Here is a 72089-nt window from a genome sequence, read left to right on the forward strand (position 1 = left end):
GTTTATTTTCACAGATGGTGTGATGGCGAGCCATCCCTTGGGCCTCTTATTGTGCATCTTTCAATGCGGTTCAAAACATGCGGTGTCCTACAAAGGTCTCAGGGATGAAGCCACTGAGCAGAGTCTGCAAAATCAAAAACTATTTTACATGCTGAGTGCAAGCGGTCGGGTCTGCCACAGTGTCACAGAGAAAGGACACAAGCCGAAAGGAAATGAAACATGACTCATCCAAAAGGTGTATAACGACAAAAACAGTCTGTATCATCTTTGAGATTAAATTTATTCTTGTTGTTCAAAGGAACAGTTGTTTCATTACTAGCAATTAAAAGAAAACACCACAGTCAATTCCTCCCTCAGGTCTCTTCACATTATACTTTTGGTATGATTGCATCCTCGTTGGGAGTATACTCTAATACAGGATTTGTAAAACTTAAGCCAGGTCTGCAAGGGAACCGGTGAAAAAGTGGTGTAAAATAGCAATATAATTAATGGGATATTTCACCCAAAAATGAAAATTCTGTCATTAAGCATTCAACCTCATGTCTTTCCAAACCCGTAAGACCTTTGTTCATGTTCAGAACAGAAATTAAGATATTTTTGATGAAATGCGAGAGCTTTCTGAACATGTATAGACAGCAACTGACATGTTCAAGGCAGAGAAAGGTAGTAAAGGCATCAATAAAATAGTCTCTGTGACATCAGTGGTTCAACCTTAATTTTATGAAGCTACAAAAATATACACCGCATTCCAAATTATAAAGCAAATGATATCTTTCTCAAATTTTTTAATTAGTCAATGCAAATAACAGTCAGTATAATTTTCAAGTAATCAACCATTCGGGTATAATTCGAATTTTATTGAACAAACCTCCTAATGATAACATTATTTATTTAAAAAAAAAAAAATGAAAAGGCACTGTTCCAAATTATTATGCACAACAGAGTTAAAACATTTTATAGGTTGTAAAGAACTGAAAACTGGCATTTGCTGAATTTACAGCATTGGGTGGTCATATTTAGATTAGATTAGATTAGATTCAACTTTATTGTCATTACACATGTACAAGTACAAGGCAACGAAATGCAGTTAGGTCTAACCAGGAGTGCAATAAGCAGCAAGTGCAGGATATAGGTATAATTTATAAGTTATAAGTGCACTTATAGGAGATATGTACAGGGAGAGGATATGGATAATATTTACAGATGAAGTACTGTGAGCATAATTTACAGATGATAATTAACTACAATTAGAATGTACAAATAGATGAACATAATATACAGGTTGCTATTAACTATAATGTAAATTGCAGGTAGATATGAACATAATATACAGGTTGCTGTTTACTGAAGCAGGAATTTACAAATAGACATGTATAGATTTATCACAGATTTACAATATGTATATGTGCAATGGAAATGTGCATTTACAAATGGGTATGTACAGTGTAGTGCAAAGAATATTAAATAGTGCAATGGTAGTGGGGAGAGTGTAGGGTGGGTGAGAGGGGCGGGTGTCAGTGGGGGGCAGAGTTCAATAAGGAGACAGCTCTGGGAAAGAAGCTGTTCCTCAGTCTGCTGGTTCTAGTCCTGTGGCATCTGAAGCGCCTGCCGGAAGGCAGGAGAGAAAACAGTTTGTGGGCGGGGTGAGAGGAATCCTTAAGAATACTGCGTGCTCGACGCAAACAGTGTTTCTTATGAATGTCCTCAACGGTTGGTAGTGGACTCCCTATGATGCGTTGGGCAGTTTTCACCACCCGCTGCAGTGCCTTACGCTCCGCAACAGAGCAGCTTCCGTACCAGACTGTGACACAGTTTGTAAGGATGCTTTCTATCGTGCAGCGATAGAAGTTCACCAGGATAGCTGAGGACAGCTGGTTCTTCTTGAGTGTTCTCAAGAAGAAGAGGCGCTGGTGAGCCTTCTTGACCAGGCTGGAGGTGTTGGTGGTCCAGGATAAATCCTCCGAAATGTGGGTCCCCAGGAACTTGAAGGAAGAAACAGGCTCAACAGCCATCCCATTGATGTGGATGGGTTCGTGTGAACCTCTTCTTCCTTTCCTGAAGTCCACAATGAGCTCCTTGGTCTTGGTAGTGTTAAGGAGCAGATTATTGTCTGTGCACCACGTGGCCAGATGCTGAATCTCCTCCCTGTAGGCAGTCTCATCGTTGTTGCTGATGAGACCGATCACTGTAGTGTCGTCTGCGAACTTGATGATGGAGTTAGATCCATAAACAGGCCTGCAGTCGTGGGTGAAGAGGGAGTAGAGGAAGGGGCTCAGCACACAGCCCTGTGGCACACCAGTGTTGAGTGTGACAGTAGTGGAGCAGATCTGACCTGATCTAACATGCTGAGGTCTGTTAGTCAGAAAATCCATAATCCAGTTACTATGTTAATATCCAGGTCTCTAAGTTTGGTGATTAACTTAGATGGTCTGACAGTGTTGAATGCTGAGCTGAAATCAACAAACAGCATTCGTGCATAAGTGTTTGTATTGTCCAGGTGTGTGAGTACAGAGTGCAGCGCTATGGAGACTGCATCATCTGTGCTCCTATTGCCCCGGTAGGCAAACTGGTGTGGGTCTAGTGTGGATTGGAGAGAGTTCTTGAGGTGTGAGAGGACCAGCCGCTCGAAGCACTTCATAATGATGGGTGTGAGTGCTACAGGGCGGTAGTCGTTCAGGCATGTTGGGTTGGAGTGTTTTGGCACTGGTACAATGGAGGTGGATTTAAAACATGTGGGAACAAATTGCTTGGGCAAGGGACATGTTAAAACTGTCTGTGAATACCCCAGCGAGCTGCTCTGCACATGCCCTCAGTACGCGGCCAGGGATACCGTCTGGTCCAGCAGCCTTGCGCGCGTTGATCCGGCTCAGTGCGGTGTGTACGTCAGAGGAGGTTAGTGTGATGGGTGAGTGGTCGGTTGAGGGAACGATCTTGGTGGCAGTGTCTGTATTGTCTTTCTCAAAGCGAGCATAAAAGTCATTAAGCTCATCCAGGAAGAAGACATTAGTGGCTGTGGGGGTGGAGTGGCTGGGTCTGTAATCGCTGATGGCCTGAATGCCCTGCCACATGCATCGAGGGTCAGAGTTAGAAAAGTGCTCCTCTAGCTTAAGTTTGTAGCAGTGCTTGGCCTTTTTGATGCCCCTCTTCAGATTAGCCCTGGAAGTGCTGTAGGCCTGTGCATCACCTGATCTGAAGGCAGTGTTGCGTGCTTTCAGCAGGAGACGCACCTCCTTGTTCATCCATGGCTTCTGATTTGGGTATATGGTGATCTGTTTCTGGGTTGTAACACTGTCTATGGTAATGTTGATATAATCCAGAACAGAAGAAGTGTATCTGTCAATGTCCGTGTGAGAGCCACAGGTGGCCTGAGAAGCAAACATACTCCAGTCAGTGTGTAGAAACCTGTCCTGAAGTGTGAAGTCTGCCCCCGCTGGCCACACTTTGATGGTCTTCACTGATGGCTTCACACGGTTGATGAGGGGTGAATATTTGGGGGTGAGGAACAAAGAAAGGTGGTCTGATTGTCCCAAGTGGGGGAGGGGGGTCACAGTATAAGCTTCAGCCATGTTTGTGTATACATGGTCTAAAGTTTTGTTTCCTCTGGTGTGACAGAAAATGTTTTGGTGAAATTTTGGGAGTACTGTCTTTAAGTCTGAGTGATTAAAATCCCCCGCAACAATAAATGCAGCCTCCGGGTGAGCAGTTTGTTGTTTGCTGATGGCTGCATGAAGTTCGTTCATAGCAAGCTTGGCATCAGCGTCAGGAGGAATGTAAGCAGCAGTTATTATGGTGGAGGTGAATTCCCGCGGCAGATAAAACGGTCTACACTTAACCATGAGAAACTCTAGGTTAGCTGAGCAATGTCTCCAATAATAACAGAGTTCGTGCACCAAGCTTTGTTAACATAAATGCACAATCCTCCACCTCTGGTCTTACCGGAGTCATCCGCTGTTCTGTCTGCCCGGAATGTGTGGTGATCAGTTAGAGCAATAACACTGTCCGATATATCGCTGTTTAGCCATGTTTCAGTGAAGATCATGACATTACAGTTCCAAAGTCTCTTGCTGTGGTTGATGCGGAGTCGAATCTCGTCCATTTTGTTCACCAGCGACCGTACATTAGCGAGGAAAATGCTGGGTAAAGAGAGCCGGTGTGGTGTTAGCTTTAGCTTAGCTCTTAGTCCTCCACGCTTCCCCCGTCTTTGTTTACGGTCGCGTCGCCGCCTACGAGCACTTCCGCCCGGCCGGGTAGAGTGCGCAGCCTCGGGTGATCTTGCGATTTCAGGGACGAGTCGAAGATTGCTGATAAAACCGTCGGGAATGTCCAAACCAATATCCAAAAGCTCCTGTCGGGTGTACGATGTAAAGGCACTACTGTTCTGCACGAACAGACCCGAAATGAGCAGGTAAAATACTGCAAATTTGCAGAAACTGGAGAGACACTGAGCCTCGCGATGTGTACGCGCCGCCATCTTGGTCAATTTACTGAAATCAAAAGCTATTTCAATCAAAAACATCCTAACAGGGCAAGTTACATCTTAACATAGGACCCCTTCTTTGATATCACATTCACAATTCTTGCATCCATTGAACTAGTGAGTTTTTGGAGAGTTTCTGCTTGAATTTGTTTGCAGGATGTCAGAATAGCCTCCCAGAGCTTCTGTTTTGATGCGAACTGCCTCTTTTGCTCACAGTGTGAGCAAAGTAAGTTTTGGTCCTGTGCAATAACATTAGCACTACAGCTGCTCAAGCATGGAGAAAGTGGCGAACAACGTCCAGCTGGCTGAGGGCAGAAATATGCTAATGTGGGACAGCCAGTCAGCAGTTGTGGGCGGGACCTGAGCAATATGATGTCATACTGTTCAGAAAATCAAAATCGCTTGATAACTGAGACGCTTTAGGTTTTTTGGGGATTAAAAAGTTAATGGATCTACAGTAATTATGACAATGGATTATAAGCATGACAAATGTATTTTTAATTCTACTAACAGCCATAATATAATACTTCACGTTTATGCATCTAACTATATAAAGTTGGATAAAAAAGTAAATATATTTTACACTTTTATAATGATTTTATCCTTACATAATTTATAATTATGTTAGTACATCACTAGTAGGAGTTCACTTCATAATTTATCACGGGCGGCTTGCTATACCAAGTGCGAAGTACAGAGGTTCATGCAACTGCTCAACTAAACTCAGGTGTGAAGGCTAAAACAGACACACACACACACACACACACACACACACACACACACACACACACACACACACACACACACACGTGTTGGGTTTACATGTTTTATGGGGACATTCCATAGGCGTAATGGTTTTTATACTGTACAAACCGTACTTTCTATGGCCCTACACCTACCCTACACCTAAACCTAGCCCTCACAGGAGATTGTGCACACTTTTACTTCATCAAAAAAACTCATTGTGCATGATTTATAAGCCTGTTTCCTCATGGGGACCTAAGAAATGTCCCCACAAGGTCAAAATCTACTGGTATTCCTATCCTTGTGGGGACATTTGGTCCCCACAACGTGATGAATACCAGGTACACACACACACACACACACACACACACACACACACACACATAAACCAGCTGCTTGAATCAAACCAGAGCAAAGAAGTATACTGTTCTTTAAACATTTAACAAATGACTGACAGAGAAAAGTCAATGAAAGCATAATTTTTTTTGGTCGTGCAGCAATGAGCCTGGCAGTAAGTAGGCTACTTATTCAAAGCGAGAGGCCGAGATCTAATATAGAGGCTGAGAGAGAAGAGATCCCAGAACTGCTTGTGCTCTTATTCTGTCTGTCCATGGCAAGCAAACACAAGGAAGAATAGAAGCGAGCAAAGTCTTTTTGTCATCAGATAGATCGCTAACTAATTGGTTCCCTGGCGGTCTTAAAAATGTCTGATAACGGCTGTCGTCCAGGCGAGACCCGCTGGTCCAGTCTAAATATAACACAGACACAAACACATATGGATGTACACAAGCACATAGGCTCAACCCTAACTCAAACAATTCAACATGTCCTGCTCCTTTCAATCAGTGTGCTACGGAAACCACTGAAGACACTCCCTATCCCACTATCCACCCTCATGTGTCTCAATTCACTTCCTAGTGATTCTGTTGAAAATACCAGCTATGTTTTAACGCATGTCCCCAATGTTTAAAGGATCAAGGCCCTTGCTAGTTTTTTGAGTTCACGTCATAGGGAACTAAGAAGCACAAGAGCAAACAACCCAGCAGATGTAAATATCCTCTCTCTCAAACTTTTTGCCACGTTATTAGATTTGTATAAACACAAGCTGTAAGCACTAACTGAAATTATTTTAAGAAAAGCATAAACTATAGTTCTACAGCTTTGAGATAGACACTGTACTCAATTTGCTTATGAATGTGGGTGCGTTGTTTTCCACCACACCACTTTATATGACATTGAAAAGAAAAAAGTTAATATAAAAAATGTGTTTGTTATTCGGGAGACGGAATTATTTTTTGATTACCATTTTTTGCATAGACAGACTAGTCTGAGACAGTGTGCACTAGCGGAATGAAGCATCCAAATGAGGGAATGAGATTAGATGCTAATAAATATGGAAATAATCCTGTCGCCTCACTCTCGGTTGACTTTATCCAGGTGTGTAATTCTGTTTGATAATAATGCTGACTCATGATAATGTCCGGCTATTTCTGAAAAAGGACAGATAAGGCCGACGTAGAGAAGCTTAAAGAGACGGCACTTTTTTTAATGTTATGTTTATTGCGTCCGGCTTCATTTTTATGTTACCAGTGTTGTGAAGTGACTCCTCCATCACACCATGTCCTGACTCAGAAGTCGTGACATTTTGAATTTGATTTCTGCACCCTTCCTCTCATGGGTGAAAATGCAATGTACTTCTAACAGAAAGTTCTTGACAATTTGATCTTGTGGGATGTTTTTATAAAATCATATATCATATTGCTATCATAAAGAGCCAGGCTGTAGTTAATATATCCTTTTAATGCCAAGCAAGTGAAGTGCTGATATGAAATTTTCAAAAATGAAATGTAAACACTTTATATGCATTTTTTTAAAATATTAATGTTCTTTAAATATTATATAGGTCCATATTCATCGTAGACATTAATAGGACCCACCCATTATGTGTTTTAATATTAATACTTGTTTAAATATTAATATAAGGCAATAACCACCATAGTCAATAATACGACAACTTTTTTTTTCTATCGTAGACATTTAGGGGACTCCATATTATGTGACGGCAACATGTTCTGCTATAGACTATAATGATACATATTTAAATGTATTATATTCTAACAACAAAGGTGGATTTCAGCCAAAAGTTTATGGAAGCAGATTAGTCTAATTAATAATTCACGCACAATACACGATGCACACATGCGTGTCCCAATTCACGTGCACGGAAAAAATATATATATTCACAAAAAAAATTCACGTGCAAAAAATAAGAATATAAATTCATACAATACGTTTCACAAGTTGCAAAACACAATTCACAGATTTACAACTGTGTACAACAATTTTGAATGTTTAAAAATCACGAGTGTATCACGGACTGTGAGTGTGTGAATAGCTTTTTTACGTGTATTGTTTAGACTTGCGTGTGTGTTTTTGAGACTCTCCTGGCAGCGAACTCCTCCCATGCGGGTCACTCGTCCACTTTAGCCAATCAGATTTGAGCCTGTCGATCAACCAATCATAACCCGCTGTGGGCGTGCCTATCTTACGTTACGTCATCAGCGCGAGTCCAGTTCCAGAATTCAGATACGATTCAGCTGTTTATCGTCTCATTTTGTTTTATACTGCATGCTTACTAAAAAATCGGTCGTTTAGACACACTCGTTAACGTGACCAGTGTAAGCCAGCTGCTGCTCAGAGTGTATTATGTTTTAATATTGATCGATTGTTATGTTTATTTAATAAAGAATCATTCACGTGGATACCATACCGCATAAAGCTATTAAAATTATAAACTTAATGTAAAGCATAAAATACGTTTTTTACAGATGGGACATGTAAATAAATAGAAAATGAAAATAATCTATTTGGATATTTTTCAAGCAGTCTCTTGTGGTTTTGTTTTTTTGATTGAAAACAGGAAAGAGCTGTCAGAGCCAAACTTGTCTTGTGTCTCAAATCCTACGATGGCACGCATTCAGCTGATGACGATTTAATAACACACATTGTAAACCATGTACATTTCATTTAAGTTTGTTTACGCTGCAGCCTGCAGATATTATTTATTTCAGAATTGTGATGCTTATGTTGTACAAGTAGCTGCTCCTATTTCAACCTCTGCCACAAATTATGAGGTGATGTGAATCTAGAAGTTTCATTTGGAACTGTAACTCTTTCAAAACAGTCATGCTGCAACCCATCCATTTTAACAGTTTCAACTGATTTAACTCATGCATTATTACTACATTTCTTTTAGAATGGTACCCTATGACTTTGTATTTGTTAAGGCATAAAGCTTTGTTATGCATTGTTAAATGTTCTGGTTGTATGTCAGAATTAAAACATTCAAAACAAGTCGGAACTTGAATGAAGTTTACTGAATAATCTTTGATGCATTCCTTTATGTGATCAGTCTGTCTGACTGACCAGCAAATTCCAGAACTGTTGATACTAAAGCAAATACAATTGCTGCTAACCAACATCATCTTGTGTATTGTAATCTCAAAGATTTTTACATCACTGCTCAACATAAAATTATGTATCACAATAATATAATATTTTAAAAAGTACATGAATGTTGATTACATTAAAAAAAATAATGCATAAAGGTGAAGTACATAAAAAGACATAAAGATTAATGTGAACGAAGAGGTCTGTAACTGTCATCCAGATGTTGTTCCAAAGTGTTAAATCCTGAAAAATGCAAGGAAAATGATTAGTGTGTTTTAATTAAACACTGCATCCAGTTGCACAAATGGTTAGTACAAACACACCGTTATTCATACACTGAGTTCTCGTGAGGTATATTCATCATTACATAAAGCTATAATAATAAAGGCAGGGTCAGTGCTAAGTGGGAGCTAGACTGGGCAGAGGACACCCAGCGTTGTTAAACAAAAACATGGCAATGAACAGAATTCTTTCTTCATTTTGGCCAATAAACAGGACATTGTGGCTAACACAAGACAGCATCTTTGGCAACACTATCTGTTTTCATAGCAGCCGCTGGCTTAAACTGGTCACGTTAACGAGTGTGTCTAAACGACCGATTTTACCTTTAGTTTTTAAGCAATCAAAATAAAACAATACACCTTTACTAGGCTAGTTACAAATGAGACGATAAACAGCTGAATCGTATCTGAATTCTGGAACTGGACTCGCGCTGATGACATAACGTAAGATAGGCACGCCCACAGCGGGTTATGATTGGTCGATCGACAGGCTCAAATCTGATTGGCTAAAGTGTACGAGTGACCCGCATGGGAGGAGTTCGCTGCCAGGAGAGTCTCAAAAACACACACGCAAGTCTAAAAAATACACACGTAAAAAAGCTATTCACACACTCACAGTCCGTGATACACTCGTGATTTTTAAACATTCAAAATTGTTGTACACAGTTGTAAATCTGTGAATTGTGTTTTGCAACTTGTGAAACGTATTTTATGAATTTATATTCTTATTTTTTGCACGTGAATTTTTTTTGTGAATATATATATATTTTTCGTGCACGTGAATTGGGACACGCATGTGTGCATCGTGTATTGTGCGTGAATTATTAATGAGACTAATCTGCTTCCATAAAAGTTAAACTCTAAAACACAAGGTTTACAAAATTTGGTGGTTAAACAGTAATGTTTTATGTGAAGTATATACAATCAAGCCTGAAATTATTCATACCCCTGGCAAATTTGACCGGAAATGAGACAGGCTTTTCCCAAAAGATAATAAGACGATGTACAAGAGGCATCATTGTGGAAAAAAATATTACTCATCTTTTATTTACATTTGAACAAAAAGTGCTATGTCCAAAATTATTCATACCCTTCTCAATAATTAATAGAAACACCTTTATTGGCTATTACAGCAATCAAACGCTTCCTATAATTGCTGACCAGCTTTTTGCATGTCTCCACTGGTATTTTTGCCCATTCATCTTTAGCAATGACCTCGAACTCTTTCAGGTTGGAGGGTCTCCTTGCCATCACCCTGATCTTAAACTCCCTCCACAGATTCTCAGTTGGATTTAAGTCAGGACTCTGGCTGGGCCACTGCAAAACATTAATGTTTTTGTCTACTAACCATTTCTTCACCACTTTTGCTGTGTGTTTTCGGTTGTTGTCGTGCTGAAATGTCCACTGGTGCCCAAGGCCAAGTTTCTCTGCAGACTGCCTGATGTTGTTGTTGAGAATTTTGATGTATTGCTCCCGTTTACTGTGATTAGGTTTCCTGGTCCACCGCCTGAAAAACACCCCCAAAACATTAGGTTCCCACAACCATGTTTGACAGTGGGGAAGGTGTTATAGGGCTGAAGGCTTCTCCTTTTTTACGCTAAATGAAGGCTACGTCACTTTGACCAAACAATAAAATTTTTGTTTCATCTGACCATAAAACAGAAGACCAGAAGTCTTCTTCTTTGTCCAGATGAGCTTTTGTGTGCCTTATTTTTAAAGACTTTGCACTGTAGCCACTGGAACTTCAAAACATTTAGATATGGTCTTATAGCCCTTTCCTGACTTGTGAGGAACCATAATGTGCAGCCGCAGGTCCTTAGTGAGCTCCTTTGTCTTAGCCATGACTGTCCACAAACCAACAGCAGAGACCTTTTTTTCACCTGTTGAGTTGATTAAAACAGCTGTTCCCAATGAATCAGGGTAATTAGGATGCTTTAGAACAGCTTGGACTATTTGGAATGGTATAGAACTTTGGATTTTCCCATAGACTGTAACAGTTTGCAAAGGGTAAGAATAATTTTGGACATGCCACTTTTTGTTCAAATGTAAATAAAAGCTGAGAAATATTTTTTCCACAATGATACCTGCTGGTTGAATAAAAGTAACTTTAAGTCAGAATTTGCCAGGGGTATGAATAATTTCAGGCTTGGCTGTATATACACTACTACTATTTGTTGAACAGTAAGATTTTTAATGTTTTCAAAAATGACGATAAAGACATTTATAATGTTACAAAAAATTTCTATTTCAGATAAATGCTGTTCTTCTGAACTTTCTATTCATAAAAAAAATTCAATTCTCATTTAATTGGTAAAAATATTTCAAAATGTTACAGTTTTTGCTGTACTTTGGATCAAATTTTCAACTTGAACTAAAAGTTTCCATTACTGCAACTTACTCCATATTGTGTAACAACAAAATGTTCTGCTATGACTTTCAAAAATAAGCCCACCACAAGAATTAACTGGCCTCAAAATATTATAACAACGTGGCCTGTTCTCCCCATACTCATTAAAAATGAAGAGACAAAAAAGCAGAAAAGGATTTTGAGTCTAGTGTATTAGAGGTGACAGATCACGCAGTTCCTCGCTGAGTTCAATAGTCAGGACAAACAGGGCGAACGGAGAGGTCAAATTTTTATCTGCCACACAGCTCAGCTGGCTCCAGAGGCTTAAACTGTGATATTTATCCTAGAGGTCTTGAGGGAAGGGGGAAAAGTATGTGTAATTTCACGGTGTCTTCAGGGAAAATTTGATCCCTGCCGGGTGACAGGCTGATAAATAGCAACGAAGAAAACAGTGCCCTCCCGAAACGGAAAATAAGCTCGGCTTTCTGTTTGTATGAATCCTGAGGAGGACTGGAAGTCACCGTAGTCACAAACCACTGATTCCGTGAGTGCTGTCTGTTCCTTTTGTCTTCTGCACCGCTGTTACGTGAACACGTATTCCCAATACTATATAGACCTGATTTCTTGTATAGAAGCTCGTTTTCTTGCTTCTATTTTAGGTTTATGGGCCAAGGTGCCCTCTTGCCTGATATTTTTTTAATTGTATCATTACATCACAGCCCCTGGCATGTTAACACACTTGTGAATCTATATAATATGTAAGAGACAGTTAAAATTATTTTATAACCTTACCTGCAAGGCCCTGCTAAGAAAAATCATCCATTAAGCATCCAGGACAGTCTGCCTAGCAACAAGAAGACGACTGCAGCCTAACGTTATTGTAGGCTATATAATCCTATTAATTTCCTCCTAAACTCCTCTGCGATTAGTTTAATTTTCGTCAAAAAATAAGATGCAAGATGGCGTCAGAGCACAAGTCCGTGATACAAGACGACAGACGTGAAAATAACGCTGCCATGGGATCGGCGAATATGAAATATCTGATTGCTAAATGTCGCAATCGACCAATCAGAGTCTAATATTCCAGGCAGTCGCATCGTGAATGAAAGTAATCAAATAACACAACGTCAGCCAATTTATTAATTTCTCAAGCAGAGAAGACATGGAGCTTTCTATTTATGTGCAAATATTAATGACCACTCAGCAAAAGAAAAAAAAAATAATTTTAATATTTTAATATTTCACACAGAAGAAAATGTAATACTTTCTCTGAAAAAGTATTAGAAAAAAGCAGCCTTACTTTAGCAGCTAAATTATTTAAAATAAAACCAGCCCCAATTAATCTGACAAAGTTTTCTATGATTCAATACAATGTCCAAACAATTAGACTTTCCTGCCCATCACCTTCATTTTTAATGTGATTATTCTCACAAAGAGTCGAAGGAGCCTCTTTAAGTACAAGAATATCTCATCTTCTGTGTGAAAAGGCAATTGTTGGCTTCCCTGTTAAAGTGAATTAGCTGAGGGAATTTCATCTTTACAAAGTGAGGTGTAAATCTTTTATGCTCAAACTATGACAAAAAAAGAGGCTCTCGGCAGCCTTACACAGTTTCTCTCTGAGTGTGTGTCAAGTGCCGCGCTTTAGGGAACAATGTTAGGGCTGACTTCATTTAGCCTGGGAGCAAGATGACAAATGTGAAACACATGTAAATTAATCACTTCAGGGTTTTAATAACAAAATTACCTTACATTAGTTGGACAGACATGTTTTATAGAGATATTTATGTTCAGAGTAAACATAAAGCCTGTTGCTTATAATAAAATCATCCTTTCACATATGCATTTAAAAGTGAAGTTACATGGATAATCATACCAGCATAACATGTGAGTCATAGCACAGTTCTCTCTTCTATGTCCATTTGGCTCTCTAGGCCCCCAGAACCTGGAACTACAGATCAGATGTTCAGTGCTGCTTTCTGTGTGATATCAGATTCATTTATTAGATATAATCAGTTCAATTCAGTAATTTCTCACCCAGAGGTCAGTGTGCTGCCATCAACCCATTTCCATGTGCCCTCCACATCAGTGTCAGTTAGACCAATCCAGACTGCATTATTACCAGAAATCTCCTTAACAAAATCCTGACAAAGAAAACCACATTTATAGTATATTTGCAAATTTCAAAATTATACAGTATCTTTTACTCACTTGTTCCTCTCTGTTGTTTATGATGATCAGATCTGCTCCTCTATCCTTACAGTAACTTCTGCTCTCAGCCCAGTTCTTCTTCACCGAGGAAATGAAGTAACATCTGGATTTGTAAAATTTCCATCCATCTGGTAACGCAATTGGCAATTAGCTCTTATTTCTATCTTTCTAGCACTGAATATTTGTGTTGTTTTTGTTTGGTGTACAAATACCCGTTCCATTAAAACACTTCAACAGTTCATGTTTCTCTTGAATTAACTCTTCATTTAGTTGAGTTAGGTTGGTGATCTTATGTAGTAGTTGGACTCTTTCTTCTGTACAGTTGGCAATCTCGGTTAGTAGCTGGTCTTTCTCTTCTGTGAGGTTGGCGATCTTGGTTAGTAGCTGGTTTGTCTCTTGTGTGTAGTTTGTGTTGTTTGTATGGATGTGGACACACAGCACTATGACTGCAGTCAGCAGAACACACAGCAGCACCAAACACACTGCAGCTGATCTGGAGATTCTGATCCTCACTATATCACTTCCTAAACAAAGACATGCTGTTAAATGATTTAACATGTGCAAAATGCAACATTTTTATATATATAAAAAAATGACTGTGATTACCTGTGTGCTGTAGTGGTTGGTGTGTGTTTGTCTTTGTCCTGAAGTCATGATCTCTCACACAATCTACACTCTCATAGATATCCACCGTCATCTCCACTCTCTCAGACTCAGTTCTGATCACGTTGTCATAAACAACAAAAGACATTTCTGCTCTTTTAAAGAGCAGCAATATTAATTTGTGCTACTGCTATTTATTGTTCTCTTTACATTGACCGTTCTTCTCTGCTTTGAGTTCTCATTCAGGTTTGGCATGAGGCACTAAAAGTTCAAATGCTTTTGTGGACTCTTACTGAAACGTGTGAAGTCCGCCCATTTTTCCTGTTTTCTATTTTTGACCAACTCAAGCTATTTCGAATTGATTTATGTGCTTTTGCTTTGTTACTACAGTGATACAGTGAAGAGGGGACAGGAAATGATTGGAGAAAGTGGAGTGGGACAGGGATTCTGTTCCTCATAGTGTCACATACTAAATACAGCAGTTTTGTGCGCAGTCATACATTTGCACGTCACTGCACTGAAGCTAAAGCTGCTATTTGATTCTATTTTTAACACCTATATTATTAGAACAACATTATGAAACTGCTCTGAAGCTGGACACCATGTGATATGCAACTCTTTATTGCTAAAATATATATTTTTTTATGTTAAAGGTAGCATTTGGTAACTGAAGGCACGCTGTTTGCGCCTCCTGTGTTGACAGCTTCAATGCTGAAGATCATTCGAAATGTTACATAGAAATGAAATTACAGTTTTTGTTTAGAACAAAGCAAAATAAAAATAATAGGTCCCAGGTTCAGTCTGTGGTGACTGAGTATAATGAAATGTCATTAACATACACAATCAGCCTAATGGCTCTTGTACAGCAACATGTATTAATATTGAATGTTTTTCATGTGTCGTTTCCTGTCCATGCGGGTGGTTTGCTGATTTCTACACCAGTTAAAACAGAAACGTGAAACGGATGTGAAGTCAAAGTGTAAATCTAAAATAAAGTGACATTTGTGCCACTTTAACACTGTATAGAGAGCATGTATCTGGGTAGCTGACATTTATCATGTTTATAAACCTTTTTTTATTTCTTTTTTCACAGATCCATTACATTTTAAAACATATTTACATATTACACATTTTATACACATTCCACCCTGACTGATAAGACAACACAGTTCCCTCTATTTCCATTGGGCTCCCTAAACCTCCAGAACATGCAACAACAGATCAGCGTTAGATGTTTGTTTTGTTTGTATGGATGTGGACACATAGCACTACGACTGCAGTCAGCAGAAGAACACACAGCAGCACCAAACACACTGTAACTGCTCTGTAGTTTCTGATCTTCACTGAATCACCTCCTGAACAACACAAACAGACATGATGTAAAATGACTGAACTTGCGAATTCTGACGTTTTCCCTCATTATTCAGTGTTGAATAATGCTCACCTGTGTGATCAATGAATAATGTGACATTGAAAAATGTTGAATGTGATCACCTGTGTGCTGAAGTTGTTGGTGTTTGTTTGTCTCTGTCCTGAAGTCATGATCTATTGCACAATCTGCAGTCTCATTCCACCACCATCTCCAGTCTTTCTGTGTCTCTCTTTTCCTTTAGTCCTTATCACATCATCAAAAATATCATCAGACATTTCTGCTCAATTACACTAGTTGTGCTAATGTTGAATAATTTACTGTGTTCTTTTCTATACTGTTTTAGCTGCTCTTCTCTGGTCTACTTTCATCTCCAGTTAGATTGAAACAACAAAACGGAACTGATTCAAGGTTAAAGTTTAAAGTACAGTTGCTGAGAGAGCTCAACACTGTTAACAAAAAACACATAGCAAACACTAACAACAAAAACACAAGCATCTTCATCAGTTTGACAACTCATGTGATGCAAATACTCAAAACGCAACTAAATGCGCTGCAAATACTCAAAAAACAACCAAATACAGAAACGCACTACACATAGATCGCGACACAAACAAATAGAAGTGCACTGCAAAAACGTACAGACAACAACGGAAATGTTTAAGAAATCCGCAACAAGTGGCGAACCTGGCTGAGACATTCTTAATCTATATTTACTTTGAAAGGTGAGACATAATCAATAATCATAATCAGAGCACATGGGGAGTGAAAACACAACAAAAACATGCATTTCTGCATTTGGTTGTGTTGTGTGTATTTGTAGCTTGTTTCTGTGGTAAGTATTCCACAGCACAATGTCTCATGTTTTGACATGCGATAACCGTAAGCATAATAATTCACGGCAGACTATTGAATTATTCAAAATTAATGCACACCCGAGGTGGTGATGTGGCCACGATGCAGTTCAAATGTGGCCAGTTTAACCGTTGTCATCAGTTTTCACAATTAACACTATTTGAACATAAACAATATTTGAATAATTGAACATGAACAATTATTTGACAAAAATTTTCCAAATGTTTTTAAAATATGATAGTTTGACATATTCTAGAGAAAGATAAAGACTCTCAGATAAACTAAAAGACAGATGAACCGTCTGATAGATTAAACAGTGTGGTTGTTAGGTAGTTCTAGCAGCTTGATAACTATTGCTGGAGTGTTATGGCTTCTACAGTACATAAATGCTGTAAGGGTTAGCAGCTTGCTAGGGTATTTCAACCATTTACTAGGTGTTGCTAGGGTGTTCTGGTTTGTTGCAATGATAGAATCTAAAAACTAGTTGATTGATTGTTAGGCATTGCTAGGGTAGTCTTACTGGCTTTGGATATGTTTTGACTGTAAAGGTCTTTCTACACTGAGCACGAAAAAAGTGAAGCGAATATCGCACGCGATGGAATAAAACATTACATCACGTGCCCGGAGCAGCTGCGGTTGCACAAAAGGACGAGAGTGGTGGCGCTGTTTCGAGAACCAGTGTAAACTAACACAGAAGAAGAGTATTCAGAGAGAAAAGAGGATGCGCTCATGTTATCATTGCATCTAAGAACAGATGGTTATTCTCACATGTTCTTAATGTAATTTCTATTAATTCTCCACTGAATTATGTGATCTAGAGGAGAACACTGTCCGTTTTCTGACTCTGAGTCAGAGCACGTTCACTCTCTAGATCTTCCGTATTAAAAAAAATGATTTTTCTACTGTTCTACACATGAAATATAAAAGCAAACTTTTTTATATAATAAAACAAACTGATTATGTTTTCTTATATATATATATATATATATATATATATATATATATATATATATATATATATGATATATTTTCTATATCTGTTTTGTATGCATCGTATGGTATTTCTATAACAATAAAGGATTTTAGATTAAGGAAGCAGTGTGGCATTATTAAACATACAAAGAGTACATGTATGCCTATTATAGAATCAAAATCAACTGCAGATCACAGATTAAAAGTGGGTTTTAAGCAAATACATTAATAATTATATACATTTTCAAAGGTGGCATGATGCTAATTTTACTTCTATTTATATTTTAAGATGTTTTCTTGTAAGCATTATAGATAGTTTGTGTTTCTCGCATAGAACGATTTGCCTCACGTTTTTGCATCGCGCTCAGTGTGGAAAGGCCTTAAAGGAGTCCTATTATGCTCTTTTACAAAGTCTTTATTTTGTTTTAGGGGTGCTCTAGAACATGTTCTCATGCTTGGTGGTTCAAAAAACGCAAAATTGTTCACATAATTTACATTCTTACAATGGCTTTCTCCCCAAGCTGGCAAATGGCTCGATTAGTTCCGGGTTCCACCTTCCGAAAAACCAAATGCATTGTGATTGGTTAGCAGTACCACTGCGCTGCAATTGGCGAACAGCTTAGATGGCGTTCAGGCCCCCTACCAAAGCAGCAAACTAGATTAAAGTGATTCTTATGTTTTAAATATAGATATTTTTCTTACAAAAACACATCGGATCGCTAAAGGAGGCTTTTACTGATCCCCGGAGCCATGAGAGACACTTTTTATCATAGATCGTATACCGCACACGTCAACGATGCGGCTCCAGCACGGATACCGGAGCAGTTTGCGGACAATTTAGTCAAAGCTCACATTTATACAAGCCGACCTGCGACTCGCTGAAGCTTACCAGAAGCAGCTGTCCATAATACATCACTAAAGGCGAATCCCCCACCCACCAACGAATTGAATTTCCGTAGGCGGGATTTAGGTTGTGACATAATAGCATCCGGAAAACAAACTCTGTAGTCCAAAGGAGCCACTCCTTGTAGTTCTTGAAAAGGGATTTTTTAAAAACTAAATATCTCCCTTCGGAGTGGACTTTGAGATTTGTAAATGTTTTTTATGCTCAAACACACACATACACACACACACACACACACACACCACACACTGGCTAAAGTTCAAAAGTGAAGAAGCATAATAGGACCCCTTTAAAGGGGGATCAGCGCTTTCCTTTCAAAAACGAAAGTAACCTTAATCCTCTGCATCTTCAGTGGCTCAGATGTCAGGAGTAAATAACGACTTCTACGTTTATTATTACACACAACAACAAAACACCTCAATCGCTCATTTGGTAACATTCTTGTCTTCCCCTGCACACAGAACTACGACTGCAGTCAGCAGAAGAACTCCTGAAGTCATGATCTCTCACATAATCTGCACTCTCATAGATAACCACTGTCAACTCTGCTCTTTCTCTCAGACGCAATCCTGATCACATCGCCATAAATATCATGAGACATTTCTGCTCAGTTACAGTTATAGATTAGCTGTAATGTTGAATGATTTTCCTGTGTAGTTCTCTTTACAATTTTAGCTGCTCCTCTCTCTGCTTTAATCAGTTATAATGAAACCCCAAAACAGAACTGATCTGAGGTCAAAACTTGACCTACAAGGATGTGATCCTCAAGTACAAGATCCTCAAGCATCCATGCAACTTTAACACTTTATAGTGGCCTTATATCTAGGCAGTTAAAATACTGCATCCACGAGCATTATTTTTTTCAACATTTTACATAAAACAGACTATATGAATGTATAAGAGAAACTGTGTGTTTCTCTGTGTGGCGCCACCTAGTGTTGTGCTATACTATGTATTTTGCATGTTGCATTGCACCCCTGCACAAATACAGGTTTACTGAACTTACTTTAAAAATTCAGCTGTAGTCCTGAAAGGGAGTGACTTCGGTTTCATATCTGAATTTTGTGTGAACAGAATAGTATGGCTAGTATTCTGCTGCTGTGTGAACGCAGCCATCAGTTGAAAACACAGCAGGTCCAAACTCACTTCTGCTGTTTGTCCTGTATATTTATTCATTTTAAAAATGCTCTGAAGGACGCCATTACTAATGGCATGTGTGTGTCTTTATTTCCCGACACAATAATCAGAGTTGCACTCTTGATATTCAGAAAAGAGTATGCAATGTGTGTAATTAGAAACACTTTTAATTCTTTAATGGCGGTCACATGACTGAGTAAATGACATGTATTACAAATGAGTAAGCTAACTATTTCAAAGCTTCAATAGTAATAATCTACAATATAATGAATAACTAGTCAAAAATACTAAATGACAAAATGATCCTGTTCTTTAAGTGATTAAGCATTACATATAAAACTTTTTTTATATGTTCTTCTCACAGATCCATTTAAAATCACTGTCACATGAATAATCATGCCACCCTGATGGATAAGACATAGCACAATTCTCTTTTCTTTTTCCATTGGGCTCTCTAGACTGCCAGAACCTGCATCAAGAGATCAGCATTAAATGTTCAGTGCTGCTTTCTGTGTGATATGATATTTACTGTGAGAATCATTTAATAGACAATAATCACTTCAATTTAGTGATTTCTCACCGAGAGGTCATGTTAGTGCCATCAACCCATTTCCACCTGTCCTCCACATCAATGTCAGTCAGACCAATCCAGACTCCAGCATCTGACATTTTCTCAACAAAATTCTGAAAAACATTTGTATCAAAATGGACAAAGGCGATCTCTTCTTACGTAGTTAAAAAAAAAAAAACACACCACCATACACACACTGGTTTCCATGTTTAATGGAGAGATTCCATAGATGTAATGATTGATGTAGTGTACAAACTGCATTTGACCTTTTCTCATATACCAATATACAGGTATTACCACACACACACACACACACACACACACACACACACACACACACACACACACACACACACATCTCTCTCTCACTCACTTGTTCCTCTTTGTTGTTTATGATGATCAGATCTGCTCCTCTCTCTGTACAGTATATTCTGCTCTCATTCCAGTTCTTCTTCTCAGATGAAATGTAGTAAAAACTAAAGTTATAGTATATCCATCCATCTGTAAACACAACCAGTTCAAATATTAGCTGTTTATTCATATTAAAACAAAATTTAAAAAAAAAATAATAATAACACAACCTATTTTTGACCGCTGTATACTAATTTATTACACGGCTCTTTGGAATGCTTGATTCTGATTGGTCAGTTGAGACATTTGCAGGTTCGTTCTTTTCAAATAATCACCGCTCCAAAGTAATAACGCATAGCCGGTACTACTTGTATGTTTAAAATCCCTCCGTGCCAACAAAGATTACCGTTTGGCGCCATCTTGTGACAAACACTGGACAACCACAATTAACAATGGAAAATTTCGACATTAATCTATTTAAACTGTCTTACTAACGTACATAGTTTGAATGTTAGTCACGTGGTACTAGGCCCTATATCGTTTCGCGGAAGGATAAAAATGTTAATTTAAAACAAATATGCCAATAAAAGGTTTCAAATTCATATTCATGTCCAGTTTTTTTTCCTTATGTGGCAAGTAGCCGTGTAATAAGCGGGATAATGTACAGGCAGCCGGTAGTTATCGCAGAAATAAGCTCCGACAGTGTGATCAGGACCCGACGCGAAGCGGAGCTGCCTGTACATTATCCCTTACTTAGTTTATCCTTCAAATATTGAATGTGTATATAGTGTAGTTAGTGTAGTTCATGATTACCCATTTCATCAAAACACTTCAACAGTTCATTTTTCTCTTGATTTAACTGTTTGTTTAATTGAATATGGTTGTTGTTGTTAGTTAGTAGCTGGTCTCTCTCTTCTGTGAGGTTGGTATCATTGGTTAGTAGCTGTTTTGTCTCTTCTGTGCAGTTTGTTCTTACTGTACGGATGTGGACACACAGCACTATGACTGCAGTCAGCAGAAGAACACACAGCAGCACCAAACACATTACATCTGCTCTGTAGTTTCTGATCTTCAAACAATCACTTCCTGAACAACACAAACATGATGTTAAATGACTGAACATGTGCAAACCACAACGTTTTTATCAAAGAAATGAGAGTGATTACCTGTACGCTGAAGTGGTTGGTTTGTGTTTGCCTCTGTCCTGAATTCATGATCTCTCACACAATCTGCACTCTCATAGATATCCACCGTCATCTCCACTCTCTCAGACTCAGTCCTGATCATGTCATCATAAATAGCATCATACATTTCTTCTCTTTTAAAGGCTAGCAATATTAATTTGTGTTAATCATTGTTCTCTTCACATTGACCGTTCTTCTTTGCTTTCAGTTCTCATTCAGGCTTGGCATGAGGCGCTAAAAGGTCCGCCCATTTTTCCTATATTAAAACAACAGAATGAAACTGCTCTGAGGTTTGACGCCATGATACCATCCAACTCTTTAGTGCAAAAAAAAAGTTTGTCAATTGCCTGTCTTCGCGAGAAAAGTGACGTTCCTCTGTGCTTCCGCATCACTTCTAACAGAAGCTTTAGAAAATGCATCAAAGGAGCTCTAAAATACTTCTTGAATGTTACATGCAGCTAAAAGTAGCATCTGTTAACTGAAGGCACGTTGTTTGCGTCTCCTGTGTTGACAGCTTCAATGCTACAGACTATTTATAAATGATACATACACATAAAATGACAGTTTTTGCTCAAAACAAAGCAAATTGTGAAACATGTTCCAGGTGCAGCCTTTGGTGATTGAATTTAATGAAATATTATTAACATGAACAGCCAGCCTAATGACTTTTGTACAGCAACATATACTAATGTTGAATGTTTTTCCTGTGTCGTTTCCTGCCCATGTTGGTGGTTTCTGGTTCTATTTTGAACACCAGTTCAAACAGCAACATAAAAAAACTGATATGAAGTCAAAGTGTAAATCGCAAATGAAGCAACATTAGTGCAACATAAACACTTTATAGAGAGCATGTATGTCAGCTGGGTAGCTGACATATCACATCTTTATAAACCTATTTTTGTCAATCAAGATCTGACTGTAAAACATGAATCTGTAAGAGAAATTGTGTATTTCATGTTCTGTTTTCACTATTTTTAATGGCCTTTATATTATTATTAGTTCTGTCAACTGATTTAAAAAAAAAACTAGGTTGGTATTATTGGTTAGTATCTGGTTTCTCACTTCTGTGAGGTCAGTAATGTTGGTTAGTAGCTGTTCTCCCTCTTCTGTGAGGTTGTTAATCTTGGTTAGCAGCTGGTGTATCTCTTGTTTGTAGTTTGTGTTGTTTGTATGGATCTGGACACACAGCACTATGACTGCAGTCAGCAGAAGAACACACAGCAGCACCAAACACACCGCAGCAGATCTGTAGTTTCTGATCTTCACTGAATCACTTTCTGAAGAACACAGACAGACATGATGTAAAGTGACTGAACTCACAAATTCTGACCTATTCCCTCCTTATTATTCAATATTTTATAAAAATGAATGTGATCACCTGTGTGCTAAAGTGGTTGGTGTGTGTTTGTCTCTGTCCTGAAGTCATGATCTCTTGCACAATCTGCACTCATAGATTTCCACCACCAACTCCACTTTCTCTCTCTTTATTCCCTCAGTTCTAATCACATCATCAAAAATATCATCAGACATTTCTGCTCAATTACACTAGTTGTGCTAATGTTGAATAATTTACTGTGTTCTTTTCTATACTGTTTTAGCTGCTCTTCTTCTGTCTACTTTCATCTCAGGTTAGATTGAAACAACAAAACGGAACCGATTCAAGGTTAAAGTTTAAAGTACGTTTGCAGAGAAAGCTCAACATGCTGTTAACAAAAAAACATAGCTTACAAATAGCAAACACCAGCAACAAAAAAACACCATCATCTTCATCAGTTATACAACACATGTACTGCAAATACTCAAAATGCAACCAAACGCGGTGCAAATACTCCCAACACAAACAAATACAGAAATGCGCTGCACACAGATCAAAAGACAAACAAATAAAGAAGCGCGCTGCAAATACATACAGACAACAACGGAAATGTTTAAGGGAACCGCAATAAGTGGAGAACCTGACTGAGACATGATTAATCTATATCTACTATGAAAGGTGAGATTTTAGTTTATTTTAACATCTTGATCATACAGTTCCTTAGCGTTTTGGATATTATTAGCTGAGGCATATTGCTAGTATATTTGTACTGGCTTTGGAGATGTTTTGACTGTAAGGCTGTGTGTTGAACAAAGCATAGTTTATCCCAGGGCTAGGGTATTTTTTTTCAATTGTTTTCAAAAGGTAGTGTCACATATTTCAAAAATGGCAGTAAGCATATATTTTATGCAGCGTCCTTGGCATTTTTTTTTCAGGTTGCTGAGAGTTGTTCAGCTATGGGTAAAACATAGCACACATCACAGTGGAGGAGGGGTGGGACAAATATCACCAACTAGGTCATTCCACTTTTACTTTGACTAAACAGCGGTGGAGATATGAATTTTTCTGGTCTCCAAGTATCCATGTCTGTAAAATAACACTTGAAGTAACATAGTGTTCACAAGTGGCGGCCGTAGGAAATTTTTCTAGGTAGGGTGCAACATCTGTTTTAGCATACATCCTGGTATGATTTATTCCAGTATAACAAAAAGAAAAGTTTTAAGACTTGAAACATTTTAAATAAAGATAATTGTTTTACCAAGTTCAAGATTGATGATGATTCCTACAAAACTATATATATATATATATATATATATATATATATATATATATACATACATACATACATACATACAGCCAAGCCCGAAATTATTCATAACCCTGGCAAATTCTGACTTAAAGTTACTTTTATTCAACCAGAAAGTTTCTTTTTTTTTTTGACCAGAAATGACACAGACTTCTCCCAAAAGACAAAAAGAACAAAAAGTGGCATGTACAAAATTATTCATACCCTTTGCAAACTGTCAGTCTATGGGAAAATCCAAAGTTCTATACGATTCCAAATAGTCCAAGCTTTTCTAAAGCATCCTAATTACCCCCTAATTAAGCTCTCTGCCACTCTCAAAAAGGACGTGTTAATTTTTAACACATTGTTTGTTATGTCTATTTTAGCACATTTTGTGTTACTTTGTGTTAAATGTGTGTTAAAAACGAAAAAGAAAAAAGAAAATATCCAACAAAGTGTGTCCAACACAATATGCGTTAAATATCAGCCAATCACATTGCTGCTTGCCTCACTTCATGAGCCGTTATTGTACTGAGACAAGCAAATTTCCTCGTGCTTCAAGTTTTCATCGTCAGGACATAACTTTGATGTGTGAAGGTAAGAAATGTTTGTATTTGCCATTATACGTTTTTAAATTGTCTACATGGTAGCCGGAAAACTGCCTCACGAATGGCCATACGAGCTGCGCCCGCTAGTGATGCGCGGGTCGGGGTTTTTTTCAACCCGCGGGTCCCGCAATTATGAAATTATTTGGCCCGCCCCAGCCCGCCCCGCAGTACTGTGTCTATTTTTACAACCCGCCCCGCCCCGCACCCGCGACAATTAAATAGACATACTATGCATTGTAATGCAAATGAAAACCGAAAGTGCTTTTCGCCCTTTAAACTGGCAACAATACTGTACGATTATGAATATGAACCATAAATCAAATCATATTAATAACAAGATAATCAGTGGTGTAACGTTAGTGGTGCCGGAAGAAATGTGGGTATATATGCTTCATTTATGAATATCGTTTTGAACTTTCTGTTTGAACGCATTCGTTTACTGGATCTCTAGACTGAAAGGTTTAAAGGTTCACTGGTTTAAGGAAGTTCTGATCATGAAAATCTGCTTCTTTTTATTTGTAAGATATTGTTTTCGTTATTATGTACTGTTTAAAATGACTAGGGTGCAGGAAACGCAGCGGGCGCAATCACCAAATACATTTCAAAGCAAGCCGGCGCCACAGTCCTGACTACATCATTGCTGTCTTTATTGTGTGTTTTTAGCGAATATTTACATTCATTCACATATGACTGGATGTGGTTGACTGTCATGATTTTGGCTAATGCAGGATAATGCGCATCAGAGGAGATTTAAATACGCATAGCACCAGGCCTGTAGAGCCGAATGAGCGTTCGCTTGATGCGCTTGTGGCTGGCAGCGGAAGCTGCTTGGCGCTTTCGTGACGTGACGTGTTGATAACCTTATTAAAGAACTTAATAAAATATGAAAATAGATATTCCCAAATATGTAATATAGGCTATAGGGAATTGCACGCAACATACATTGATTTTTTTATTTTATTTTGTATTTAATGACCCGCCCCAACCCGCCCCGCAAATAAAGTGACAGTTTCTTTACCCGCCCCAACCCGACCCGCGGGTTACCCGCGGGGCCCGCGGGTTATGAGACGACCCGCGCATCACTAGCGCCCGCGCCTGCTGCACATCTCAACGGTGGGAGCTTATTTTAACAAGCTTTATAGTTTCTTTTGTTAGATTAATTGTGAACAGAATCACTTTTAATTCATCATTGACACGTTGTAGTGCTTCACATGAGGAAATGCATTAGTTAGTCGCGTCTTTCTCTTTCTCAAGTGAACAGCTTCGTGGTGCCACGTATTGTGCAAATTGCCCTAACGCTAACATAATCTCTGATGCTGAACTTTTCTTGCCTTTTTAGCTATCGCTATTTTACAATATTCGTTATGTGTAGCCTATAAATATCAAAAGTATCTTTATTTTACTCTTGCAGCTTTGAATGGAAGACATTCCTGAAGCGCTTGTGGCAGTTACTGATGTGACAGGAGACAAACGAGAGACTTCATCTCACGACCCTCACCATCACTTGTATGCTGATAAAAATATGTAAATAAAACGTTTAATACTTAAGAGGTTGTCAAATACCACATTTTTTAAAAAAAAATAAGTACAAACTTTATAAACCATTAACAACTTTTCACTCAAGGAACAATTAAAATGTTGAAACGACTGTATTGTGATTGTTTACCTCTCTTTTTTAACCTTTTTGAGTTTTTATGTAATTGTTAGTAGCAGGTTTAATAAATTGTGTTTAAACTATACATTAGTTTGCAGTGTCTTTATTGCATACAAAATTTGTTAAAAAATAACACATACTTGACACAAATTGTGTATTTATAACACAATAGTGTGTAGAAAAAACAACACATTTTCTGTGTTAGCTGGAATAACACACTGGTTACGTTAAAACTAACACAAAATGTGTTGTCCTTAACTAGACACAAAGGTGTGTTAAGAAACAACACAGGATGTGTTGTTTTTAACACATCCTTTTTAAGAATGTGCTGTTGGTTTGAGGACAGTCATGGCTAAGACAAAGGAGCTTACTGAGGACCTGCCGCTTTGCATTTTGGCTGCTCACAAGTCAGGAAAGAGCTATAAGACCATATCTAAATGTTTTGAAGTTCCAGTGGCTACAGTGCAAAGTATTATTAAAAAATAGACGTTCCGCACTGTAAAAAAAATTTATAGAGGACGTGGTCGGAAGCCAAAAGTGACACCTGTGCTGGCCAGGAGGATAGTGAGGGGGTAAAAAAATGTCCAATGATCACCACCAAGGCCATCCTGATAAATTTGGGCTCTGCTGGTGGCAACATCTCAAGGCAGACAGTCCAACGAACACTGCACACCACTGGGTTCCATGGATGCAGACCAAGGAGGACACCACTTCTCCAGATAAGGCACACAAAAGCCCGCTTGGCCTTTGCAAATGCTCATCTGGATGAAGAAGAAGACTTCTGATCTTCTGTTTTATGGTCAGATGAAACAAAAATTTAATTGTTTGGCCAAAATGACGTAGCCTTCATTTGGTGTAAAGAGGAGAAGCCTTCAACCAACACCATCCATACTGTCAAACATGGTGGTGGGAACCTAATGTTTTGGGGATGTTTTTCAGCCGGTGGACCAGGGAACCTAATCACAGTAAACGGCACCATGAAAAAGGAGCAATACATCAAAATTCTCAACAACAACATCAGGCAGTCTGCCAAGAAATTTGGCCTTGGGCACCAGTTGACATTTCAGCACGACAATGACCCAAAACACAAAGCTAAATGGTTAGCAGACAAAAACATTAACGTTTTGCAGTGGCCCAGCCAGAGTCCTGACTTGAATCCAATTGAGAATCTGTTGAGGGAGCTAAAGATCAGGGTGATGGCAAGGAGACCCTCCAACCTGAAAGAGTTGGAGCTCATCGCTAAAGATGAATGGGCAAAAATACCAGTGGAGACTTGCAAAAAGCTGGTCAGCAATTATAGGAAGAGTTTGATTGCTGTAATAGCCAATAAAGGCTTTTCTAGTGATTATTGAGAAGGGTATGAATAATTTTGTACATGCCACATTTTTTTTCAAATGTAAATAAAATAATTTTTTTCCACAATGATGCCTCTTGTATATCGTCTTATTATCTTCTGGGAGACGTCTGTGTCATTTCTAATCAAAAAAAAAAAAAAAAGGGTGATAATTGAATACTTATAATGAATAATGAATAATTTCGGGCTTGACTGTATGTATATATATATATATATATATATATATATATATATATATATAATTACATTATTTGTGTATACAATGCAACAGCAAAAACTGGGAGGGAAATTTTTTTACATTTGTTTAGAGCATTTTCTATAAATACAAGTCAAGCTGCAATACCAAGCAGGACCACTATACCAGTTGCCTTCACATATATACAGATCTATTCAAAATGATTAACCAGATTTAAAAAGGTAATAAAGACATTCTGAATTTGTCAGGTATGGTGATCTAACGCGGCTCAACATCACCAGTGAGCAGTTCATCTGTCAGAGTGAGTGTTCTTGTCTGGGTTTGAGTGTCTACGTAAACTGACCACTGACCATTGCAAACTCCTATAAAAACACTCGGTAACACTTTAGAATAGGGAACACTTATTCACTGTGAACTATGACTTTTCCCTCAATAAATTCCTAATTTGCTGCTTATTACAGTTTTTCTCAATTGCTTAAACACATTTCTTGAAATTATGCCTCTTATTTGCGAAACTCTAAACACAAATCCACAACTCCTAACTCAATTCCCCAAACTTCCTATATTGAGGTCAAAATGAAGCTCTCCACTCAAAACAACTCAATCTTGCTGAAAAACCAAACTTTTCTCTCAGACATGACACACAAATCCTCAAAAAAACTCACACTACAACACAGTTTTACACACTGATGAGATAAATTCAAAACAATACTACTAAAACAATAAAAAAAAAACTTTTCACATGATGAACACAACAAATGTATGTATTTGCAAGTGTTTTATTTCTTACTTTACAGTAATGTACTGTAGAAAACAGAACAAAACAGCAAACAACAACAAAATAATTATTCTGCCCAACATCCTGTGTTTGGTCTGGAACAGGCCAAAGAACCTCTTCAGCATCACAGGCTAAATTAGCCCTGGCCAGGCAGCAGGGGTCAAATCCTCTTGCATGCTTAATCCAACCCTGGCACCCATCAACTAAAATATATGAGACTGCTTGTCTTCTTTCCCTTGCCCTTCCTGTCTCTTCCATGTTGTCGTTGTCGTCATCATCCTTCTCCTTCTTCTCCTCCTCTTCCTCTTTCACCTCCTACTCTTCCTCTTCAAAATTACACATTACTATAGGTGGGATATTGATTGAAAAAGACTGAATAGGATTCAAAGTTACACTTGTACTAGTGGTCTGACAAAAAAAAATGCATTACAACGTCATTGTGAAACAGAAAAGAAAAGGAAATATGGGCACAAAGGTGAAAATAAAAATGAGAAAGCCCACTGTCAGAATTTGTAACTCCTGCGTTGTCCTCTGTCTATATATGCTTTCCAATTGAAGGTTCATGAAATGTACCTTTGAGCTTTTTCAGAGAACTGCTTTATCATTGGTTGATCTATATTATTCTTCATTAGTGAAAGTCAAGATTCACTTGAATAATTCATGGCAAATTTACAAAAAGTCTAATAGAAATGTGTAGAATATATGATTGACAGTTTATGACAACTAGATCAAAAATTTTGCATTTACAGTAGGTAATGACTTATACGATGAGCTAATGACTTGATGTTTTGAGGGGTAAGACTTTTGCACAGAGAAATATATAATACATTTTGAGCAACATGACAATAGCAACTGATAATGTAGGAAACCGCAGACAAATGTATATAATCAGTTGTATGAATGTGCCAAAGCCATCACAACTTGATCAGAAGAAAGAGACGCTTTTTATGATGTGCACAAGAGAATAGATGATGTGGATGTTGAACAAGTAGTTTTGGCAATTTCATTTCTGATCTGAGAAATGCACCAAAGTGACTGAGAAACACTGTAAGCTGACTTTGGCTCTTTTATCTCCATTGAAGATTCTGATTAGTGTGTGCTAAATTTTGACTCCTAGTGTTTCCAGTTGGGTAATTGTGTGCTAATTGAGCTCAAACTTCGCAGACTTGAGTGAACAATATTGAATGCTTGTGCTTTCTAAATGACCACATGGTGTAAGCACTGAGAAATGTAGGGATTTGTGTGTAGAGTTTTGCAGTAACAGTTCACCAAATATAACTCATGTGTCAAAGCAGGGAATAGTGTTTAATGTTTAGGGAAATGGGTGTGCTTTTTGAGAAATGGCGTTATAGTTTTGAAATTTTAGTTCAAAAGACTGGTTATAGTGTTTTAGCAATTGAGAAAAACTGTAATAGTAAGCTAGCTGTTAAGTTTAGGTATTGGGTAGGATTAGTGATGTAGAATAAGTTCATGTAGAATAAGGCATTAATATGTGCTTAATTAGTACTAATAAATGGCTAATATTCTAGTAATATGCATGCTAATAAGAAACTAGTTAAGAGACCGTAAAATAAAGTGTTACCAAACACACTTCTTCAGCTAGTGTCCATCACAAAAAACCTGACAGACATGCGACCTGAGTGACATGATTTTTTTAAAGTACATAATGTATTATCTCTAGTAATATGAGGACTTAAAGAACTGTATTTTACCCCGGAGTAAGAAGACATTTAAAAGTTTCTGAACATGAATCATCATACCACAATGACCAAGTTAGATTTTTTTCATTTGGCTCTTTATGACCCCAGAACCTGCAACAACAGATCAGCATTAGATGTTCAGTTCTGCTGTCTGTGTGACATGATACTGACTGTGAGAAGCATTTATTACATAATAATCACTTTAATTACGTGATTTCTTACCCAGAGGTCAGTGTGCTGCCATTAACCAACTTCCATCTGCCCTCTTTATCAGTGTCACTCACACCAATCCAAACTTTAGCATCATCAGACATATTCCTAACAAAATTCTGACAAGTTGAAAAAGAAAACCACATTTATATCAGAATAATTTCAAGTAGCTTGACCTCTTTTAATATAGCAATAAATTACCACACACACACACACACACACACACACACACACACACACACACACACACACACACACACACACACACACACACACACACACACACACACACACACACACACACACACACACTTGTTCCTGTCTGTTGTTTATGATGATCAGATCTGCTCCTTTCTCCATACAGTATCTTCTGCTCTCAGTCCAGCTCTTCTTCACAGAGGAAATGTAGTAACATCTGGATTGGTAATATTTCCATTTATCTGTTAGCACAATCAGATCATCTCTTATTTTTATTCACACTAATTTGACATTTATTTATAGAAGTTGTAATACGAAAATTGAATTTATCTTGCTAACTCTGAAGATTTGTGTAGATTTTGTTTAGTTCATGATTACCCATTCCATTACAGTTTTTTACAGACACTAGGACACATTTCTCAATACTTAGGTCACTTTTGCAAAACTCTTAACACAGTGAGCACAACAGAAGTCTATGTGGGCTAAACTGAGGATCAATTATCATTGTTTTGGCACAAAATGCATTCAATGACTACATCTCTCAAATTTCATGAATTCTTTTCTCACTCAGACACAACAACTGCCAAAAATCTTTGTACGTACAGGACATTTTGCACGTGCTTACATACTGTTTTCAAAACTGTTAAACTTATGTTCAAAACAATAACATAATGCAAAACTGAATAAGACAGCAAAATTCAACAGCAATATTTTATTGAAACATATTTCAAATCTAAAAATGCAGTTTAACCAGCCACAGCTGATTCTCATTGTAGATGAACATCTACACAGGTGTTCTTGGATTTTGGAATTACTTAGTGCAAAAAAATAAAAATAAATAAACAACATAAAATATTGACAAATTCTGCATCATGTCTGATTCATTCCAGTAACATATATTGCAGTTATAAACAATATATATTGCAATTAAAAACAGAGATGTGTCCTTGTTTTACACAAGAAAACACTGCGTAATGCTACATGTTGTTAGTGTTTTTTAGCTCATTGTTTTGTGGGTGACAAAGTGTGTTTGTCGGCTGTCAACCTTTGCTAGTGTTCTGGAAGAATGAGTTTATTTGAGACCTGAATAAAGTGTTTTGGTAGTTGTAGTGCATTTTGAATGTGAAATGAACTGCTTTGCCAAGCTGAAAGTCGGTTAGGAGAATTGTGTGAAGAATTTTGCAAAAGTGACCTAAGTATTGAGAAATTGACAGGAATGTGTCCTAGCGTCTGTAAAAAACTGTAAAACACTTAAACAGTTTCTTTTGATTTAACTGTTTGTCTACTTGAACTATGTTGCTGTTGTTAGTTAGTAGCTGGTCTCTCTCTTCTGTGAGGTTGGTGACCTTGGTTAGTAGCTGTTTTGTCTCTTGTGTCTAGTTTGTGTTGTTTGTATAGATGTGGACACACATCACTATGACTGCAGTCAGCAGAAGAACACACAGCAGCACCAAACACACTGTAGCTGCTCTGGAGCTTCTGATATTCGCACAATCACTTCCTGAACAACACAGACATGGTGTTAAATGACTGAACATGTGCAAACCACAACGTTTTTATCCAAGAAATGAATGTGATTACCTGTTCGTTGTAGTGGTTGGTGTGTGTCTGTCCCTGTCCTGAAGTCATGATCTCTCACACAATCTGCACTCTGCAATGCATTTGATCACTATATGTATGAGTAGTTTCTCTGTGTGGTGCCCCCTTGTGTTGTACTGTACTGTATAGGTTGCGTTTTGCATTGCACCCCTGCAAACACAGGTTTACTGAACTCACTCTAAAAAAATAAGCTGTAGCCCTGAAAATTTAAAGGAGTGACCTCAGTTCCAAAGCTGAACTTTGTGTGAACAGAATCGTGTTTAGTATGGCTAGTGTTCTGTTGCTGTGTGAACGCAGCCATCAGATGAAAACACAGCAGGTCCAAACTCACTTCTGCTTCTGTTTGTTGAGTATATTTATTCAAATTAAAGCTTCTCTGAAGTACGTCATCACTAATGGCACGTCTGTCTTCATTTCCTGACACACTAATCCGAGTTTAACTTTTTAAAAGAAAGAATCTGCAATGTGTGTGTGTATTTGACATTAGAAATACGTTTAATTCTTTAATGGTGGTCACAAAAAAGACTAATATGACAGGTATTACACATGAGTAAGTTAACTACTTCAAAGATTTAATAGTAAAAAGTTTCTTTTAGTGTCACATGCTAAATATAACATTGCTATTGCACTGTCATACATTAAGTCAAGTCAAGTCACCTTTATTTATATAGCGCTTTTAACAATACAGATTGTGTCAAAGCAACTGCACAGTATTTAAACAGAACAATACTGTGTAAGTAACACATTATTGTAAATAATCAATTTTCAGTTAAAGGCAGTTCATCAATGAATTCAGTGATATCATCGTCAGTTCAGTTCAAATAGTATACGATATCGCTGGAAAGTGTCCCCAACTAAGCAAGCCAGAGGCGACAGCGACAAGGAACCAAAACTCCACAGGTGACAGAAATGGAGAAAAAAACCTTGGGAGAAACCAGGCTCAGTCGGGGGACCAGTTCTCCTCTGGCCAGACGAAACCAGCAGTTTGTACCAATGTCCGATTGTAGAGAACTCATCAGGTTCCTGTGGTGTAGCGCCGATGGCCGTCTAGGTTGGCGAGGTCTTTAGTGATGATCCGTCTCTGGAGCACATCTAGTTGACATCCATGGCTATTGAAGTCATCTCCAGGTGGTGATCCATGATCTAAGCTGGGTACGGACTGAATCCGGGGGACTGCAGTGACCATCTGATCCGGATACAGGCTGGGTCTGGTGGCTACGGTGACCTCGGAATAGCACAGAAGCTGCTATTTAATTTTTTTTAACACCTACTGCATTAGAGTGACTTGAAACTAATGTGAGTTTAAAGTGTGACGCCATGTGGCTGTCAGTATCATGTCTGTGACAGATTGACGGACCTAACAAGAAGATGAACCGGGCTGAGGACCAGCTCTGGAACCTCCAGCAAGGTGAGCGTTCGCTGGAGGAATATGTGGTGGAATTTTTGAGCATTTACCATCTGGTGGGATGGAGTGACAAGATGGTGAATGCATGTTTCCAGATGGGACTAAAAGATGATAGGTTGTTTAATTTGATTACTCCTGGTGATTGCTACCGTCCTGTAGCAGATTTCCTAAATTTTGTTCTCGATTTGTGTAATTCCTCGTTCCAAGTCATGGTGGAGGATGGTAATCCTCCTCCCATCTGGAAACATGCAACAGTCACCCCATCTCACCAAAAGCCAGAACCCTCCGCATATCACTCCAGCGACCTCACCCCCTCCTTGCCTCCCACGTGTCCCCAAGTCCTCCTAAGCCCCACGTTGGTCCTCAGCCCAGTACCTCAGGCTTCCTCTCCGTGCTCAAGCCCATCAGCCACCACGCCAGCGTCAGCTCCCAAAATGGCCGCCACGTCAGTTCATAAGATGGCCGCCGCGTCAGCTCACAAAATGGCTGCCACGCCAGATTCTGCAAGCAAGATGGCCGCCACACCAGATTCTGCAAGCAAGATGGCCGCCACGCCAGATTCTGCAAGCAAGATGGCTGCCACGCCAGATTCTGCAAGCAAGATGGCCGCCATTGCGGAGTTCCCGGCCAAGATGGCAGTCAAGCCTGAGTTCCTGGTCAAGATGGCCGCCGTTCCAGAGTTCCCGGCCAAGATGGCCGCCGTTCCTGAATCCTCGGCCAAGATGGCCGCCAAGCCTGAGTACCCGGTCAAGATGGCCACCGTTCCTGAGTTCACGGCCAAGATGGCCGCCGTTCCTGAACCTTCGGCCAAGATGGCCGCCAAGCCTGAAACCCCGGCCAAGATGGCCACCAAGCCTGAGTCTGCACCCAAGATGGCGACTGCCAAGTCAAAGTCTCAGCTGGTTCCGCCCAGCCTTCCAGAGTCTCCGCTGGTTTCGCCCAACCTTCCAGAGTCTCCGCTGGTTCCGCCCAGCCCTCCAGTGACTGCGCCGCCAGAGCGCCCTCCAGTGACTGCGCCGCCAGAGCGCCCTCCAGTGACTGCGCCGCCAGAGCGCCCTCCAGTGACTGCGCCGCCAGAGTGCCCTCCAGTGACCGCTCGCCCAGAGCCTGCTCTTCCAGAGTCTCCGCTGGAGACGCCCAGCCCTCCAGAGTCTCTGCTGGGGTCATCCAGTCCTCCAGAGCCCGCTCCTCAAGAGCGCCGTCCAGAACCCGCTCCTCAAGAGCGCCGTCCAGAGCCCGCTCCTCAAGAGCCTGCGTGCCCTCCAGAGCCGGAGCTCTCTCCTGCGCGCCCTCCAGAGCCGGAGCTGTCTCCAGCGCGCCCTCCAGAGCCGGAGCTGTCTCCAGCGCGCCCTCCTGAGCCGGAGCTGTCTCCAGCGCGCCCTCCTGAGCCGGAGCTGTCTCCTGCGCGCCCTCCAGAGCCGGAGCTGTCTCCAGCGCGCCCTCCAGAGCCGGAGCTGTCTCCACCGCGCCCTCCTGAGCCGGAACTCTCTCCTGCGCGCCCTTCCGTGCGGACTATACCCTAGGTTCCCCCAAGAAAATTTTGGGGGGGGGGGGCTACTCCCCTGATCGGCCATGGCCACCTGGACTGTTTACCCGGCCATGGCCACCTGGACTGTTTACCCGGCCATGGCCACCTGGACTGTTTACCCGGCCGTGGTTTCCTGAACCACCAGATCCGCCATGGCCTCCTGAACTGTTGTCCCGGCCATGGCTGCCTGAGCCGCCAGATCCACCATGGCCGTCTGGACAGTTTACCCGGCCATGGCTCCCTGAGCTTCCCGACCCGCCATGGCCACCTGAGATCCCTGATCCGCCCTGGAGACCACCTCAGTATTCCCGTGTCCTCTGTGTCCTCTTAGTGGTCTCCAGGGCGCCCACCCTCCCTCCCCTTGTATGTTATTAGGCGCGGGACGCGCCTTCGGGGGAGGGGGGGGGGGGGTAATGTCAGTATCATGTCTGTGTTCTGTCATGTTTTCCTAGTGTCTTTTCCCCTATGTTTCTAGCTTATATGGTTTAGTCCTTGTCTCCCCCTTTTGGTTATGTTTAGTTAGTTCAGTCTTGCCCATATTTGTATTTCCCCCTTGTTATCTTGTTATCTTGTTAGTGACCACGCCCCCGTTTCAGTGTATTTAAGAGTCTGTGTGTGCACTCCCCATTTGTCCGTCAATGTTTCTGTTACCTCTGTTTGCTTGTTTACATGTGCTCATCTTATACTCCCGGTTTTTGTTTGTTTATTAGTTACAGTGTTTTATTTAATAAACTATTTAAGTTTTCATTTACTCCGGTTCTCATCATTCTCCACTCCACAACCCAGCCTGATCGTGACAGTGGCATCTAACTCTTTAGAGCAAAACATGTTTTTTAACCAAGCTTAGCACATATTGCAAGTCTGACAGTTCCACCAATGATTCTGTATTAATTTACATTGCATCTAATTGCAGATTAGTTTACACTGTGTATATTTACTTCATATTTAATTTACATGCATGTGTCAAGTGATTGCTTTCTGCCCAATTGCAGAAAGTCTTTTTGCATTAGCTGATCTTACTTTTGCACTCCTGCACAAACACAGCTATACTGAACTCACTTTAAAACATTCAGCTAGGTCCTGAAAATGTAAGAGAGTGACATCGTTTTCAAAGATGAACTGTGTGTAAACAGAATCGTGTTTAGTATGGCTAGTAATCTGCTTCTGTGTGAACGCAGCCATCAGATGAAAACACAACAGCTCCACACTCACTTCTGCTTCTGTTTGTCCTGTATATTTATTCATATTAAAGCTTCTCTAAAAGATGTAATCACTATTGGCAGTTGTGTGTCTTCATTTCCTGACACGCTAATCAGTTTCACTATTTATAAGAAAGAATCCACAATGTGCGTGTCAGTTTGACATAAGAAACACTTTTACTTAATTAATGACAGTTATATGACAGAGTAAGATGACAAGTATTGCAAATGTGTAAGTTAACCACTTCAAAGCTTTAATAGTTATTCTACAATGTAATAAATAACTAGTCAAAAATGCTAAATGACAGAATTATATATATATATAACTATTTCAAAAATTTCTTCTCACAGATCCATTTAAAAGCATCATTACATGGATAGTCATACCACTTTGATAGATAAGACACAACACAATTCTCTCTTCTTTGTCCATTAGGCTCTCTAGACGCCCAGAACCTGAAACTACAGATCAGCATTAGATGTTCAGTGCTGCTTTCTGTGTGCATTGTGATCTCATGATAAATCGTATGTATTTTACGTAAAATGTGGTTCTACAAAAATGTACAATACGTATTTTCAGTGTTTAAATGTACAATACTGACTTATTGGTGACACCTAAAACTGAATCCTTATGAATACTGAAATCGCAGCATTCATTTTATTATTATTGTTGTTTTTTATCAATGGCCTTATGTTTTCAGTTGCATTATTAAATTGTTTGCTCATTTACTTAATATGAAATTATAACATTACGTTCTGTTCTGTGATTTCCGCTGTCAGCTTGCAATATAATTACAAAATAAAACTTTTTTTGATTTATGTGCTGTAATCCAAATCTTCAGAATCCACATGTCTGTAAGGAACAGAACCAAATCCAAGACTATATTCGGCTATCTTCATCTCCATCCTCAGCAGCGACTGTATGCAGCAATAAAAACCCAGCACTCTGTATCAATTCAAATGTTGCCGCTTCAATAAACTACAGGTTTTACAGCAGGATAATCGAGGCTCTCGTCTGCTTCGTCACAGATCGCGACATGCTGTGTTTCTGGGGAGGTGTTTGAACGAGAAATGCGCTCCTTCACGGAGTAAATCGGGATAATAATCTGGATAAGCCTGATAGCACACATACATCACGGAGACGTCTATTTGACGTCCGCATTTACATCTGCAAGGCGTATTTTTGAGTGTTTGCTCATCTGCAATATGTCTATAGGACGTTTCAGATGTCAAATAGACATCTATTAGATGTCTTTAAGATGTTTATGATTTAGAATGAATGTAAAACTGACATCAGATGCTTTCCATATCAACTGATCTTTACCAGACATCTTGCAAATGTACCTGTGCTATTTGGGAATATTTTCAGCAATTAACAACTTAAATTCTGCTCTGTACCTCACATAAACCTACTGTATTCTGCCAGAGGGGACTGCTGGTCATTTGGACTGCTGTAGCGAATTTAGCTCAAAAGGGAAATGTATATAAATAATTACAATTAATCTTGATTAATTATTTATATCAGCCGCCAGTAGTAACTGTAGCGGAATCGAATCGCCATCAATTAATCTGTTCGCCTAGCGAACATACAGGGTAATTTCTTATCAACCCTAAGCAATGATATTTTCTTGGCCACAGAATAATAACATTGTTAGCGTAATAATGCATTAGAGCATGTAGCTTGATCGGAAATCGTAAAGGGACATTAATTTGCAAGGCAGAATCAGAGACCCATGTAATTTGTGCACAAGAGTTTTATTAACTAACGACTAACATATAACTAATCTAAACAAACAAAACAAACATATACTCATTCATACAGGGTAGGGTAAGAGGATGGTTAGAGCAGTATAGGAAAAGGGGCTTGAGGCTGAGCTGACCATCTAAAGAACCATCAGTTTCTAATTCAAAGAGCCATATACGATAACTTACACTTAAACCTCTGTTTAGTGGAAGAAACGATACTTGCATCCGTACGAGAGTCTCGTGGAGCCTCTGAAGAAGTCCTGGATGGTTCCATTTGATGGCCGGAGTTGCACTTTCTTGAAGCTCTGAGGTTGTTCTTGACTCTGTTGTGGTTGAGAGAGTCTTCTCTCCCAAATGGGCTGTTCTGAGGAACAGCAGGCCGCACTTCAGAGATGGGGATCCAGAGATGGCCATGAGTGAAGAGGGAGAGAGTTCCGATGGTGTACATTTGGATAAGTTCCATAGTCGAGTGAAATTACCTCCAGTGGGAGTATTCTGTGTGGAGAGTCCACACATCTCCATATGTTGAGGCCCCCCCCTCTGGGCCTGGGGAGGCCTCCCCACAGGCAGCAATCAAGTTTTCAGAAAGAACTGGACGGAACTAGGTGTGAGCCCTTTTAACATTTAGGAGATAACACCTCTCAAAGTGGACTTGACCAATGAGAGAGGCTGAAATTCCGAGCGGGGGTTTCGAAATGATGTGGGCTTTTATGGCCCTTTGTTTGAGAGCAAGGTATTTTGCATGTGGGTAAATTCATGTAAATCTACTAGGGATTTATGAAACTCTAATATGTTACCTGTGTATCAACATATAATATGCATCATCTTTTAGATCATCAAAATACGAATTCAGAGATACTAAACATGACACGTACATAATATATCTACATGAGATATCTATCTATATCTATCTTAACACATGCATAAAACATTACACATATATAAAAAAGAAAAAAAAAGACAAGGTACATAAACCACAATGATATACACAATGAATGGACCATTTGTGTGTTCATTCATAGGAAGGTTTTCCTATAAATTAGGGAAGAGTCCATTTCAGTAGGCCAAATGTCTTTCTTAAAATTGCTGCATTCCTTTGGATCGTAAAACTGGTGTTATCAGATAGTTGCCCTGGCAACTGAGCAATTAAGGCCCAGTTGCTTTAATGTTGGTAGAACTGGGGGTTGTTTCTAGAATGACAACCTAAAGTTGGCTTCTTGGTTTTAAGGATAATTTGTTAAATGTAACAAATAACTATGTTTGATTGGTCCAGACGCTACACTGCTTTTGGTATGCTTTTGACATTTTTGCAATAAATAAATGATTGTGATTGCACTTATCTATCTCTCATGTTTTTCTTTAAACGGAACAGAAATTTGTTATGTTTAGGTTTAGAGGTAGAAGGAATTAGTGACTATAAAATATTTTTAATGCTAAATTGTTACTAAAATGGTCATATCCCAGAATATTTCAGTCAGTTACGTTTTATATTATTTTATATTTGCTATAAAATAAATAGGTTTAGGTTTGGGGGAAGGTTAAGGGGCCTAAAAATTTAAATAGCTTATTTATAAAATGATAAAAAGGCATTATTACGAATATCTATCTAATGATATAAAAGATATGTAAATATGTTACATAGCGATTTGTACGTTTTAAACATTGAAATACGTCAAGATTGTATGTTTTATCATCAATAAAAGTGTACAAAAATGTACATTGTGTGCTTGCGTATGAACAATGAGACCAGGCTGGATATGATACTGACTGTAAGAATCATTTATTACATAATAATCAGTTCAATTCAGTGATTTCTCACCTAGAGGTCATGTTGCAGCCATCAACCCATTTCCATATACCCTCTACATCAATGTCAGTCAGACTAATCCAAGCTTCAGAAATACCATAATTCTTCATAACAAATTCCTGACAAGATGAAACAATAACACATTTGCATCATAACTTGATCTCTTCTAAGATATTCAATTCACTATGTGCTTTATTGACATGACAATTGTTACAATGTTGTTGAATGATTTTCCTGTGTAGTTCTCTTTACAATTTTAGCTGCTCCTCTCTCTGCTTTAATCAGTTATAATGAAACCACAAAACAGAACTGATCTGAGGTCAAAACATGACCCAGAAGGATGTGATCCTCAAGTACAAGATCCTCAAGCATCCATGCAACTTTAACACTTTATAGTGGCCTTATATCTAGGCAGTTAAAATACTGCATCCACGAGCATTATTTTTTTCATCATTTTACATAAAATAGACTATATGAATGTATAAGAGAAACTGTGTGTTTCTCTGTGTGGCGCCACCTAGTGTTGTACTATACTATGTATTTTGCATGTTGCATTGCACCCCTGCACAAATACAGGTTTACTGAACTTACTTTAAAAATTCAGCTGTAGTCCTGAAAGGGAGTGACTTCGGTTTCATATCTGAATTTTGTGTGAACAGAATAGTATGGCTAGTATTCTGCTGCTGTGTGAACACAGCCATCAGTTGAAAACACAGCAGGTCCAAACTCACTTCTGCTTTTGTTTGTCCTGTATATTTATTCATTTTAAAAATGCTCTGAAGGACGCCATTACTAATGGCATGTGTGTGTCTTTATTTCCCGACACAATAATCAGAGTTGCACTCTTGATATTCAGAAAAGAGTATGCAATGTGTGTCATTAGAAACACTTTTAATTCCTTAATGGCGGTCACATGACTGAGTAATATGACATGTATTACAAATGAGTAAGCTAACTATTTCAAAGCTTCAATAGTGATAATCTACAATATAATGAATAACTAGTCAAAAATGCTAAATGACGAAATGATCCTGTTCTTTAAGTGATTAAGCATTACATATAAAACTTTTTTTATATGTTCTTCTCACAGATCCATTTAAAATCACTGTCACATGAATGATCATGCCACCCTGATGGATAAGACATAGCACAATTCTCTTTTCTTTTTCCATTGGGCTCTCTAGACTGCCAGAACCTGCATCAAGAGATCAGCATTAAATGTTCAGTGCTGCTTTCTGTGTGATATGATATTTACTGTGAGAATCATTTAATAGACAATAATCAGTTCAATTTAGTGATTTCTCACCGAGAGGTCATGTTAGTGCCATCAACCCATTTCCACCTGTCCTCCACATCAATGTCAGTCAGACCAATCCAGACTTTAGAATTACCTGACTTTTCCATAACAAAATTCTGACAAAATAACAACAACACATTTGTATAATAACAGTTAAGATGATCTCTTCTCACATAGTATCCCTCTCTCTCTCTCTCTCTCTCTCTCACACACACACACACACACACACACACACATGCTGGGTGTCAATTGTTTAATATGATTTATAAGCTGTTTTCAAAAAAAAAAAAAATTAAAAATAAAAAAAAATGTCCCCATGAAATTAAAAATTGTTTGTATTACTATCCTTTTGAGGAATTTTTGTCCCCACAACATAGTGAATACCAGGACCAGACATACATGCACACACTAACATACACTCACCTGTTCCTCTTTGTTGTTTATGATGATCAGATCTGCTCCTCTTCCTGTACAGTATTTTCTGCTCTCATTCCAGCTCTTCTTCTCAGAGGAAATGTGGTAACAGCTGGATTGATAGTAAAACCATCTATCTATAAACACAACCAGTTCAACTATTACCTGTTGATCCCTAATGACACAAAATTAGAAATTACACAACCTGTTATAAGGTTGTATGCATAAAGATTAGGTTATTCATCAAATATTGAGCTTTTGTATAATTTTTGTGTAGTTCATGATTACCTTTTTCATTGAAACACTTCAACAGTTCATTTTTCTCTTGTATTAACTTTTTGTTTAGTTGAATTAGATTGGTATTATTGGTTAGTAGCTGGTCTCTCTCTTCTGTTAGGTTGTTATTCTTGGTTAACAGCTGGTGTGTCTCTTGTGTGTAGTTTGTGTTGTTTATATGGATGTGGACACACAGCACTATGACTGCAGTCAGCAGAAGAACACACAGCAGCACCAAACACACCACAGCTGCTCTGGAGCGTCTGATCTTCACACAATCACTTCCTGAACAACACAGACATGGTTTAAGATGACTGAACTTGTGCAAACACTGTTTTTTTTTTATTCTAGAAATGAACGTGATTACCTGCTCGCTGTAGTGGTTGGTGTGTGTTTGTTTCTGTCTCGAAGTCATGATCTCTCACACTATCTGCACTCTCATAGATAGCCACCGTCATCTCCACTCTCTCAGACTCAGTCCTGATCACATCGTCATAAATAGCATCAGACATTTCTGCGTTTATAGTCCAGTAATACTAATTAGTGCTAATGTTAATTGTTTTTCCTCTGTAGTTTTCTTCACATTGCCTATTTTCCTCTTCTTTCAACTAACATGCTCAACTAAACTGGTAGTGAAACACTTAATAATACCATGAGTGTGGGATTAATATAAGGTGCTAATAGCTGGTTTACTCTTTCACTGAGAGGTGTGAAGACCGCCCATTTTTGTTGCACTCTCTTCTCTGACCAACCCAAAGAGAAATCTTCTATTTTTCAATTTTATTGCTGGGTTTTTGCCTCCTTACTACAAAGATACGGTGAAGAGGGAACAGGAAATGATTGAAGCGAGTAGGACAGGGATTCTGCTCCTTATAGTGTCACATACTAAATACAACATTGCTGTTGTACAGTCATACATTAGCATGTCACTGCACGGAAGCTGATATTTCATTTTTTTTTTTAACACCTACTGCATTAGAGTTTAAAGTGTGACACCATGTGACATCTAACTCTTTAGTGCAAAACATGTTTAACCAAGCTTAGCACATTTTGCATGTCCAAAAAATGTCACTAATGATTTTGTATTAATTTACATTGCATCTAATTACAGATTAGTTTACAATGTTTATATTTACTTAATATTTAATGTGTGTATTTACATGCATGTGTCAAGAGATGCTCACATGCGGAAATTATTTTCACACTTAGCTGACCTCACTATTCTATGACGCTGGTTGCCATTTCAGTTTTCTAAATAACTGCTGCAGTTACCGGATGTTAATAATAATGCAAATGGGTTTTGAGCAAAACCAGGTCTCTCACTATTTTTAATCACCTTTATAATATTATTAGTGCTGTCAACCGATTAAAAGAAAAAAAAAAAACTAATCATTTTTCTGTAATTTATCACAATTAGTCGCAACTGTATGTTTTGCATGTTTCATTGCACCCCTGCACAAACACAGGTTTACTGAACTCACTCTAAAAATTTAGCTGTATGGCTATTATTCTGCTGCTGTGTGAACACAGCCATCAGATTAAAACACAGCAGCTCCAAAATCACTTCTGCTTTTGTTCGTCCTGTATATTCTTTCATACTAAAGCTTCTCTGAATGACAACATCACTAATGGCATGTGTGTGTCTTCATTTCCTGGCACACTAATCAGAGTTTAACTATTCATAAGAAAGAATCTGCAATGTGCATGTATCCTTGACATTAGAAACTCTTTTAATTCCTTAATGGCAGTCACATGACACAAAACTATGTCAAAATTTTCTTCTCACAGATCCATTTAAAAACATTGTTACATGGATAGTCATACCACAATGACAGAAAAGACACAACACAATTCTCTCTTCTTTGTCCATTGGGCTCTCCAGGCCTCCAGAACCTGCAACAACAGATCAGCATTAGATGTTCTGTGCTGCTTTCTGTGTGATATGATACTGACTGTGAGAATCGTTTATTACATAATTACTTCAGTTTAGTGATTTCTCACCCAGAGGTCATGTTAGTGCCATCAACCCATTTCCATGCGCCCTCCACATCACTGTCAGTCAGACCAATCCAGACTTGATCCCTACATGCCATTTTCTCAACAAAATTCTGAAAAACATTTGTATCATATTGACAAACTTAAGGTGATCTCTTCTTACGTAGCAAAAAAAAAACACACACACACACACACACACACACGCACACGCACACGCACACGCACACACACACACACACACACACACACACACACACACACACACACACAAACACTGTTTTTTTTATGTTTTATGGAGACATTCCCTAGTGGCAATGATTGTTATACTGTACAAACTGTATTTTACTGTATTTAGACACACATACACACTCACTTGTTCCTGTCTGTTGTTTATGATGATCAGATCTGCTCCTCTCTCTGTACAGTATCTTCTACTCTCATTACAGTTCTTCGTCTCAGATGAAATGTTGTAAAAACTAAAGTTAAAGTATAACCATTCATCTGTAAACACAAACAGTTCAAATATCAGCTGTTTATCCATATTTACACAAAATGTAAAACAAATATTTACACAACCCATTTTTAAATGTGGTTTACCAATTTAAAATATAGTTTATCCTTCAAATATTGAATGTTTGTATAGTATAGTATAATTACCCATTCCATCAAAATGCATCAACAGTTCATTTTTCTCTTGTTTTAACTGTTTATTTAATTGAATATGGTTGCTGTTGGTAGTTAGTAGCCGGTCTCTCTCTTCTGTGAGGTTGGAATTGTTGGTTAATAACTGGTCTCTCTCTTTTGTGAGGTTGGTGATCTTGGTTAGTAGCTGGTGTGTCTCTTGTGTGTAGTTTGTGTTGTTTGTATGGATGTGGACACACAGCACTATGACTGCAGTCAGCAGAAGAACACACAGCAGCACCAAACACACTACAGCTGCTCTGGAGCTTCTGATCTTTACAGGATCACTTCCTAAACAACACCGACGTGATATTAAATGGCTTAACATGTTGAAACCACAATGTTTTTTATCAAAGAAATGAGAGTGATTACCTGTACGCTGAAGTGGTTGGTTTGTGTTTGCCTCTGTCCTGAATTCATGATCTCTCACACAATCTTCACTCTCATAGATAGCCACCGTCATCTCCACTCTCTCAGACTCAGTCGTGATCACGTCATCATAAATAGCATCAGACATTTCTTCTCTTTTAAAGGCCAGTAATATTAATTTGTGCTAATGCTAATCATTGTTCTATTCACATTGGCTGTTCTTCTTTGCTTTCAGTTCTCATTAGGCATTAAGAGTGCAAATACTGTACTTATGTGGTCTCTTACTAAAAGGTGTGAAGACCAACCAATTTTCCTGTTCTCTATTTTTTTTTTTTTACCAACTAAACTACACAATACCAGTCCTTCTCTAAATGATTTCTGTGCTTTTGCTTTCTTACTACAGAGATACAGTGAACAGGGGACAGGGAATGATTGAAGAAAGTCGGACAGGGATTCTGTTCCTCATAGTGTCACATACTAAATACAGCAGTTTCATTGTGCAGTCATACATTTGCACATCATTTCACTGAAGCTGAAGATGGATTCTATTTTTAACACCTATATTAGAACAACACTGTGAAACTGTTCTGAGGTTTGACACCATGTGACATCCAACTTTAGTGCAAAAAAAAAAAGTTTGTCAATTTTGTGTTCTCGCGAGAAAAGTGACGTTCCACTGATTCCGCATCAGTTCACACAAGAACTTCAGAGCATGCTTTAAAAGATCTCTAAAAAACTTTTTGAATGTTACATGCAGCTAAAGGTAGCATCTGTTATCTAAAAAAACGTTGAGCCTCCTGTGTTGACAGCTTCAATGCTGCAGACCATTTAACATTGCTGAATACACATAAAATGACAGTTTTTGCTCTGAACAAACCTAAATGTAAAACAGGTTCCAGGTTCAGTCTGTAGTGATTGAGTCTAATGAAATATCATTAACATGAACACTCAGCCTTATGGCTCTTGTACAGCAACATATACTAATGTTGAATGTTTTTCATGTGTCATTTCCTGTCCGTGCTGGTGGTTTGCTGATTCTATTTTAAACACCAGTTAAAACAGCAACATGAAACTGATGTGAAGTCAAAGTGTGAATCTCAAAGTGACAGCTTAACACAGAGAGCATCTAGGTAGCTGACATATAACATGTTTATAAACTTATTATCAACAAAGCTTACTGTAAAACATAAATGTACAGTATAAGAGAAATTGTATATTTCATGTTCTGTTGACCGTTTATTCTTTTTTTTCGAAAATAACCTTTATATTATTATTAGTGCTGTCAACTGATTAAAAAAATGAATCACACATTTTTTTCTGTAATTAATTACAATTAATTGCACATATACATTTTTATTATATTTTTAGATTGTAATAATATCACATTGAATATCCAAATGTATGAAGAAACAACAAAGATAGTTGTAACACTGGGGGACTCGGGAGACAGACATTCGGATCCAAGTGCAGGCTTTATTAAGAAGGCGTGGTACACAGACAGGGTCAATCACCGGCAAACAACAACAACGAGGATAATCCAAAGAGTAGTCAAACACAGGCAGAAGGTCGGGGCTGGCAGCGAGAATCAAAACACGGGGAGGAGTCCAGGAATCAAACACAGAGAAAACAAACACGGAAAGAAACGCTCGGAAATAATGACCAGATGGAACAATAAGACTTAGCCCGGAAGTGTGTGTGTCTGTGGCTTAAATGCATGTGGGTAAATGTGAAACAGGTGTGTGCAGCAATCAGTGCAGTGGAAAATGAGGAGCAGGTGTGTGCAGTGATTGGTGCAGTGGCTTGTGGGGAATGCAGTCCAGAATGTGTTGTGCAAGAGTTCATGAAGACAGGATTGACCACATATGTGACAATAGTACATTTTACATTTCATTTAGTTTGTTTAATGGCATCTCTTTATTAAGTTCTATGAAGTGTCACCAGTTTCACCGCTACCAATAATGCTACTGATGTCTCTATTAAATTATTTTCTCTTAGTTTCTGGGGATGAAATTAGTATAATTGAAATAATCATTTTTAACAATTAAAAGCCTTAAAAATGTCATCACTAATGGGACATGTGTCTTCATTTCATGACATATTAACAGAGTTTTACTATTTATAAGATAATCTATTATATATTTGATGTTAGTACACATTTAGCTCCTTTAGTCTTCTTGTTAATGGCAGTTACAGAGCTAAGACAAGATAACAAATATGATAAATGTCTAAGTTAGTCACTTCAAAGCTTTGTTATTATTTAAAAAATAGCCTACATATTGTCAGTACTATGGACCTGTTTTGTCTTGTGTTGTCTTGCCACTGTCTCAATTCCTGTTTTCTTTATTTGGTCATCCTTGCACCTGTGTTAATCATCTTGTGTACTGTAAGAATTATGCTCAAGTTTATAATGATTCAAATAATGAATTGAATCGAAAGATTCAGGAAAATCGATTTAGAATTAATAGTTTATGTTTCTTGACCATTCGTCCACCGAATCGGTCAAATCAATATACCTTATCAATTCCGAAGTTTATATTACGCTCATGGTCAGGAGCATAAATAAACAGAATTATTACTTTAGGAAATTTTAAGCTAGGTAGCTTGATCTGGGCAAAGATGAAACTTTGTGAACATAAAAGTCAAGACAACTTCTTACAATGAAACAATGATTTATTGAACTACTCTAGGATACAAAATCTAAGCTACTAACACATAAACACACATACACACACATTCACACGCGCACTCATACAGTTTCAGAAATAGTAAGTTATGGATTTTAAGAACCCCAAGATTGTTCTAGTACTGCTACTAGCTCTCAAAAATCACAAAAGCAGAGATCTAACTTAAACGATATCGCACCAGATTTCAACAAGAATGTGAGACCTTGTTTACTTGCGCTTGTGCCGGAATGGGAATTCCTTCGGTGGGCTCGCCTCGGCAGAGATTTCTGGTTGGTTGCTAGTCTGTGAATGACGTCGTTGGAGAATTCTTCAGCGATGAGGGTTGGGCAACGGGAGTTGCTGTACCGCTATTCTGGCCGCGGTTGCCTGGTTACGCGGGTTGTTGCGTTTAGAGTCCGGCGGGCGCCTGAGTTGCGAGGCGCGTAGGCTCTGACGGTTCAAGCCGGGTCAGAAGTCTTTGCAGTTTCTGGAGAGTTCTGGAGGGCAAGGACGCCTTGTAGTTGAATTGAGCAGGCGATCTTCTGCAGAGGAGAGCTACCAGTCTTTTCAGGACTCTTGGACTCTTCTCGCTCAGTTCGGCAGTTCAAGCGCTGTTTTGAAGAGTGCACTGGCACAATCGCGTGCTTGGTCCAGCGGGCGAGTGCAGATGGGACGCACTCAAACCACAAGAGACGAATAGCGTTGAGTGAGGCGAAAGGCAACAAACTATTGTCACCATGAGGTTTTTAAACGTGCCGCTAAGCACGCCCCATGATGCTGGGAGCCAATCGGATATTGCTGCAAGGCGGAGCTACGCCCCTGGGCTGTCCCTTCTTTGGGGCAACTTAAAAATGACCCTATCTCTGCAAGTTTTGTTATTAACTTCAATAAAATTATTACAATGCATAAAGTGTACACAATATCAATTTCTCATTCATTCAGGCGAGCTGCATTCATCACGATCGTTCATTCAACAGTAAACATGGGTAAATGTTACATATAGGATGCTCATTTGTCAATTTGTTTGCTAAGGAACCCCAGGCATAGAAAAACACACAATTACATGGCAAGCATTGAACATGCGGGAAGGTTGATGCCCTATCCCTTTGCATAGTAAGTCGAGTGATTGAAATAGCGTTCTTTGTTTCTTTTCTTTTTTTTTTTTTGTATCATATTTGCTAGCACATTTAATCATGTGGTGTGAGTCCCGTTCGGAAGGGTGTCTGAAAGGCCATAGGCTTGAAGAGGGCCATGGGAAGTTCAGCGGCCAAAGTGGCCAGTCTGGAATCAATCGTTCTACTTTGTTCATTCCTAGCTCAATCAATTTTATCTTATAACTTGAGTCACAAGTGAGCGGACAACTGGTTCTTTTGGAGAATCTCAGAGGGGGGCGATCTCAATAGATTGCCCTTTTCCGTTATCAGCGAATTCTGGCCAGGGGTTCGGCCCGAGGTGACAAAACCCTTTGTTTTTATGAGTCTCTCAGCACAAATCACACATTGTTCCCCTGATAGGATTATCTTTATTGCTGCTTTGTTTCCTGGGGTGATCAGTGATCATCAGATGAAGATGAAAGAATCTTTGATCATCCTTGGAGTGTGATGATCGTTATTTGCGCTTTGCGTAACCGAAATCCTACAGTACTTAAGTTCCTGGTTGTTCCTTTGCCCTTCGTCAGGTTTACTCGTGATCTACGTGTGTCTGCTCAAGTCTCTGTTTTGGATTATCCCCTGTATTTAACTACTAAAAGACTACTGACATTTATTGGTGCTTCCAGCATGTTTCTATGACAGCGTAATGTGACAGAAGACCCAACCAAACACTGTTGCCTTCGTGCTTACCCCCTGTTTTTGTTTCTCGTGTTTCCTCCATTTTTATTTCCGTAGTGTTTCCCTACATGGATCCCCTCTTTCACCCCAATGAACTCCTCCTCTTGCTGGAGCAGGGGGACAGATCGCTCAAGGGCCACACAAGACTGTTCCTGGTCCTCGCCAACCTTTCCAACTACCCGGACGACGCACTCTGTGCATTCTACGATGGCAACTTAAACTCCACGTACAGAGAGCGTCCGAGGATGGCCTTAGAGTGAATTTTGCAGCCTTTGTGGAGTGGACTAGGACTAGTGCCACTCCGAACCCAGCGGCCAGCCCACCACCTCCCCGCCACGTGGAGCTACTAACGGAGAGACAGAGCCCGCCACGTCTGATGAGCCATCGCCACATGGAGTGACAGAGCCATGGATCGCCACAGAGCCAGAGCTGACATCAGTCCAGGTGTGTGAGCAGGCAAAAACACCCGCCATGTGGGAGAATGCCTTGGCCAGTGAGATCGTAGAGGGGAGCTCCGCCCACATCGAGATAAAAACATCGCAACTTTTCAGAATGCAGCAAGCGCTCCGCAGGTCATGTGACATAAACCAACCAATCAGCTTCATCCTTTCCCTTAATAACATTGAAAGCATTGACAAGTTGGAGAAACAGCTTATCATAGCTGTACAGGCGTTTTCCATGCGTTTTTAGGCGCGACATGTGAACGGCCCTATTCTGTTCTCGCCAATGCGTTACCGAAGCAAAGGGTTAACAGATAGCGAACAAAGAAAACTCCAGGAAGCAGTCTTGTGACTTTGGTGACTTTACTGGGTCTTTTTAACTGTAAAACTACAATCAAGAGAAAACAAAAATAGAAATGAAGTTTACAGTCACATTATTAACATAATCAGTTTGATTTTACAGTTCTCTTATGCACATAGTTGCTATTTATGCATGTCTTAAGTATTATACATATGCAAAATTCTATTCAATGAGACGTGAGCAAACAAACACTAGCGAAATTACCACATTTGTTCTACCGCTAGCCTAGCATGTTTAAAACGGAGATAAATGTGCATACAACAAAAACATAATAACCTCTAATAAACCATTGTACATAGAATTATTGTTTAGTAATAATACAGCACTTACGGACATATATTTCCAAGGTTTCAACGCTTGAATCAGACACTGAGAGAAAGCGCATGTAAGTTTCTCCTGACTGCGCGTACACTGAGAGAAAACGAAAGTGAACTGAACGTATACATGTATATAGCGCAGTACCTTAAATGTCCAGTAGGTGGCAAATCAACACAAAGGGATATATGCAACGGCACACTCCCCGCCTGGTATAATAACTTTCCATACCACTGTTGAACCTCTTATGGCTTCTCGGGTAGGAGTAGTACCATCTCTGAGATCGGCCTCAGATATACCTTTGCAGATCCTTCCTTAATTATCTTTACCTCTACCTTCCTCACTCTATCATCGCTGCTGGATATGGTTCTCACAATGAGCCCAATAGGCCACTCATTGCATTTTACATTAGAATCCTTGAGCAAGACTACATCTCCTTCTTGAAGGTTTCGTTTTTCCTCTGTCCACTTTCTCCGTACTTGCAGTGTTGCAAGATAGTCTCTCCTCCATGCCTTCCAGAAAGCATCAGCCAGACACTGAACCTGTCTCCATTCTTTCTTGTAGAGATCCTTCATGTCAAAGTCCCCAAGAGGTGCTGGGACAGTACTAGCCTTCTGTGTGAGAAGCATTGAAGGAGACAGCACTTCCAATGTGTCAGGATCAGATGAGATGGGAAGTAAAGGTCTAGCATTCATTATTGCCATGACTTCAGACATGAGAGTAGTCAAGATTTCATGGGTAAGACGAGAAAGACTGTTTTTTAGCAGCAGTCCATCAAGAATGCGTCGTGCAGTGTTGATCATCCTTTCCCAAGCTCCACCCATATGGGAAGAGTGGGGAGCGTTAAATGACCATGTGCAACCTTGCTCCTGCAAGTACCCTTTGAGCTCTGGATCATCCGTATTGATGTTCAGTTCTCGACAGGCGCCAATGAAATTTGTTCCTCTGTCGGATCTAAAATGTTTAACCGGTCCACGGACTGCCAAGAACCGTCTGAGGGCATTAATGAAGCTGGAAGTTGACATGGACTCAATGACCTCCAGATGAAAAGCCCTTGTATTTAAGCAGGAGAAGATGACAACCCACCTTTTGCTGTCAGCACTTCCCCCTCTGGTTCGGCGTGATGTTATGTTCCATGGCCCAAACACATCTAGGCCCACATGGGTGAATGGTGGATCTACGGTCACTCTGTCCATGGGTAGGTCTGACATTCTCTGTTCTTCGAGTCTTCCTCTTAACTTCCTGCAAGTAATACACTGATGAATCACACTGTTAATTAGTCTTGTTCCTTTTACGATCCAGAGGCCTGCTGATCGCAGTGCTCCAGCGGTCAGATGTCGTCCTTGGTGCGCAACCCGATCATGGTAGTATCTGACCAACAACGTGGCTACATGTTGATTTGCTGGGATTATCAATGGGTGCTTTTCTTGTTCTGATAGTTCTGCCGACTGCAAGCGGCCTCCTACTCTAATCAGTCCTCCTTCATCTACGAAAGGAGCTAATTTCTTCAGAGAGCTTCCTTGTGAGATTTTTTCTCTCTTACTCAAACATTTGAGTTCATCTTTATAGTGTTCTTGCTGCACACACCGAATAATGATGGTTTTTGCTTGAGTGAGTTCAGATTGGAGACTTTTCCGACACCAGTGCCAACTTTTGCAATCCACCGTATGTCTCTTTTCAGAAAGTGATTTTGCAACATGGACAAGCCTTGCTATGCTTCTTACAAGAGATCTCTACTCTGAAAAGCGCTCAAATCTATGTGACCCTAGAGTTTGATCTGTCACATCAGTGACCAATGTTTTCACTTGAGGACGGATCTCCTGGTCATTCTCTGGCTCCACAAGCTCAAATAATTCACCCTTAGTCGTTTCCCCAAGAAAGGGCTGTTGTAGGAATTCTGGACCAGAAAACCAATTTGTGTGCGGAAGAATGGTTGCTGGAATGAACCTAGTACCGAGGTCTGCTGGGTTCAGGTCCGAACCAACATGATTCCACTGTTCTGGTTTTGTAGAACTTCTGATTTGTGCCACTCGGTTTGCAACATACACATAGAATCGCCGAGATGTATTGTGGATGTATCCTAACACAATCTTACTGTCAGTATAGAATTTTACTGCAGTCAGGTTTAGATCCAACTCTTCTGTGATCAGTTCTGCCAGCTCAACAGCTAGAACGGCTGCACACAGCTCAAGACGTGGCACTGTGTGAGCTGGGTATGGGGCCAACTTTGATTTAGCCATGATAAACCCAACATGACACTGACCATCCACAGTAACCACTCTAAGATATGCAACTGCCGCTATGGCCAATGTGGAAGCATCAGAAAAAATGATCACCTCTCTCTTGGAAGCGTAGGACATAGACACCGGCACATAGGGTCTGTGAATCTGGACTTCTCTGAGATCTGATAAGGAATTTGCCCATGACTTCCATTTGGCTTCCTTCTCCATTGGAAGTGGTGTGTCCCAGTCTAACTGGTCTGATGACAACTCTCTTACTAAGGCCTTACCCTGCATGGTAACAGGAGCAACAAATCCCAAAGGATCATAGAGACTGTTAACTGTTGAAAGTATGCCCCGTCGAGTGAATGGTCTTACATCTGGAGATACTTGAAACACGAAACAATCAGTCTCCAAACTCCAGCTCACTCCTAAGCTTCGTTGGAGAGGTAGAGGATCGACACTTAAATCCAGATCCTTCAGGTCATTCGCTCTGTCAGATGTAGGAAATGCTTCCATGACTTGATGGTTATTTGAAGAAATCTTGTGAAGCTTGATGTTTGATTCCTCCAACATGTTTTTGGTCTTTTGCAGGAGACCGATGGCTTCGGCTGCACTGGAAACAGAGATCAGCCCATCGTCCACATAAAAATTCCTATGGACGAACTGTTTGGCTTCTCTGCCATACTCCCCTTCTCCTAGATCCGCTGCCCGTCTTATGCCAAAGATTGCCACAGCTGGAGATGGGCTGTTCCCAAACACATGAACTGTCATTCTGTACTCTGTGATTTCTTTGGAGAGATCATTATCTTTGAACCACAGGAATCTTAGAAAGTTTTGGTGATCTTCTCTGACCTTAAAGCAGTAGAACATTTGCTCTACGTCAACAGTGACTGCAACTTTTTCCTTACGGAAACGCATCAGAACCCCAAGTAACTTGTTGTTGAGATCTGGTCCACGAAGAAGAGTGTCGTTCAAAGAGATCCCTTCATACTGAGCACTAGAATCGAAGACGACCCTAATCTTTCCAGGTTTCAAGGGATGGTATACACCAAAAATTGGTAAATACCAGCACTCTTCATCAGGCTGCAATGGCGGAGCAAGCTCAGCGTGTTTGTTGGTGAACATACTTTGCATAAACTCTACAAAGTGTTTTGCCATCTCAGGTTTCCTTTGTAAGGTGCGTCGCAGAATATTGAGACGTTTCACTGCTTGACCTCGGTTGTTCGGCAAAGGGTTGTGAGGTAAACGGAACGGCAAGGGAGCTACCCAGTGGTTTGATTCGTTCATGTACATTTCTCTGTTCATTATATCAAGGAAGATGTTATCTTCAACAGAGAGTGAAAGCTTATCATCACTGGGAGTCCTTTGGAAAACATTGTCTCCTAGGTGATCTGTACAAGAGCTTGTGATTGGACTGCAGGGTAAAGTGGACTGGTACTGATAAAGTGGCGTGCCAAACTGTTCTTTGACCTGCATTCCTTTAAGACAGAATGAGAAAAAAGATGTGCGTCCATTTTGCAGTATGTTTGTCCTGAAAACATTTGCAGTCTCAGCCTTGTGCACTCCTCCCATACATACTTCTCCCACAATGACCCAGCCTAAGTCAAGACGCTGAGCATATGGCATGTTACCAGGACCATTATACTGTTCTCGAACCTTATGGACACTTAGAATGTCCCTTCCTAAAAGGAGAAGAATTGGAGCACTTGCGTCAAATGGTGGTAACTTGTCGGCCACTGGCCTGAGATGAGAGAAGTAATTTGCTATTTCAGGTGTTGGGATTTCGTCCGTTTCTTCAGGCAACATATTACATTCTAAGAGCGTTGGAAGTGAGACCTGAGTTTTCCCATCAAGTGAACTAACGATGAAATTGTCCGCTCTTCTTCCCATTGCCTTAGCTGTTCCTGCACATGTGCGTAAAGTATAAGGGTACAAGTCTCCATTGATACCAAACAACTTGAAAAAGGCAGACTTTGCTAAGGACCGGTTACTTTGGTCATCCAGAACCACATACATTCTCTTTGCCTTTTCAGGAGAACCAGATGGATGAACGTTAACCAAACAGATTTTCGAGCATGATCTTGGTCTGGGAGCATTACCACAGATTTCTGTGCACTTAGATGTAACTTCTGATGATATTTCTCCTTTAGACTCCCCGCCTTGCTCTTGATCGGTTACCGGAGCTCCCCCTGCCGAAGGAGCAGGCCCTGGGTGCATTGCAGAGACATGGCGATCACTGTTACACTCCCTACATTTAACAGTTGCCTCACACTCTCTTGCTATGTGTCTAGTGGAACCGCAACACCTGAAGCAGATAGACAGATCTTTAAGGTATGTTTTCCTTTCATCCAGCGGCTTTACTCTAAATCCGCGGCATTTTGACAATGGATGTGGCTTGTTGTGGATTGGGCATTGCTTACTAGGATCCATAATCTTCTGTTCAGGGACTTGTTTGGTGTTGGAACTTAAAACGGTAGAAAGCACTTCAGTTTTCCTCACCGACACAGGTATTTTGTTGTCGAGCCGTGAAAATTTGTCCTGTTTAGGATGGCTCTGCATAGACAAAGAAAAACTGGGATCATTTCTTATTCTTGCTTGGTCGCAAACAAATTGCACAAAGAAGCCAAAAGGTGGGAAAGTGACGCGATGATCCTCTTTATACTTGGCTCCATAGGTGATCCACCTTTCCTGCAGGTTAAAGGGAAATTTCTCAATAATGGGATTGACTCCCCTCGCTGTGTCAAGAATTGCTAACCCAGGTAAATGTCCACCTGACTTTGCCGATTCCAATTCCAAAAGCATATCTCCTAGCTCTCTGAGCTTCTGTCCATCTCTGTTAGAAATCCTTGGGAACTCTTCTAATTTTCGCAACAGTGCATTCTCAATTACTTCTGGGCTCCCGTAACACTCTTCCAGACGCTGCCAAAGCATATGGACACCTGCTATTGGATAGTGTGCATGAACAGATCTAATGCGTTTGGCTTGTATGGATGACTCTGGGCCGAGCCATTTCGTGAGAAGATCAAGCTCTTCTCTGGCTGTTAAACCAAGCTCCTTTGTAACATCTTGAAAAGAGGATTTCCAGGCCCAGTAGTTCTCAGGACAATCATCAAACTTTATGAGACCAGAAGTTACCATCTCTTTTCTCACCATGTAGTTAGCTAAATCAGATGTGTATGGCAAACTAACCATGGGCGCTCTAACACTGGGAATAGGAGAGGTTTGGAAAGCAGAGCGATATCCATGAACTTCATCTTTCTGGTTATCCATTGTTTCCTGTTTGACTTTGAACTCCATTCCATATGATGGACATTCCCAATTCTGCTGATGTTGTTCAACTGCCTGCTTCTGAACATATTCCCTGGTACGCTGGGTTCGAACTGAGTCTGTGTCCCTGACCAATTCGTCTATATTTCCTTCGTCAATGTCGACTGCTGCTTCATAAATTGCTGCTTCGGCAGATGCTGCAGTTGCTTCTTTCTGAGATTGTAGCACAAAAAGATCTGCTTCCACCTCTGCTTTTTTCCTCATCATAGCTGCCTCTTTTTCAGCATAAGATGCTTTAGCTCTTGCTGCTTCTGCTTTAGCTCTCGCTCGAGTCGCTGCCACACTGGCCGATGACCTACTTGATCTTCGAGATGACTTTGAGCTAGAAGCTTGTGATCTTATTTCAAAGGCTTGGGAAGCATCTTTCTCTTCACTGTGTGACTCCATACTTCCCTAAATTCTGATGATCTTTACGATGCAATGTAACAATAGCAGTGCGATTCTGTTGTCTTCACCCGCTGTGTCAATGTCCTTTTACTATTCTGTTCTCGCCAATGCGTTACCGAAGCAAAGGGTTAACAGATAGCGAACAAAGAAAACTCCAGGAAGCAGTCTTGTGACTTTGGTGACTTTACTGGGTCTTTTTAACTGTAAAACTACAATCAAGAGAAAACAAAAATAGAAATGAAGTTTACAGTCACATTATTAACATAATCAGTTTGATTTTACAGTTCTCTTATGCACATAGTTGCTATTTATGCATGTCTTAAGTATTATACATATGCAAAATTCTATTCAATGAGACGTGAGCAAACAAACACTAGCGAAATTACCACATTTGTTCTACCGCTAGCCTAGCATGTTTGAAACGGAGATAAATGTGCATACAACAAAAACATAATAACCTCTAATAAACCATTGTACATAGAATTATTGTTTAGTAATAATACAGCACTTACGGACATATATTTCCAAGGTTTCAACGCTTGAATCAGACACTGAGAGAAAGCGCATGTAAGTTTCTCCTGACTGCGCGTACACTGAGAGAAAACGAAAGTGAACTGAACGTATACATGTATATAGCGCAGTACCTTAAATGTCCAGTAGGTGGCAAATCAACACAAAGGGATATATGCAACGGCACAGGCCCCTTAAACAATGAGAAAGATTGTGATGTTCTTGTGAGTTTTCGGAAGTTGGGACCTATATGATCAACAGACCAAATTTATGAGGCTCCGCACCTCCTCACAACTCCAAGTTTGTCCGCGAGCTGTCATGGGGCTATGTTGCTAAAGCGCTAACTGTCAACAAATACTTGTCCTCATCCCATAATGAACAGCGCAGCGGACTACGGCAGCTGGATTAGTCCAAAAAGGTGCAGTACTTTTTGCGGTTGGGTCTGTTCTAGTTCGGTTCATGTTCTCACCACAAACGAACCGCTCCAGTGTTCGTTTGAAACAAGGAGGTCTCGGTGCGCTTTTTTGGTCCGCTTTTGGTGCGCACTCGAGTGCGATTGCTACATTCACACCTGCCCAAACGAACCGCACCAAGAGGGAAAACAAACTCTAGTGTGATTCAACCGAACTAAATAAGGCAGGTGTGAAAGCACCCTTAAACAGCATCAGATATCTCTGCTTTTAGTCCAGCAATAGTAATTAGTGCTAATGTTAATTTTTTTTTTGTAGTTTCTTCACATTGCCTGCTCTTCGCTGCCAACAGTTTATAATACCATGAGTGTGTGTTTGGCACGAGGCAGTAAAAGCTGGTTTATTCTCTTACTCAGAGGTCTGAAGACCGTCCATTTTTGCTGCACTGTCTTTTCTGACCAACCCATTGTCAAATCTTCTATTTTTCCATTTTATTGTTGGGTGTCTGCCTTCTTACTACAAAGATACAGTAAAGATGAGACAGGAATTGATTAGAGAGAGAAGAGAGTATGACAGGTATTCTGTTCCCCTTAATGTCACATACTAAATACAACATTGCTTTTGCACAGTCATAAGCGCATACATTCGCTACGCGGTCAAGTTTGAGATTTTGGGCTTTTTGGCTTTTCATATAGCGTTTTTTTAGACTAGTGGAAAGAAAACATCCAAAATACACCGTTAAGTGTTTCTTTTATAGTACTTTATCTATTTGTGTCATATTTTTAAAGGCCGTTTTCTCAAAATGAGTTTTCTGCTTGTTCTGTATTTCTGAATTACGAGTGACAAAATGAATTTTGAAACTGACTTCATCCAGTGTTTAGATTTTTGTACTAGAAATGTATGCAAAATAGCGCATATTTCATGAAATATTGGGGGGGGGGGGGACAGTGGGGTCAGAACTTATGTCAGTATGTCAGAACTTTGTCTTGTGTTGCCACTGTCTCAGTTCCTGTTTTCCTTATTTGGTCATGTTCCTTTCCTCGTTCCCCTTGGATTATCCCCTGTGTTTAACAAGACTATTGATGTTTATTGGTGCTTCCAGCGTGTTTCTACGACAACGTAACGTGACAACGTAACGTGACACATATAGGGTAGAGTGGGAGAAAATGCCCCCTTAAGGATTATCTTTTTTTGTCCAGTTTCTGTGTCCAGAATAGTTTTCATAGTTTTAGTGACAATGGCATCAGTTTTAAATAAAAAAAGGTTATTAGATTTGTAACAAAACTTAAATTAGTGCCAAGGAGGTGGTACCCCACAGGTGGTGTAAAATGCCCCCAGTCTGACAAAGCAATTTACTTTATACATTTCCAGCAAAATCAGAGTGTAGGCAGTTTTAGCTTAAAATTAAAAAGAATGTATTCAATAATTATGAATTACAAAATTATAATAGCTTATTTGAAAAAAAAAATATATTGTTAGCGGCTGCTAACTGGCTAGCTAACCGATGCTAACTTGAGGTCATTTTTAATTATAATGTCCACATATTTTTATTCAACTGTGTAAATACAGTAATAAAGCCATGCCCCCTGTGGGCATTTTACCCCACAGACTAGATTAAAAAAAAGTGTCATTCTGAAAATATAATAATATTTTTATTAAATAACATGTACTCCCTACAGGCCTTACTGTTCTCATATCATATATTTGTGATGTTCTACAAAACAACAAGCTTTAAAACACATTTTTCTCACTGCTGAAAATTAAATATTTAGTCAAATCTGTTTTCTCTCAGGTACATCACCAGTGTAAGTGTCAAGGTGAAAACTTCTACATCACTCTTGTCAACATAGTCCATAGTTACAACAAAAATTTGTCTTGACTCTTTTTCTGAAAACAGTAGGGGGGGGGGGGGTAGCGTTTTACTCCTCATCTCAAAACATGAATGAGTGAATACCAGGACCAGACATACACACTTACCTGTTCATCTCTGTTGTTTATGACGATCAGGTCTGCTCCTTTCTCTGCACAGTATCTTCTGCTGTCATTCCAGCTGTTCCACTCAGAGCAAATGTAGTAACAGTTGGATTGAAAGTAAAGCCATCCATCTGTAAACACAACCAGTTCAACTATTAGCTGTTGATCTCCAATGACACAAAATAGAAACCACATATACTGTTTTTAAAGGTTGGATGCATAAAGATTACTGAAGTTACCCTTCAAATACTGAGCTTTTGTGTAATTTTAGTGTAGTTCATGATTACCTGTTTCATCGAATGTCATGATCTCTCACACATTCTGCACTCTCATAGATATCCACCATCATCTCTACTCTCTCAGACTCAGACCTGATCACGTCATCTTAGGGTGCTTTCACATCTGTGGTTCGGTTCATTTGGTCCGGACCAAGAGCAACAAATGATACATTGTAGCATTTTTCTGCCGTTTTGGGTCCTTTTCACACCACACTGATTGCTCTGGTCCGAACCAGTTGAAACTAACCAAAATGCAGTCATGTGACAACATCCACCTCACTCGTTGGCCAGATTGTGTCATTGAACCACTGATCTATAATAGAGAATTATATAGATCAGTGTGTTGAACGTATTTTCTAAACTGTTAGGGGCCATTCACATGTCCCGTCTTTTGCGCGCTCAAGCTCGTTATTTCAAATGTAGACGCGCGGTATGCACGCTCAGAATGGAAGCGACGTGGTCGCGATGCGCACGTTTTTTCCATTCGCGAACACGCCACATCGAGATAAAAACATCGCAACTTTTCAGAATGCTGCAAGCGCTCCGCAGGTCATGTGACATAAACCAACCAATCAGCTTCATCCTTTCCCTTAATAACATTGAAAGCATTGACAAGTTGGAGAAACAGCTTATCATAGCTGTACAGGCGTTTTCCATGCGTTTTTAGGCGCGACATGTGAACGGCCCCTTAAACAATGAGAAAGATTGTGATGTTCTTGTGAGTTTTCGGAAGTTGGGACCTATATGATCAACAGACCAAATTTATGAGGCTCCGCACCTCCTCACAACTCCAAGTTTGTCCGCGAGCTGTCATGGGGCTATGTTGCTAAAGCGCTAACTGTCAACAAATACTTGTCCTCATCCCATAATGAACAGCGCAGCGGACTACGGCAGCTGGATTAGTCCAAAAAGGTGCAGTACTTTTTGCGGTTGGGTCTGTTCTAGTTCGGTTCATGTTCTCACCACAAACGAACCGCTCCAGTGTTCGTTTGAAACAAGGAGGTCTCGGTGCGCTTTTTTGGTCCGCTTTTGGTGCGCACTCGAGTGCGATTGCTATATTCACACCTGCCCAAACGAACCGCACCAAGAGGGAAAACGAACTCTAGTGCGATTCAACCGAACTAAATAAGGCAGGTGTGAAAGCACCCTTAAACAGCATCAGATATCTCTGCTTTTAGTCCAGCAATAGTAATTAGTGCTAATGTTAATTTTTTTTTTGTAGTTTCTTCACATTGCCTGCTCTTCGCTGCCAACAGTTTATAATACCATGAGTGTGTGTTTGGCACGAGGCAGTAAAAGCTGGTTTATTCTCTTACTCAGAGGTCTGAAGACCGTCCATTTTTGCTGCACTGTCTTTTCTGACCAACCCATTGTCAAATCTTCTATTTTTCCATTTTATTGTTGGGTGTCTGCCTTCTTACTACAAAGATACAGTAAAGATGAGACAGGAATTGATTAGAGAGAGAAGAGAGTATGACAGGTATTCTGTTCCCCATAATGTCACATACTAAATACAACATTGCTTTTGCACAGTCATAAGCGCATACATTCGCTACGCGGTCAAGTTTGAGATTTTGGGCTTTTTGGCTTTTCATATAGCGTTTTTTCAGACTAGTGGAAAGAAAACATCCAAAATACACCGTTAAGTGTTTCTTTTATAGTACTTTATCTATTTGTGTCATATTTTTAAAGGCCGTTTTCTCAAAATGAGTTTTCTGCTTGTTCTGTATTTCTGAATTACGAGTGACAAAATGAATTTTGAAACTGACTTCATCCAGTGTTTAGATTTTTGTACTAGAAATGTATGCAAAATAGCGCATATTTCATGAAATATTGACTCAATTGCAAATTAAAACATACATTTTTAGAAAACTTGTAATATAAAAAATGTTTGCAATTATCAATGTAATCAATCAACAATTATCAATTATCAAAAAGGCACCTAACCTTAGCGATGCAGTGCAGAGTCGGTTCTAGGATGCTTCAGAAACTTGCCGTGGAATAAATCACACGCATAGAGTGGCCACGTCGCCTTAACGCGCTGCATGGGTAAGAGATTTATTCATCATACAGTGTAGATAAGATAAACTGATTATAACGGGAGTGTTTTTTTAAGGTGCAACTTGCACTAGACTAGGCTACACTAGTTAGTGATGAAGTTCTTTGATAATGTAAATGTTCTTTGCTTGTTATTTGTAGCTGCTTTTTAAGATGATGTAAGGATTATATTATCCAGCATTGCACAGTCATTAGGATAAAGGTAGTAAAATTTGGTTTAGGCTGAATTAAATACAATATATCAGAATCCGTCTGTATACAGGAAACATAAACATTCACCTCAGTAACATCTATATGCGTTCATTAGAATTACGATGTGATAAAATGGCGCTAAACATACGCACGTGAATTACACTGGCACTGTTTCTCCTCATTCTATATGAACTGAACTACAACATGAACTGATGACAACAATCAGACATGCAGCGGTAACATTATTGCAATATGACGGGTATAGAAAGATACATTCATTTACATTCAAGCACGCACATCCACCACTCATTGAAGATAGCAGAGAATGAAACCGAAAGTAAACTTGAACTTCTCCGGCAAAAATTACAGTCAGCGCTCTGTACACGCACAACTTAGTCACATGCCCAATAACAAGACTACCCTTACAAAACGAATAAGGATTTTAGTACATAGAGATTATTAAATAAATTAGCATGATAGTATCGTGTATCAGCGATCTCACAGGCTGACGATAGGACGATATGTTGGGTTTCCATTGTTTATTGTGATTTAGAAGCTGTTTTCCTCAATAGAACCAACAATTTTCAAAGATCAAAAGTGTTGTGTATTACTAACGTTGTGAGGAACTTTTGTCCACTCAATGTAGTGAATACTAGGATCAGACACAAACACTCACATGTTCCTCTATGTTGTTTATGATGATCAAATCTGCTTCTCTCTCTGTACAGTATCTTCTGCTCCAAGTCCAGTTCTTCTTGTCAGAGGAAATGTAATAACAGCTGGATTGATAGTAAAACCATCGGTCTGTAAACAAAAACAGTTAAACTTTTAGCTGTTGATCGCTAATGACACAAAATTAGAAATTACACAATTTGTTTTTACATGTTGTATGCATACAGATTAAGATATTCATCAAATATTGAGCGTTTGTGTCATTTTGGTGTAGTTCAATATTACCTGTTTCATCAAAACACTTCAACAGTTCATTTTCTTCATTAACTTTTTGTTTAGTTTAATTAGGTTGGTATTATTGGTTAAAATCTGGTTTCTCTCTTCTGTGAGGTCAGCAATGTTGGTTAGTAGCTTGTCTCTCCCTTCTGTGCAATTTGTGTTGTTTGTATAGATGTGGACACACAGCAATATGACTGCAGGCAGCAGAAGAACACACAGCAGCACCAATCAAACTACAGCTGTAGCTGATCTATAGTTTCTGTTCTTCACACAATCACTTCCTGAACAACACAGACATGATTTTAGATGACTGAACATATGCAAACTCAGATTTGTTTTATCCAATAAATGAGTGCGATTACCTCTCTGTAGTGGTTGGTGTGTTGTCTCTGTTCTGAAGTCACCTCTCATAACCTCTCACACTATCTGCACTCTCATAGATGACCACCATCATCTCCACTCTCTCAGACTCAGTCCTGATCACATCGTCATAAATAGCATCAGACATTTCTGCTTTTATAGTCCAGCACCAGTAATTAGTGCTAATTTTAATTGTTGTTCTTCTGTAGTTTTCTTTGCATCACATGTTCTCCCCTGCTTTCAACTATCATGCTCAACTAAAATGGTAGTCAAACACTTACGGCGGTAAAAGTGGTTTAGAGGTGTGAAGTCTATTTTTGTTGCACTTTGTTTTCGTATCAACTCAAAGACAAATCTTCTACTTTCTATTTTATTGTTGGGGTGTTTGCCTCCTTACTACAAAGATAAAGTAAAGATGAGACATAGTTGGAGAGAGAAGGGAATGGGACAGGAATTATTTTCCTCATAGTGTCAAATACTAAATACAACATCGCTGTTGCACAGTCATACATCAGCACGTCACTGCATGGAAGCTATTTTTTTATTATTATTTAACACCTACTGCATTAGAGCGACATCAAAAACTGCTGTGAGTCTAAAGTGTGACACCATGCGACATCCAACTCTTTAGTGCAACACATGTTTTTTAACCAAGCTTAGCACATCTTGCATGTTCAAAAACAGTTTCACCAATGATTTTGTATTAATTTACATTGCATCTAATTACAGATTAGTTCACAATGTGTATATTCACTGAACATTTAATGCTGTGTTTGCATGCCCATACAGTAAGTGGAAACTCTTTTCACACTTAGCTGATCTCACTATTCTATGATGCTGCTTGCCATTTAAGTTTCCTAAGTTACTGCTGCAGTTATTTTCCGGATGTTAATAATAATGTAGAGAAAAACAAGGCCTCTTAGAATGGGCCTATCTTGTGACCAATGTGTTGTTACAAGATTTATTTAATAACGCAGTTGCATTTGTAGGGCAGATTTGTATATACTCAAATTAATCCACAGACAAATTTTAAACATTAAGAATTAAGAAACGCTTTCAATAGGTACTAATATGTTTTTTCTAACAGGTCAGTGTACGAGAGATCTGATCGGGACAGTACAACTTTCTACTGGATGTATTGCTTAGTTTGCCCAGTGTTTTTGAGTGGAGCGGGATGTGGCGGTGTCCAGTACCTGGCACAAGTCCCGGGAATGGATAGAGAAAAGCACTGGCTGGCATATGTGAGGTGTTTGGCACGGGGCCACACAGAATCGGGCATGTGAGTACTAGCACCTCGGACTCTGACCCATTCAGAAGCAGACAGGAAAGTGACGAGGCTGTGAAAGGCACGGGAGCAGGTGTCCTCTGACGGAGCGCTCCACAGCAATGTCATTTGTTTCTACACGGCCTCCGCAGTCAAAGAGACAAGGTGCCCCTCGTGTCCTTCACTAACTCCGTTTTAATTGCCTGGGAAGTTGAATGCGGGGGATAAACACAGAAGCTTATCTGCGAGGACAGAACACAGGAAAGTCAGACAAGTCCGACTTTCTTTTTGCCCCTGAAAGTGTAAAATATTTCACGTCTTTGAGACAAAAAGCACAGGACAGTTACTTATAGCGTTTTACAGGAATAGTTTATCTTCCTGTCTCTCTTATTCTCCTCCGTGACATCACGGGTGATAGATTTCCTGCGCTCTGGTTTCCGGGAGCATTATTAACCTAAAAATATGTTCTCTTCATCATGACTTATTAAATTCAATTTATTCTCTTTTGATGTGGGTTAAGCTTGTAATCAAGGCTTACCTCAGTCATCTTGTTTCCTTGATTAAATTTGTATGGTAGTATAAATTATGCAATCTCATGCATAATGCAGCATTTAAATGCATGTTTTTTAATTTTCTTTTGATCAGCCTTTAAAAAAAAAAAAACAAAGTTTCTAACTTTGTAACCCAGCATTTGTTTCATTATTTTGTGTGTGTACACATCTTCCTCCATCCTGGGACAAATTACAAAAAGTAATTTCACATTACAATAATTATTAATATATTATATTAATCAACTAACCTGATGTTAATTCATGTCAAACTAAATTACCTTTATATCTGTTGTAATACATGCGATTACGGCTAAATGTATTAGCGTTGAGGTCAGCTATGTGCTACATTTTTATGTCCAAAAAATGGATGACTTATCGTGCACTGCACTTTTTTTTTGTCCAATCAGATGTGCTCTAAAATAAAATGTCTTACCCAGTAGAAAATAGCAAATCAACTTAAATTTTTTATTTTTTTTAATAATGAAAAATCATCATTTACTCCTTCCAAATCTGTCTGACTTTCTTTCCTATAGAAGCCCGTTTCCGCCACTGAATAAAAAAATAAAAAAGGGAATTGGGACTTTTTTTTTTTTTTTCCACAATTTTCGCAGTTGCATAATTTGCGTAATTACAGACATAAACTCACAATTGTGAGAAAAAAAAAACCCCTCGCAATTCTGACTTTAATTTGCAATTGTGAGTTTAAATCTAACAATTTTGAGACAAAAAACCCTGCAAGTTTGTATTATGCAGTTTTGAGAAAAAAAGTTGTGAGAAATAAAAATGTTCTCAAAATTGCAAGTCACAATTCTGACTTAATAAATTGAAATTGCATGTTATAAAGTTGGAATTGCAGGAAATAATCTTGCAATTCAGTTTTTTTTCTCGCAATTGCCCATTTATATTACGCAATACTGACTTCATAACTCGCAACTTTAAATTTATATTAAGCAGTTCTGACAAAAAACATTGTGAGATATAAACTCGCAATTGCGAGTTGTAAAGTCCAACTCTGAGGGGGGAAAAAGACTGATATTCTTATTCTTAGAATTGCGAGTTTATATGTCGCAATTCTGACTTCATTTCTCAGATTTGTGAGTTTAGCTCACAATTCTTACTTTTTTCTTGCAATTGCGAGTTTACATTTTGCAATTCTTACCTTTTTTCTCAGAATTTTTCTCAGAATATTCAGGGACTAATTGATTGAATATATTTAAGTTTGCAATTGCGAATTATAAAGTCAGAATTGTGAGATATAAACTCCCAATTTTTACTTTTTTTTTTTTCCTCAGAATTGCATCATATAATCTCACAATTGCAAGTTTAAATCTCACAAATCTGAGAAAAAAAAGATGTAAATTTGCAATTGCAAGAAAAAAAGAATTGTAAGTTTAAAAGTTGCAATTCCTTTTTTAATTTTTTCATTCAGTGGCAGAAATGGGCTTCTATACTTTTCTCTTATGATCAAAAAGAAAAACAAAAGTTTTGGAATGACATGGAGTATACCTTTAAATATTTACAGAAGGGATACTCAACCCAAACGTATCTTAATTTTGGAAAAACAGGAATCATTATAAGTGATGCACGATGTAACGATCTGGGTGTCTGTCCCTTTAAGGCTCGGGTTTCGGGGAATTTCCCTTGCACTGCACAGAACTGCATATGCGGCAGGAATCATCCTCCTAATCGTTTTTGTTGCTTCTTCCTTTTAATAATATCAACCCCTTTTGTTAATGGTGACCGGCTTTGTGTGGTTATTAACGCACAGTAGGTTACAACGTTCGAAGTCAAAATGCACAATTTTTACACATTCTACCAGCTTATGTTTTCACAGCAGTTTAAGTTTTTTATACCGTGCACTAGTAATAGTATAGCAATAGTAAAGCATACACAATTCAAAATAAGAGTCCCAGTGTATTTTGGTTACCAAACAGTTTAAAGTAGGTCTATAAAGGATTACATTATTATTAAATACAGAAACAGAGAAAAAACTATACTTTTTGTACTATACTCCTATACTATCCACACTGAGATAAACAGATAGCGTTGGATGTTCAGGTAATTCATAAGATACAAATATCAAACGTACAGTATTAATAAAGTAGCGAAGTCCCTCTTGAATCTCTTAAGATGAGATGTATGGTAATCTCAACAGAATTTGATCTGCAGGGACCTGTAAGAAAATGTAATGAGATTGAATTACTCCAGATAACTATTAAACTTTCACACTATTTCTTTCATAAAGCACAATCCCTGAAAGCAGCTTTATGGTTTCTTTCCACACCTTTAAAGGTCAAAGACTTCATATAAGCCTTAGCACATCATAACGAATCACAAAGACGTGCATTCACATTCAGCATCTGAACTTTTCTAAATTATTTTTGTTTCATCACAAAAAACAAACAAAAAAAAAACGATTTCCTGTGCCATTTGTGGATGCAAGCGCACTGGCGGGTGTCATGCTGGCTGACAGAGCTGTTTGTATGGATGACGTGTTGGAGCGGAGCAGAAACATGGACAGGCAGCTTGACATTTGTTGCTTGTGAGGAAGCAGTGGTGTGCTGGCCACTCTATGGGCCAGGCCTGGTGGGAGACCAAGCCCTCATGCTGCTCCACTCACCCCCTGCTGCGCCTCCTCCACCAGCCCCTCCATCTGGAGGACCAGAGGGCCTCTGCTGGGGCTCTGCTGTCTCCTCCCTACGCGGACTCACGCTGGCCGCCGGTTGGGTGTTTCATTGGGGATTAATTAGGCACAGGGAGGCTTGCTGGAACCGGGCCATAAATAATCAGTTTTGTACCGGTTTATTTTGCACAACTTCTCTGTTGCCACTGAGAAATTTGGCGGCGAAGTGTTGTGATGTTTGTTTTACAAAATTAGCTGAAATATGGTGTCATAAATCTGTTCAAATAGTTCCGATTACTCAGAGTGACGGGGTTGAAATCAGAAAAATTAAGACCGGTTTCAATACTGCAAATTAGGCCAATGATTGGTGGAAAATTTCACAGAGCTAGATTAAATGGTTTTGTAATTTGTCATATCTTGGTTTGTAATATAATTCGTCTTTCATTGCCTCATGGGAGTAAAGTGTCCATTGAATGTGCACTTGAGAATCTTGCCGGGTATTTTTTTATGAATGTGATGCATTTTACAATCCAGGCTAATTGGAATGATTAAATACATGCCTACATTACTAAAATATGTCGCTTCACTGCATTTTTCAGATGACATATCCACAAGAGGTGCTATAAGCAATATGCTCTGTTGTAAATGTGGGGTTATTAAACAGTACAGTGTCTCATATTGCAGTGCTTGTAGAACGTTTCATGTCAGTTTTAAAGCGAAAATATCCAGCATGTTTCATTTTGTCCAAAGCAGTTAAACGGGATTATGGTAATGTTTTTTTTTATGTTGTTTAATGAGTTTGCCTGCCCATCCAGTACTTATAAATAATAATAATAATAATATTAACAATAATTCATTACATTCGTATAGCGCTTTTCTAGATACTCAAAGTGCTTTACAGTGTCAGGGGTATCTTCTCATCCACCACCAGTGTGCAGCATCCACCTGGATGATCCACCTCCAGAACATCCACCACTCACCAGCTTACTGGTGGAGAGGAGACAGAGTGATGAAGCCAATCAGCAGATATGGGGATGATTAGGAGGCCATGATGGTCAGAGGCCAATGGGCAAATTTGGCCAGGATGCCGAGGTCACACCTGTAATCTTTTCGAAAGACATCCTGGGATTTTTAATGAACACAGAGAATCAGCACCTCAGTTTAACATCTCATCTGAAGGACGGAGCTTTTTGACAGTGTAGTGTCCCCGTCACTATTAATGATCTATCATGTTGGAAATATCCCCTACACCATGCACCCCTACAAATGCTGTAATTTCACAGGGTTGCGTGAGCTACCGAGCAAACCTACTGAATTAGAAAACTCATGATGACAACGTTCAGAAATATCAGTTTCACACAGGATTGTTTTAAAGTCATGTTATAATATTAGATTAATATAATAAAATAATATATATATATATATATATATATATATATATATATATATATATATATATATATATATATATATATAAAATTAGGCTTTATTAATGAATCAATCAATTCACACATATAGGTACGTTTTCTCAGATTTGCAGAAATGTATATAAAGATATGTATTTCCAATGAGCCTATGTTGAGAGTAAGGCTGTTTCTAAAGCATGCAGTGTCATCTTTTGTTAAAAACTAAGCTCAGAATTGATCCAAAAGAGAATCATGATGCATTGGGAAAATCTTAGAACCAATACACAAATTGCAATGCATAGATTTATCCTCCCATCCCTATCCTACAAGGGTTTGAGCTCTTTCGTGCAGTGTTGTGGCTCATGTTTTATGGGACTCATACCAGAGAGTTATGCTCCATAAGTGCAATGTACCTGTACAAGGTGAGCTACCGAGCAAGTTTACTACATTAGAAAAGCTATACTTATGGAATATGTATAGGGATATATGGAATATGGCTGATTATGTAATGCAAATGTTAGTGTTGGGGTGTTCCCGAGTCCAAAAAGCTTGAGTCTGTGACAAGTCCGAGTTCGCTAAATATTGTACTCAAGACCGGACTCGAGTCCGAGTACAAGTCTGAGTACCCCAACTCTAGCAAATGTTAAACTTTGTTAGTTTAAAAATGATGCATTAAGGTAAAAGTGTTATTAGGTCACAATTGTGGAAGGAACTACACAAAATAAGCCTTTATTCACTGAAAATCTCCCCCAATAATTATAATTTGTGTGAAAAATAATAACATTTGTTGGAGTTTTGCTGCCTCTAGTGTTCATGTAAAGGTACGTTTTTGCAGTTTTACAAATGTAGGCACAGTCCCGTATTTCTTGTTATACTGCTAATTTGACTACTAATAGACTACTGTTAAAAAGTTGTTTATTTATTTGTTTATTGAACGAAGTCTTCTTCTTATTAATGTTGAATAGAGTTGTACTGCTTAACATGCTACCATGTGATGCAGAGAATAGGATTTATATAAAATAAAAATCTTTTTTTAACCGTGTTGATCAAATTAATGTTTTTTAAATTTTTTATTTATTTATTAGCAGAACACTGACTAAATGCCTTGCGTTTTTTTAAGAAATGATAACAGCATATGCTATAAGCTGATACACGCTGATAACATATGCGTTTGTTGCAAATACATCTTGCGACATAAGGAAAGAACTGCATTCCCACGCAGTCATCAAAAGCGATAAGACAAATATTTGTGTGCTTGTTTGGGTGCACACTGATACACTTGATCCAAAAAGCATTTGGCCACTTAAACCACTCTTTAAAATATACAAATGTCACTGCATTACATAAAAACACAAGCACATTTTTAAGCAAAATATTTTATATAGATGTTGCTCAAAATAAACACATATTTGGACATTTTCTGGTTGTCAGAGTGGACTTGAGAAGAATTGACTTCATACATCTACTAAAATAACCTTATAAAAAAAAAAATAAAAAAATAAAAAAAAAAAAAAGACTCAAAAAGTGAAGGTCTGAGAAAAGCCAATATGTGACCCAGGACCACAAAACCAGTCTTAAGTAGCACGGTTGTATTTGTAGCCATAGCCAAAAAAAAAAAAAAACCTTGTATGGGTCAAAATGATCGATTTTCCTTTTATGCCAAAGTAAAGATCATGTTTTTGATTAGTAATATGCATTGCTAAGAACTTCATTTGGACAACTTTAAAGGCGATTTTCTCAAAATTTAGATTTTCAATTTCAATCTCAATTTCAAAACAATTGACCCTTATGACTGGTTTTGTAGTCAGGAGTCATAAATTTGCTTGCAGATTTAGATTGGTAGATTATTTTGTTGTGAACTAAAATAAAATACAGCCATTTTTAAGTGTGGCTTAAATGGCCAAGTAGTTTTCGGGACGGGTTTATATATGCGTGTCGTAGATTTGCCCACAGACAGTAGAGGAAGCCAGTCATTTTGGCAGAGGGAGGGGAGCGACAGCCTCGTCTGGCAGAAGAGACGAGAGCATCTAGAAAAACGGCAGATGGCTTGATGTGTTAGGGGAACTCATCTGCAAGTGGTTCAGGGGAGGTCCAACAGAGGCACACATATATACACACACACACACACACACACACACACACACACACACACACTGATGGAGGCTGGTGGGTGGACAAAGAGGAAAGTGAAGTAAAAGAGGCATAGAAAGACACAGAACAAGGGAGAGTGAAAAGATGGCTTGGGAAGTGGACCAAGAAGAACTTGCCTCAGGATATTTCACTCGGAACTGAATAACGAGGGTAACCACCAAGGGGCTGACAGGAAGAGAGAAAAAAATGAAAAGGAAGGACACATGGTGGGAGTGAGGCGTCACAATATTCATTCATTTACCTACAGTTAGCCTATTTCTACACACAGAGGGATCTTACAATGGGTCTTAGCAGTGACGTACTGCAAATTTTGAATGACAAGGCCCCGCCCACAGGTGGTGACATTATGTTCGAGTCACTTGAGTCACATGATGAATTTAATAGTATTTTAAGGGGGTCGGATGCAAAACTAATTTTTACATGTTGTTTGAACATTAACCCTTTCAGTGGTGGGTTTAAAATATTCTAGCGGACCCCCGAGAGTGAGTTTTTTTTAAGCGACCGTTATTTTAGAACGTTCGTCCTTATTGTTTCCATGGCGACGCATCAAGCTTGTCACGTGACACAACACAGACACAATAACACTGTATGACAGATAGATCGCTTTTATTTAGTTTTTCCTTTTTTATCCAGAATACTCACACACTTGCTTACCATGCCATGAACTATCTAATATTCTGATTCACAAATATGTGTGAATTAGTATGTTGTCGTTTAAAACCCTATATAAATGATCTGGATTGTAATCTG

General features: G+C 39.1%; 1 protein-coding gene and 1 pseudogene across 1 annotated transcript; both read right to left on the bottom strand.

The window, feature by feature from the left end:
- Nucleotides 1-12940: 12940 nt before the first annotated feature.
- LOC141298967 (uncharacterized) lies at nucleotides 12941-21580 on the bottom strand (annotated as a pseudogene).
- A 19526-nt stretch (nucleotides 21581-41106) lies between these two features.
- Nucleotides 41107-45215, bottom strand: LOC141298969 (uncharacterized). Its single transcript, XM_073829258.1, has 11 exons — nucleotides 45071-45215; nucleotides 44675-44989; nucleotides 44391-44518; nucleotides 44024-44130; nucleotides 43787-43915; nucleotides 43346-43377; nucleotides 42390-42536; nucleotides 42035-42307; nucleotides 41756-41883; nucleotides 41342-41448; nucleotides 41107-41230 (listed from the first exon to the last, which is right to left on the bottom strand). The coding sequence occupies exons 1-11, from the start codon at nucleotides 45213-45215 to the stop codon at nucleotides 41107-41109; spliced, it is 1635 nt and encodes a 544-aa protein (XP_073685359.1).
- Between the last annotated feature and the right edge of the window lie 26874 nt (nucleotides 45216-72089).

The sequence above is a fragment of the Garra rufa genome, chromosome 23 (genome assembly GCF_049309525.1).
Source record: "Garra rufa chromosome 23, GarRuf1.0, whole genome shotgun sequence".
In the NCBI taxonomy this organism is placed as follows: Eukaryota; Metazoa; Chordata; class Actinopteri; order Cypriniformes; family Cyprinidae; genus Garra; species Garra rufa.

What these genes read in the sequence shown, in the direction of transcription:
- LOC141298969 (XM_073829258.1), bottom strand. Translation starts at nt 45,215, where the DNA reads ATGTCTGATGCTATTTATGATGACGTGATCACGACTGAGTCTGAGAGA. An exon ending in GAGAAGAAAATTTTGACATA is followed by an intron (nt 43,378 to 43,786) that starts GTTTTGTGTCAT and finishes ATCGGTTGACAG; the next exon opens with CACTAATAATATTATAAAGG. An exon ending in GAAGTGTTTCAATGAAAAAG is followed by an intron (nt 41,884 to 42,034) that starts GTAATCATGAAC and finishes TTGTGTTTATAG; the next exon opens with ATAGATGGTTTTACTATCAA.